Genomic DNA, 72,089 nt, shown 5'->3' on the forward strand with positions numbered 1-72,089 from the left:
GGAAGCCGGTGAGATCGGAGCTGTCCAGACGCAGTCACAAAGGGGTCTACCTGCTGATATGCCAAGAACTGGTTCCAACGCACTGCGTCGATTACTACGTGCTGCAAGTGAGTGCACCAAAGGCGTAACAGCATAGATACAGAACAAAGGCATGGGTGACCTAACTGACTCATTCCCAACTCATGGTTTTTGCGGCTTAAGTGACAGACACAGTAGCTACAGCAGAACAAGGCTGGGCCAAGTCTGTATAAAAAGTCGTCGTTTCTAATCAAAGGTACTGTGGTCTGCCACCACCAGGCCTGAAGGCGGACCTACAATGCTCAACGAATCTATGAGTTTACATGGATCAACAAGTCACCAGCTCCAGACTCTGTCAATGCTAGCCACAGCCCTGATGTTCATGTGAATTTCAATGCTGTGAACTTAGTAACATCCAACTGGCAGGCCACCTAGGGACCTACTTCAGCTGCTGCCAGTCTCCTACCCTGGGGCCAAAAATTCGAGCCCATGGTCATGCAGCCACTCAGCCATCAATGCTTTTGCAGGCAATCTCCACGCTACCTGCCACTGGATAGACACTGACGCTGTTGTGAGTCATCTCACTGTTACATGACTGCTTTTTTCCAAAACTGTCCTGTAACTGACATAAAATGAGAATTAAAAAGACTAACCAGATTGAAGTAATTACTCCTAATTGATAAATGATGTGTGTGCCAGTGATTGCCAGTATTTGGCTAACCTAGATTACAGTTTCATACTAAATTACATGGTTACCTAAACAGCAGGCCACCATGAAAGCACATTGCACTGGTCTGTAAGAGAGAGGACAAGCATCAGGCCACATCAGCTAGCATGAGCTCTGCCCCAGGAGAATTCGTGGAACGGACTCGCTGACAGCTGCGGGGGTCAACGCCATGCAGTCAGAATCGCCAGTGCTATGAGGTAGGCACACCTAGGTTCCGGACATCAAGAGTCACAATGCAGATAGTATCCCCTGTGATGGTGTGACACCCGCAGACATGGTTTTTTAAAAATCTGAACGGGGAAGCACGAGATGTACAATTTTTGGCAATGTTTGTGCTTCAGCCTTCAGCGAATGGATGAACAAGAAACGTAATATTAGATTGTTTTATAAAGTTACTTAGTGGGAATGAGTGCCAGACTAAGAATAGGATTTGTAATATTAGTTTTAAAGAGGAGCGAATGGTTTCTTAGATAGTCCATTAAATAAACCTGTCATGCTTGATAAGTATAGTTAGCTTTACACCAGCAAAGTAAAAGAGTGAAAGTGTCATGGTTTATTAGCTTAGTATATAACATAATAAAACATTGAATACATAAACTGAATGCCACTTTGCTCAAATTTCTGTTACGCGCTTACGCTTTAACAAATTCTGAGCGCAACTACATCTATATACATTTAAAAAACAGCAGGGAGGGGTGATGTTATGCAACCATTTTTCCCAAAACTGTCCCGTAACCGATATAAAACCAGAATTAAAAGCCCATTCAAATCAGAATAATTAATCCCCACCAATAAATGAGACTTGTATCGGTACGAGAGATTACCAGTACTTGGCTAACACAGATTACATTTCCATACTGAATTACATGTTTATCTAAATAAGAGGCCACTACGAAAGCTTGTTGCAATGTGCTGTAAGCGAGTGGGCACGCATCAGGCCACGTTAGCTGGTAGGAAGGCCACCCCAAGAGAATTCGCAGATGGGACTCACTGATAGTTGCGGGTGTCAGCAACATGCGGTCTGAATGGTCAGTGCTTTGAGGAAGACATCCCTGGACTCTGGACACCAGTGTCAAAATGCAGATAGTATCTCCTGTCGTGCTGGGACTCCAGCAGACTCTGTTTTTAACAACTTGCGTGTGGGAGGAGGAAATGTGCCGTTTTTGGCAACGACCCAGAAGAACGCTTTTGTGAACAGAACCATAGAAAGCAGAGCTTCTTCGAAATACACCGACGATTGTAGATAGCATTTGGAAGTGGAGAGATGACCAGGGAGGTTGGGACATGTTTGGGGGCGTGGGATACCGCCGAGCTCATGCACTGCCAGACAAAAATGTTTACCACAATGTAAGAGGCGCAACGAATGGATATCATAAACAATTTAGAACGTAGAGAGAGAAGCATGGCTGTACCACCGAGGTACAACCTCCTCGTCCACAGACAGGTAGAGAGAGAGAGGAGACAGTTTTTCAGCATCAAGTGTTAATGAGCGTGTTACTAGCCAACCTCCTGAAACAAGTATTATGGAAGGGGACGTGCTTCATTTAAGACATATTGTCAGAGGACGGCACTTGGAATATCGTTAGTTCAGTTAAACAAAATGATGTGACGAACTAAACCACCGAGACGCGAGTCTTCCCTTTAGGAAGCAGATGGCACAAAATCTCTTCTCTAGTAGGCTTCTTCTCCGCCAGACTTCCTCTCTGCGCCTCGTCAGTTTAACACTTCTGCAGCCAGATGACTCTTTCATCAACCTTGTTGAGCTAAGTACTTTGAAATTCTTTTCGCTGATTTGCACTTAGCTGCAGAGGCAAGTTGCTGGTAGAAAACCAATGACTGATTTTGCAGCCAATTCAGCCTCCACCTGCAGATTAACATGGAGAGATCTAGCAGTGACTGACAGGCAAACTGTAGGAACAGTCAACTCATTTTTAACAAGTTTCAGCGATTTGAAGATTCATTCTGAGGGCTTTTACAGCTCCACGTGCCTTTAATTCAGGCCATAGATCCAAACGCATACTCTTCCATAGCACGATCAGCCATTCAACACAACTTTTGGCAGTCACGGTATGCCTTTGTGAATATAATTGTTTTATATTGAGAAGAGTTTATTAGAACTAAACTTGCGAAGATATTAGTTCAGTCTTGTCAATACCTGTCAAATCATTCATCAAGCACTTCAATGTAATACGCTGGGTTCATTATGATTCTTGTTTAATTTTGTGGATAGCGAATTCCTTGATTGTTTTTCTGGAAGAACGATTTACTATGTCAGATCAATAGGGCTTCTCCCACGTACACTTACATCATCCGTGCTGGGTCCATAGGGAGGGGAGGGGACGGTTTACGGAGCGCCGCAGCAGGACTCAGCTGATGCAGCTGGGCAAACGTTAGTCTATAGAGCAGGCAAAGTGCTTGCAACCAACTGCTACGGTCATTGTTCTTGAGGCCGCTACCACCTCGCTGTGCCAACCGACGCCCACGAGAAAGAAAGGCCGTGGCGCGTACGTCGCAGTATGTGACTCTGCAAACCTTACGAGTGCCAGCAGCCGTCTCGGGCGGGGAGCGAGTAGCTATTTCAGATAATTTTATTAATTCTTGATTGTTTGTTTAAATGCATGCAAGTTCTCGACAGTATACGACAAAATTTCCCGTGGGCCCTGCACGGACGCGAGCGTTCGCAAAGTGTGGCGGACAGACCGACGTTACAACTTCGTAGCAGGACCCATGTAACTCATTGCCCTCTTCACGGGCTGCTTACAACTTACATTCTGACTTCCAAGAGCATCATAATGAGTGCTGTAGTTTATTAACTAATAAATGAATGTATTAACGCTGACGTTTTCGTGTTGATATGTTGGACGAGTACCAGGTGTCCATGCACTGTACCACATCCACCCCGCCCAGCGTGGCGTGCTACCGGCTTCCTGACATTAACAACTCTGTCCCACCACCAGCTACAGTGACAATCCACTCCTGGCCTTTACACGACTTTCAGTAATACTGCGAGGTGCCGGAGCTATCAGTGTATTTAACACTAAACTCTTATAGAATCTTCATATGGAAATGATGCTCTAAGCCCCCCCCCCTTTTTTTTAACTCCGACTTTTGCTGTTGCACATGGATTAAGAAGAAACGGGAACTGACTCTAATCGACCCTGCAAGTGGAGTCGCAAAGAGTTTGGCACCTGCAGTAATTTAATTTGATAGAAATGATCTACAGAATGAAAGTTGTGTCCAAAATAATAATTTGATTTATTATGGCTAAACTCAAAATAATAAACACAACACATGAAACATTTACAATACGTCAAATTGGATACTCAGCCGGCCGGGGTGGCCGAGCGGATCTAGGCGCTACAGTCTGGAACCGCGCGACCGCTACGGTCGCAGGTTCGAATCCTGCCTCGGGCATGGATGTGTGTGATGTCCTTAGGTTAGTTAGGTTTAAGTTGTTCTAAGTTCTAGGGGACTGATTACCTAAGAAGTTACGTCCCATGGTGCTCAGAGCCATTTGAACCAAATTGGATACTCAAATAAATGCTGTGAAGGTGAAGTTGTCCGTAAACTAGTTTGTGACGTTTATGACTAAGTGGTATGTGGAGCCAATTCCTTGCAACTCAAATCTTAAGAGAAACACCCAGCCAACCCAACATTAATTGCTGTTACAGTAGTGAGAACTCAGACAATGAATATCCAAGACAGAACCACGTAAGAAAAGACGGGAACAGGCGCGCTCTGCTGAGCTCTGATTACCACAGAGCAATATTCCCTAGTCTGCCGGTGCTGCGGACACACATTACCAAACTGTCTTCTTAACTGCAAGGACTCGATCTGGCGTACCGGGAGCGATGGCTGGCGGCTTCGATGTCCAGTCGTGGTGATGATAATGTCACGAGTATAGCCCGAAACAAATTATCCTGGTCTGGTTGTTCCAGAGTAAAGACTTCCTATCAATACAAATGCGCCTCTGAGGAAGACGAAGAAAGCTCGCCACACAATCACTGACGGTACAGTGACTGATTTTAGCACGCGAAGTCACACAGTAACTCCGATACAGTCAACTTTAGCCAAAACTGCTCAAGACGGACAACATAGGCCACTTGTACGCAGAACGCTAGAACGCTGAATTGCCAACTGTACTCGGAAAGTTACGTTGAAGTCGAAACTTCAGCAACTTCGTCAAACAGTTACAATTAAATGAAAGTATATTAGACAGCCAACGGAAGGCAGGATGTCCAGACCAGCGAGACCTCAGTCTTGTAACCTACTCCGACCGAAAGGCGAGAGCCGATTCTCTCAAGAGCACCCGTACAAGCCGAACACAGTATTTTCCCACCACCACGACAGTCGCCGTGGTTAAACGTTCCAATCAGCAACTCTAAAACCGGCGGAAAATTCCACTCTATTGCCGACACACTACTATTCCACCAATGGAGACACTTGGCGCCAATTTCTGCGCCGATTTTGCTACGTCATGGAGCTGTCCCGTGAGCAAGCCAATCACAGTTATGATTTTGCAGAAAACGAGGGAATTTGACCGCCAAGACTGCCTGGGAACACAAGTCATTCCCACGCCTCGCTGGTAGCCCGCCAGAAAGTGTTTTCACGAAGTTCAGCGAAGTAACGGAATCTCTTGCGCAGCCGCTCCGTCAGGCCCCTGTGGGCGTGTCGTCCCCGCTCTTATGACAATGTCGGCGTCTGGAAAGCATCCACTCGACTCCCTCACACCCGTAAGCTTAACCCTTCCAAGATCAGCAGAACCCACCTGTCACCAGACCACCCTGGTGACCAGAGACTCAGCATGGGAAGTCTCCATGTGAAAGAATAGCAACTTTTCACCACATGCAATTAGAGAGGAAAATCGAATTACTCAGAGTAAGATATAAATGTGAGAGGGGGCTCATGCCACCTCTCAATACGAATCAATGTTGCCCTTGTGTATTTGATAGTCATCAACCTGCCTCTATCAGTTATATTTGAGATCATTTCTTTCTGACTGGGCTACATCGATTTATTTATTACTTAAAATGAATGTGAACAGTCACAACTACAATAAACTTTTTTTAAGCACCTGCTCCGTTCACAGCCACCATCTACCATCATGGTGTAAGGTCTGAAGATGGTCTAAATGAGACCGAAACGGATAACATCATGTAAAAAAAAAACTTTATTGCGGTTGTGACTGTTCATATTCATTTATGCCTCCATCAGTTTGTCTTCTCAGTCTTCTGTTCTTTCTTGGAGTGGACAAAATAACTTCTACCATTCACTTTCCTGGCTACTGTCCACCACACCTCCACTGTATTTCATCTATACCATAGTTACGTTACGTCGTCCTCTCTTTACTTTTCCGTATTGCACTTATTTGCTTTCCTGCCTTTCCCAGTAATTTGTGACATGCATCTCTCCACTGGTCACTGAGGTATCCAGAAATTTTAAATTGCCTTCGTGTTAAAAGGCCATATCTCACAGTCATCGCTAATATTCGGTAATACGAGCTTATTGTCAACGTTTAGTTTCATATACAATAAAACCTTTATTTTGAAGATTTATTAAAATTTGTTCAGTTTACTATGAGCACTCAAGTTCATCTTTATTCTTCTAGTTATTGCTTTTTCTGTCCATCCACTGGTAGAATACACTTGTCATCAGTAAAGGAATATTTTCAGATAGGTGGTGAAATTCGAGTGTAAATACAGTTTCTTGGACCTCGAGAAGGCAACACAATGTAAACAGTTTTCCATGAAACATAGCTGACGCTATGTTAGCGAAAACCCTGTGCTTAGTAGCTGCTATCATTGAAAGAACTCTTTAAGATTACAGATCCCTTTCACCACAACTTACTGGTGTGAAAATAGACCTACAACTGTGGTAACAATGAAAAGAAAAGTGAAGAATTGAATGAACGTGGAGCATGACTGATGATGTACAATGGCGGACTCTAAGACGAATATAAAAAAGGATTGTCAGTAATGAACAACACCAGACAGCTCATTGACTCATTACATCTTAGTTAAGTGAGAGATACAGAGTATGTACGAGTTTCAGTTGTCTGAAAATTAATTAAATGTTATAAATGATATGTCATATTTAGTATTATTTTTTTACAATAAAACGTTTTTTAGATCTCAAACGTTATGGAGGGTGTTCGATGCCATCTGTCTTGTGCAGGGTAGTGGTCTAGAAATGGTTGGCAACCGCTTTCCTACCAGTTTCTGTGCTACATCGGTCCTGAAGTCGGTGTAGCAACTTTTGTTCTCTCCACTGCCCTCATTATGTACAATTAAGGAATTGAGAGTACACTTGTCAATAACATAAAAAAATATCTTCCTGTACCGCATCAACGTCCATAGCATGGCTGGAAAATGAGCTGTCATGTGGTTTTGAAGTACTACACAATTCAGTTTTACCACTTCTTCTCTTCGTGTCCGTCTTTTCTTTCTTCTCATTTTGCCTGTTCCCGTCATGTCAACAGATTCACGTTTTCTACACAGAAAACGAACGCCATTGTGATGTACCACTTGACCCACAAGTAACTGATAGAGGATATCCCTCTTATCTTGTTTCAGAGATGTCCTGAGACATGGTTTTTTTCTGTTTAGTCTTACAGACCCCAGAACATTTATCCTTTTGTCCGTCAGACTTCTAAATACGTTAGGGGGGAAATGAAAATTTTCCATAAATAATTGGTGACCTTTATCCAACAGTGGTTCATATATGTTTATCACTACATTTGTTCTGGCCAGGAGGGTAGGATCTGTCACATCATCACCAGCATTAATTTTGAAACAGACAGTGTAAGATCGCAAGAACTATGCCCCTTACATGAAGTCATTAAAGATCACCTAACTCACATTGAGCGAACAGTAGGGCTGAACAAAAATGGCTGAAAAGGCACAATGCATATTGTAGAGGGTATAGTATGGACGTATTGGAATAATTAATGTTGAGTGATGGTTTTAAAGTAATTCACATGACATGAAAAACTTTGTGGAAACGCATCGATTTACTGGAGTCTAGTTTATCCCAGGGAAGTATACAGAGTTGACTGCGGCGCACGGCTGGGGAGCGGCGAAGGGAAGTGACAATAGGCAGCTTAGGGCGGCTCAAGCTCTCAGAAAGTGGTAACAGGGCGCGGCCTCCAGCTGCCTTAAGATGAGTGACAGTGAGTGGGTGGTTGACCCCATGCTGGTGTACCGGGAAGCAGATGGAGAACTTGTACGCCTGTTGATAAATGTCCGTCGTCCTGATTTCAGTGAAACATGCGTTAAAGCCGTCCAGAGCTATGGTGGAGCGGTCAACAGAGGTCAAAATGTGTGTGTTCATGACTATAGCAACTTCACGCTGAATTCACAGTCTGCAGAGTCTGAAGTAAATCAGGTGAAGAGTGACAAGATGAAATACGCTGGCCTCCGAAGGGAATGTTGGACCAAGGAATTTGAAGTACTCTCCTGGGAATCAGAATTCCGGAAAAATTGGTGTTTGTGCAGACGCTAACCTTGATGGGTGGCCTGGGAGGAGCTAAATAGCAGAAGTTTGGAGGAAGGGAAATTTTGTGGGAATTTGTTCACTTCCCAGTGCAGGCATTGGTCAGCACTGGGAAGCAACACATAATTAACGCGACTTGCGCTGCAATTGGCGTAAGTGATTTTGCTGGAGGGGAAACCGAGGCAAAGAGCGGACTGGGAGAAGTCTCTGTTGTGGTCTTCCGTTCCCAGCTTGCCTAGAGTGCGGACGTGGCATTCTTGACTCAGCTTGCCTGAGAAAGAGTGAGCATCTCTGCAGTTTAGGACTTAGCAAACGGAACAATTGAGCTTGAAGATAGAAAGTTTTCGTTCAGCTATGTACTGAGCAAGATAGCTAGAAGTGAATAGACGAGCACAGCCTTGCAGCACCACGAGGTCGGCCAACATCTGCATAACGACGACGCTCCGCCACGCTGTATTCGGTGATATTGCGCCAGCTCCGGCCACTGATTAATTTGTTGGATCACATCAGCAAAGTTTCTACGAGAGTTTCATGGGCCATGTATTGTAGAATTCTTCTCACACTTCGCATTACGCCTGGGTCAGTCGATAGGAATTACTTTTGATTTATCGCGCTTCACTCCACGCAAACGCAATCTGTTACCACTGCCTGTTAGGAGAGGATCATGTATTGGGATGATTGAAGGTCGTGAGTTAAAGTAAATCTGTGCTAATCGACTGCATCTGTTTTCAATCAAGTAGTTGAAATCCCATGTCACTTTCTTAATTTTATGTTCAACATTTGCATCTGGTGTTCAATAGCTGAATATAACATCAATGTGCACCCCTTTTTAATTAAAAAGGATCAATTCTGAATCAATTAATGTCAACACTGCTACCACAGTTCAATCAGGAGTCACAGGGCCTTATTACTTTCTTTGCGTTATCCGACATTGCGTCAGTTTTGCACTCTCTGTTGATCTGTTAGTCAATTACCTGGGGTGAACACACACCAAAACCAGACGGTGGGGTGTTACAACAGTAACCAGAACTAGATTCACAAATTCTGTAGAATTTTAGGCCCAGTCTGAATTTCCTTAGATTTCATTGATGGGAATTATTTTTTATCTGCCATGAAATGTAAATACAATGTTAGTTAAAAATAGGTGCACATTTTGGTTGAGATTTACGGTTTACAGATTCTCCAGATCCGATAGAGCAATGAGCAAGAAGCCACGGAGATTGATAATTCGATAGTATGTTTTTGTTGCGTTATTATTAGTTTCTAGATGTTATCACTCCATCCTTTCATACAGTGAAGCGCGAATTTTGGAGCTCAGCTCATCATATGATTTAAATGCCAAAGTGACTTCATTCTACTACAGCTCATCATTTGATGCGATTGAACTAAAGTAGATGATAAGCGCTCTCAGCACTGAAGGGTGAATGAACTGAGTCTGCAGTCTGAAACAAACTGCCTGCTGTAAAAAATAAATAACTAGGGCCTAGAGTGGACGAGACGGCGAACAGAAGCATCAGTGTCCGCACACACAAGCAGGAGCAGGCAGCCAAGGAGTTTGTTCCTACGAGCGATGGCAGTTGAGTAACTACCCGGTCCTGGGCTCGATCAGTTGACCTACCAGGTAGAAGGCTGGCAGCAGCTGAAGTAGGCCCCGAGGTTGCTTGCCAGTTGGAGGGCACACCACAACTTCGGAGTTGGCGCAAGCAGCAGGGCTGCAGATAGCAGCAGCAGAGTCTGGAAGTGGTGATTTGATCATCCATGTAGATTTGTAGACCATCGTAGCTACACCCTCCGGTCTGGTGGCTGGCGAACTGCAGTATCTTTGACTGGGACCAGTTTTATATGGACATGGCCCATCCGTGTTTTGCTGCAGCTTCGCCTTCTACCGTATAAGCCACAACAAACCATGTCTCGGACGAGAAGCAATTGTCACTCAGGCCGCTGTAGCTCTGCCTTTTTGCTGCGTCGGTGCTATTAAAACTCTAGTCGCTCTGCTGTGTTGCAGCGTGTAGTAATCGACTCTATTCACGGAGCCAACACTTGCCGTATCAGCAGATAGCCCTTGTTTGTAACTGCATCTGGCTGCTTCCTTGGCGTGGTGCATTGGCTGTGTCAGCGGCGTTTACTCACCCGTGTCAAGAAACTGTGGCGCCGTTTCACTGAAGTCTGTTGGGCGCACCTAATAGCGAAGAGCTTGCAGTAGAAGAGATATGTTTGACATTAGCTAAGATGAGCAAGTGCTAAGAGCTCTTCAGGTGTGCATTTTAGAGCCCTTGTTTATTGGATATTTTTTCTTTATTTGGCCCATATCACCTCCTCTCGAAACATGGTATACTTTTTAAGACTCTTATAATTAAGTGTTCGACGGAACCTTTGTCATTTTTCACTGTACATTGCAGTAGGTTAATTTCATTGAAGCACTCGTGTGTAGTTCTAAACTTGTGGAACGCCATTCGAAAACTGGCCAGGAATAGCTGCATTCGTAACTATTCCTTTCGGCTCCTCTCTTTTGTACTGCCAACAATCCTTACAGCCTGCGTACCTTCGAAAGGTAAGCGACATAAATCATATGTGTTGCGTTAACGGATAGACATTAACAAAGCGTCATGTACAGGTATCGGCAACATGTTTGAATATTTAAAAAAACACATTGCATAGAATTACTAAGGCGACAACAACCTGCTGACATTCATTTTATTTTTATTACAACCATTATTTAATCTCCAACTGCATTTTTCGGTCCCTTGACCAATTAGTTTGTTTTCTGGTCTCTCCTAGGGATTCACAACAAGCATCTCTACATTGCTAGAGGAGTAACTCTCAGTTTTTTAAACATTTTTTCATTAGAAGTACTCTTCCTACAGCCACACGAGCTAGCCACGTGGTCTTGGCGTCTTGCCACGGTTCGCGCTGCTCCCCCCGTCGGAGTTAGAGTCCTCCCTCGGGCATAGGTTATGTATCGCCCTTAGCGTAACTTAGTTTAAGTTAGATTAAGTAGTGTGTAAGCCTAGGGACTGATGACCTCTGTAGTTTGGTCCCATAGGAATTTACCACAAATGTTTTCCTCTTCCTACAACCGTAAATACAAATTGGCAATACACTTTGACATATCAAATGCTTAGCTTTGAAAAATCTAACATACCTAACGCAAAACTACACAGCTTTCCAATAAAACAGCAACAACTTGAAGGTGCATCAGATGCCAAACTCACATAAAGTGTGCTTCATACTTACACATGCAAATGATTAGTATTTCAGCACAAACGCACAGTGTATGTAAGAGTTAAGACATCTATATAAAGGATGGCCAAGAACTTGGCACGTGAGCTGTGCCCTGGCATGGGTGACATAGTGCTCGGCCTAGCTGCACACTTTCCCCACCGCCATGGTATGCTGTCTGAGTGTGAGGAGGTGGTGACTGCCAACATATCACATTTAAAAGGCATTACACTCGTACAGCAAACGACTTGGATTTATATTTCCTAGTTTCCAACAACACAGGTCACAAACAATCAAATTTGCAGTATTTCTTATTTATTTTTGGCGCTGAAGACCCATTGTGGCTTAACAGCGCAATTCGGAGAATGCTCAGGAAGCAAAGGCAGTTGCACTCGTGGTACAAGAAAGATCAGGAGAATGAGGACAGGCAAAAGTTAGTAGAGATTCGTGCTGCTGTAAAAAGAGCGATGCGCGAAGCATTCAACCACTACCACCGTCATACCTTAGCAAAAGATCTTGCGGGAAACCCAAGGAAATTTTGGTCTTACGTAAAATCGGTAAGCGGGTCGAAGGCTTCCGTCCAGTCACTCACTGATCAGTCTGGCCTGGCAACGGAAGACAGCAAAACGAAAGCTGAAATTTTAAATTTAGCATTTCAGAAATCTTTCACGCAGGAGGATCGTACAAACATACCGCCGTTTGAGTCTCGTACAGATTCCCGTATGGAGGACATAGTGATAGACAGCCCTGGGGTTGTGAAGCAACTAAATGGGTTGAAAATAAATAAATCGCCAGGTCCTGATGGGATTAAAATTCGGTTTTACAGAGAGTACTGTACTGCATTGGCTCCTTACTTAGCTCGCATTTATCGCGAATCTCTTGCCCAACGTAAAGTCCCGAGCGACTGGAAAAAAGCGCAGGTGACGCCTGTATATAAGAAGGGTAGAAGGACGGATCCTCAACATTACAGACCAATATCCTTAACATCGGTTTGTTGCAGGATTCTCGAACATATTCTCAGTTCGAATTCAATGAATTTCCTTGAGACAGAGAAGTTACTGTCCACGCATCGGCACGGCTTTAGAAAGCATCGCTCGTGCGAAACGCAACTCACCCTTTTTTCACATTATATCTTGCGAACCATGGATGAAGGATATCAGACGGATGCCATATTCCTTGACTTCCGGAAAGCGTTTGACTCGGTGCCCCACGTCAGACTCCTAACTAAGGTACGAGCATATGGGATTGATTCCCAAGTATGTGAGTGGCTCGAAGACTTCTTAAGTAATAGAACCCAGTACGTTGTCCTCGATGGTGAGCGTTCATCGGAGGTGAGGGTATCATCTGGAGTGCCCCAGGGAAGTGTGGTAGGTCCGCTGTTATTTTCTATCTACATAAATGATCTTTTGGATAGGGTGGATAGCAATTCGCGGCTGTTTGCTAATGATGCTGTGGTGTACGGGAAGGTGTCGTCGTTGAGTGACTGTAGGAGGATTCAAGATGACTTGGACAGGATTTGTGATTGGTGTAAAGAATGGCAGCTAACTCAAATATAGATAAATGTAAATTAATGCAGATGAATAGGAAAAACAATCCTGTAATGTTTGAATACTCCATTAGTAGTGTAGCGCTTGACATAGTCACGTCGATTAAGTATTTGGGCGTAACATTGCAGAGCGATATGAAGTGGAACAAGCATGTAATGGCAGTTGTGGGGAAGGCGGATAGTCGTCTTCGGTTCATTGGTAGAATTTTGGGAAGATGTGGTTCATCTGTAAAGGAGACCGCTTATAAAACACTAATACGACCTGTTCTTGAGTACTGCTCGAGCGTTTGGGATCCCTATCAGGTCGGATTGAGGGAGGACATAGAAGCAATTCAGAGGCAGGCTGCTAAATTTGTTACTGGTAGGTTTGATCATCACGCGAGTGTTACGGAAATGCTTCAGGAACTCGGGTGGGAGTCTCTAGAGGAAAGGAGGCGTTCTTTTCGTGAATCGCTACTGAGGAAATTTAGAGAACCAGCACTTGAGGCTGACTGCAGTACAATTTTACTGCTGCCAACTTACATTTCGCGGAAAGACAACAAAGATAAGATAAGAGAGATTAGGGCTCGTACAGAGGCATATAGGCAGTCATTTTTCCCTCGTTCTGTTTGGGAGTGGAACAGGGAGAGGAGATGCTAGTTGTGGTACGAGGCACCCTCCGCAACGCAGCGTATGGTGGATTGCGGAGTATGTATGTAGATGTAGATGTAGATATCATTTTCATCTGGTACGAACTGTCGGCATACAGACAGTCGCCATCAATTTCGCAGATAGTTATTAGGTCTTTCATACACTTATGTTGCTCAAAATATTGTAACACTTTTGCAACCTCATTATGGAGACGCTGAAACTCTATCTGAGGGAAAAAATGTAGACATTCTGGACTGTTTTAATGTGAAAGTATACGAGGTGTGACAGTAAAGTAATGAGACTGATGTGAAAAAAAATGTTGCTTACCGATTTAGACAAGTTTAGTGCTGTCTCCTTCAAAATAGTTCCCTTCTGATTACACACACTTTTTCCAGCGCTTCTGCCATTGATGGTAACATTTCTGGAACTCATCTTCCGTAATATCCTTCAAGACCCTCGTTACAGCTTTTTGGACATCTTGTGTTGTTTGAAAATGGTGTCCCTTGACCGCCGTTTTGACTCTTGGAAATAGAAAAAAGTCGCACAGAGCGATATCTGGTGAATAAGGTTGCTGTGATAGTACTGAAATTTGTTTTGAAGTTAAAAATTGCTGTACTGACAGAGCAGTGTGGAATGGCGCATTATCGTGATGCAGAATCCAATTATCAGCAGTGTTGACACGGACTCGAAGAACTCTTTTACGAAGTCCTAAAATTTCTGGTTAACTGTTTGTCGAGGAGGCACCCACTCTTTATGAGCAATTCCATTGGAATCAAAGAAGCACACAAAAATGGCTCTGAGCACTATGGGACTCAACTGCTGTGGTCATAAGTCCCCTAGAACTTAGAACTACTTAAACCTAACTAACCTAAGGACAGCACACAACACCCAGCCATCACGAGGCAGAGAAAATCCCTGACCCCGCCGGGAATCGAACCCGGGAACCCGGGCGTGGGAAGCGAGAACGCTACCGCACGACCACGAGATGCGGGCAAAGAAGCACACAACCATGCATGGTCGTCCACTGCGGTCTTCATCTTCAACATTCGTTCTGCCTTAACTAAACATTTTATGCCAATGAAAAACTTGAGCTCTTGACATAACCTCCTCTCCAAAAGCCTTCTGAAACTTACCGTAAGTTGACGTCTTGTTTTCACCCAGTTTAATGCAAAAAGGAATGGCATACCATTGCGCAATATTATGCGGTTCATTTCCATGATGAGAGACACAAACACGTGTTAACTTATTACAGCACAACTCACGACTGACCAGTTGCATCGACGCGCCACTTGGACAGCAGCTTATAGTTCAAGGTCAAAGATATTGTGCTTACGCAAGTCTGCAGGGCTGCCACATCTTGCAAAGAAAATAAGTCTCATTACTTTATTGTCGCACTTCGTGTGCCTTTAAAACGTGAACTACCAGGTCTACAGCTTCGCTTTTGCCGTTTTATTCTCATAGTTCGATACTTTGTTGGGAAAATTGACAATATATGTACGTTTCAAAGCATTGGACAAACATAGCCATTATTTTCTCCTATCTTTCAGATAGCATAAGGGTCTCACGGCAGAAGAACCGGGCATCTGTGGAGGAGACCCATTAACCTATCCAATTTGCATTTGTTCATATGAGCGGAAGTGCTGGTCAGCCAGGCCATGTGCCATTGGTAGAAAAAGGTGGTAGTCAGAGGGAACAATGTTTGGAGAATAAGGCGGGTGGGGGTACGACTATAATATTTCCAACTACGCTCTGACTGGTTTTGAGACATGGGGTCGAGCATTATCATGCCGCAGAATAACCTTCTCGTGTCTATCATTGTATTGCGGCCGTTTGCCTTTCAGTGCTCAGCTCAAACGCATCAATTGCTTCGATAACGATCTACTGTGATTGTGTCCGGCCGTTTCAGTAGCTTCGACAATCTTTCCTCTTCCACAGCCGTGCCGATCTTCGACGGCAGAATCGTGTTTCTTAAAGCGTTGAAACCATTCTCTGCAATAGGTTGTTCACCATAGACCCGGCATTTTATGAGGCTATTCCGCATTTTCTTCATTTTAAAGCAGAAAATTAAAACTTACCGCAAATGACGAGAACTAAGCTCGTAAGTTGACATAATCTATGAGGAGTAACATTATGATGCAATCACAAATCGACTAATATTTTGATGACTTCGTGTTTACAAGTGTCTAAGCTTATTGTATGACACCTACAACCTGCCACGTGCACCACTACTTCCCGCTACTACCGTATATTGCAAAACGGCGGAAGCGACGTTATAGACCTAATATACTGAGGATCAATTAATTATACCACAACACGCACGGAGGCGCTTTCAAGAGGACTCGCAAACACCTCTAAAACATAATATTGACAGTGTCCTCAAAGCGGTTAGTTAAACTCTCCGTCCGAACAGGCCTTAGAAGGCCCAACGGTAGCGACCGGCCGCCGTGTCATCCTCAGCCCACAGGCGTGACTGAATGCGGGTATGGAGGGACATGTGGTCGGCACACCGCCCTACCGGCAAAACGTTCAGTTAACTACCCTTTAATTCTTCCAAGGGCACAACGAATTCTTAATAGATCTCGCTTTCTTTAATGCCAGAGGGCTTGCCAGAATTTGTCCCATCTGCAATGAGATTTTCTTGTTAAATGCACCCCCATCAAATCAGAAATAAGTTCTTTCTCAACTTGCACTGTCTTACTATGTGCAAGGAGCGGTCAAGTCTCCTTAAGTGCGAGGTCTGCAATCCATTTCGCATGTTCTAATTTTCGTTCCTGCACCCTTTTTTCCTTCATAAATTCAACAATAGTGGGTTTTAAACGTTTTCAGGCATGCCCCTTGACTTAACCAACGTGCTTTGCAGTAATAAGAGTATATAAAGTCTCTACACTCTTCGTTCAGTTCCTATCGATAATCATTGCAACTGTCAGTGAAAAAATGCATACGAATACAGAAATTTTATTATTCGTACCACCATTTTTTTCACGTGGTTCACGCCTGCAAATTTGCTTCTTGATGCACAGAACAACGAATCTCATCTGTCGATCATTTTAATATTTTGCTTTTTCATTGTCAACTACATCTTTAAATTCTTTCTGCGTGATATTGTAACGTTGTTTCGTAGCAAACTTACAGTACCCGTCGATTATGCCACTGCATAATAGATATTGAGCGTTCTCATCCTGCCTTCTGTCATTCGCATTCAGATCGCTAGATTGCCCCTTTCTTTGCAACAGCCACTGCACTTGTGAATGTCCTTCATACCACAAACAAATACCGAAGGGTAAGCAGCGCTGAAAACACGATTCTGCCGAACAGAAGAGAGTTGTGTCGACCGACAAGCGCCACACACCACAATCCTAAATGAAATGTTGCTCTGTACCGGGTACTTCCGAGAAGAACCGAGCAAAACTGAGACAAGCAGGGGGTTGATACGCGGCCCGCACACCCGGCTCACGTGCAGAAGGGCACGCCGTGGCCGGCCCTGATCTACCTTATATCTATAATTAAAGATTACACTCTTTGTGGGAAGACCGTGTTCTGCCTCGTGTGAGAATGCAAAGTGCCTACCAGCACCTGTCGGAATTCCACAGCAACTGGATCATGGCCTATCAGGACTACTGTGTATCGTTTCGCGACTCTGCTGCTCGCGTTGGTCGGGATCCCAAAACTGTCATGGGAATACGGAATCAATGACTTCATCAGATCCAGGATGAACGACTTGTAAGATCTTAACGGTGCCACGCGACTAGCACCCGAGAGGACAGACACATTGTTCTCTCGGCTGTGCAGGATCACACAGCCACTTCACGTACGTTGAACCAAGAAATGAATTTGTTTGCAGCTAGATGAGTATCCATACAGGTAGAGCGATTATGTCTGTAGTAACACAGAGTGTTAGAATAGCGTCCACTGTTACCGCTTTCCTTGACGCGACAGTGAGAGTGTCTCGTCGACATAGGTACGCCCAGTGACAACTCTGAACACATTAGTGGCACCATAGCGGCCATTCAACTGAATCCAACTTACGTGTACAGCATAAAGATGGATGTACCGTTGTGTTCAGGCTCTGAGAAGAACGAACACAGGCAGGTTCCATTGGTCATCATCGTGCAAGGTGCCGCAAACCTTTTGGGTCAAATTGAAACAGGCGATAGTGGCTTCACAACCGATTATATTGAGATAAGGAACAAATTGTCGGAAATGCATATTTATTGTGTTATGGACATACACAGCATGAACTACATAACAACAATGTAGCTCATAGTAATTTTTCAAAGGGACACTGCTAATCTCAGTACATGCATGGCAGTGACACATGAAGTTCTGCCTCACTTTCAAAGATTCCTGGTGTACCGGGAGATAGGCAGCTTGGACCCTAGCAAGCAGGTCTTCATCTACTTCTATGGCGATTTATTATACTAACTTAACCCCAGAGGAAAAAGTCCAGAGGTGTGAGTTCCGGCGATCGCGCTGGCAATATTACAGGACCTCCCATTCTAATCCAACAATGAGCGTACATGTTGTTCAGCCGCTCACGTGCATTAATATCGAACTAAGCTGATGCACCATGGAGATGAAACCACATCCTTTCGCGGACAACAAGGGATACAGTCTGCAAGCACTGTGGCAGCACATCTCGTATGAACACCAGATGACATAGACCAGTTAAATGGGGAAACAACAAATAAGCCCATATTAGGCGCTCTTGGACATGCCTGCCCATATGTTGACAGTGAATCATTGCTGGTTGCCACCAATGGGGGTATCGTAGGGACTGTTCTCACTCCAGACATGGCCCTTGCTGTTGTTGAAAACATCATTACAGGTGAATGAGACCTCATCCATGAACAAAAAACTATACGAGGTTCGGCACTACAGCACTGTGGCGGATAATTCATTAACAGAAGTGAATGCAGGGTTCAAAATTCGTTGGTCACAGCGCTTGCAAACGTTCTTTAGGGACGAAATGTCTGTTTCATTAGTACTCTCTACACTGTATCCTTTGAAGAATACAGTTCATGGGCAAGTTAATGCGTGCTTATTGCTGGGATTTTGGCCACACGGTCCAACAACATCTCCTCCAAATTTGTGAGGGTGCGGTAGAGCTGCATAAACAGTTGCAATACGTGCATTGAGACTCGCAGTCATCGCTTTGAATAATTACTATGAGCTAAGTTGTTATTATGCAGTGTATGTTCTGTATGTCCATTACATAATAAATATGCATTTCCTACCATTGGTTCCCTATCTCAGTACAATCGGTTGTGGATCCCCTATCACCTGTTTTAATTTGACCCAATACCCGTGCGATGGTGTGGGGTGCCATTAGGCACACAATTCGATAACATCGATTTCACATAGCTGCTGATGAGAACATGAGGTGTTACATTTCTGATGTCTTAAGTGAGGCTAGTTCTGCGCCCTACCTTCTGAGGTCTCTGTTACTTTAACTTTTAAAAATATGATGCAAGACTTCAGGTTTCCTGTTCTGTCTTGAGCAACCTCGGGACAGAGTGTGTTTGTTGTCCTGACCACTAAGTTTTCCAGAACTCTCAACTGTCCAAAGTGTCTGGTCATGGGTTGTCAAGAGACTTTCACACCATCACTCACCAGTCACTAAGACTGTTCTCGACCGCTACGGTCGCAGGTTCGAATCCTGCCTCGGGCATGGATGTGTGTGATGTCCTTAGGTTAGTTAGGTTTAAGTAGTTCTAAGTTCTAGGGGGCTGATGACCTTAGAAGTTAAGTCCCATAGTGCTCAGAGCCATTTGAACCACTAAGACTGTTCAACTCTGGCACAAAGTTGATGCACCATGGAGTAATGTCTCCATTCCTGTTATCCAGCTCAGCTTAATTCGATGAGCAGCCTAGTCAGAGCAATTTTTGTTGCTATAGGTGGCAGTTCTGGGTATTAAATTTTGCGCAACTGTAGACTCCAAACCACCTAAAAATTTAATATTCGTATTCTCCCTGCTGTACGCTATACTCCTAACTTCGATGTGTGCAATCCTCAAGATATCGCAGTTCTAATAGCCAACGGTATATATATGCTGCACTGATTACTTTTAGAGCACATATTTACAGAAAGAGTGCCTTGCGCTGTTCCCCAAAGGAGCATGCGGTAGTCGGCAGAGAGCAAGTGCAGCCAACCGTCGCAGCGGCTGCCAGTTCGCAGCGCGCCGGCCGCGAGACAAGTTCGGCGGCGGTCGGTCGACTGAAAGCAAAGTTGCCTACCCTTCCTCCATCCCTTCCTTGTGCAGGGTAGGGGGGAAATCCGGGCAGCCACCATCCGCGAGGTTTTTCCCCTCGCTCTGCCGCCCCTTTTTCGTCCGCGCGCTTTCCTTCCGAGCTCGCCGCAGCCCCGCCAACTTCCCACCCACCCGCCCGCCTGTGTTTCAGACGATTTCTCACCAGGCAGATGCGAAGTTATTTTGACAGGACAATTTGTCATCACAATTACCGGCCGGCGCAGGGCTCTCCTCTCCTCCCTCGGGCCGCCTTCCGCCGGCCAGGATTAGGCCGTCCTGGGCCGCTTTAACTCTTTGATGCACAGATTTTATGTTTAATTAATTTTTTAATAAAACATGCATTTTCTATGTCTGGTGGGGTTGCTAATAAAGGAAAACATGAATTAAAATTTTTTATTGTATTGATTTTGGTTTTAGATGGTGGTATATATAATATACCACCATGCCACTTAGGGCCGTACCTAAAGTTTTTGAGATATCTTGGTTTGTGCTTGTAACTCACCTTTAAATTCTACTCTAAGCAGTAATAATTAGTATAATTAATGTAAAATAATTTTATTTCTGGCAATTGGTCATTTACAATACAAAATCAAATTACAAACCTTACAAATAAAATATGTTTCTTATTCCTTTTTGTGAAAATCTTGAAAGCACCTTTTTGTTTTGCTAAGGCACAAAGGCACTTTGCATTCAGCGCACATCCAGAAAGTGCGCACTTGCTTCTTTTTTGTACTGCATTTCGCACAACGTCTGGCGGTAGTACGCTCTGGCTGGTGGGATGAATTGTCGAGACGCTGGCGTGAGGAAACATATGGCTTGTTTTTCTTTACGTGGACTTGACTCTCATGAAGTCTAGATGGCCTCAATGGTGTTTTCTGGGTTACTAAGCTTTGCAGGATACTCATCCTGAAGACTTTGGCAGTCATTTTTTCTCTATCGCCTAGTTCCTTCCAAATTATATAGCTGTTGACGATACTGACATCAAGCAGGTGAAAGAATATTCGGTGCCACCACTTTTTACTTCTCCGGCTTATTTCATATGATTTTTTCAGTTGGTCGAACTTGTCGACATTGTTCATGTGTGCATTGTAATCCATCACTGCTTGAGGACAAGGTAGCTCTATGCGTGAACCATCTCTTTCACGGCGAGTCACTGTAGTAACTTCAGGACTGTGAAAATTTGAAAGGAGATGAACAGCTCTCTTATCTTTCCACTTCAAGTAGAGGATGCCACAGTTGCTGACCCTCCAGTCAAATTCACCTCTGCTTAATTCTTTGTCTGTTTTTAATTTGGGTAAATGTTTCCTTGTTGGTTGAACTGTCCCACAGGCATATATGTTTCTCTGCTGTAAACCAGCCAACAAGTTATAGCTATTGAAATAGTTGTCGAAATAAAGATAATGGCCTTTATTTACGAGTTCAGAGGACAAACTCAGCACTACATGCTCCCCAAGGCCTGTTTGCACTGTGTCACCTACTTTTCCGGTGTAAATATCAAATTTCAAGTTGTAAGAGGTCTTGTCACACAGCATCCACACTTTGTAACCACGCTTTATGGGTTTATCTCTCATGTATTGTTTCATACTGTTGCGGCCTTTGAATTTGATCATTGACTCATCAATTGCTAGGTGTTTGCTGGGTTGGTAACACTTGGAAAAAGATTCAGATAGTATCTTGATCACTGGTCGCAGCTTGTACAGTTTGTCATAACCTGGGTGTCCTTTTTCTGGATGCAATGTGTTATCATTCAGATGAATGTTCCTCAGTAACCATCCAAACCGATTTACTGCCATCAGAGATGCAATATAACGATCATGAAGTTCTGGGGCACTAGACCAGTAGTCTCTGTATGCTGGCATACGCTTTATACCCATCAAAATGTTGATTCCCAGGAAAGTTCGTATTTCATTGTCAGTTGTTGGAGTGAAAGACTTGCCAGATTGCGTCGCATATAAATTTGTTTGGAAAACGATTAGCTCAACTAGCTCTTTTGGAAATATTTTTTCGAATATATCGATAGGTTCTGGATCATCAATGTCCCTAATAAAAGCACTTGGTCCTGATTCACTGTCGAACTGCATTCCTGAGGTAGCATTGAATTGTTGTCCCCAAGTTGGCGCTGTGTCAGCAGCGCGTTTTGGCGGAGTGGACTCACTTTCTTCCTCGCTCTCTGAAACTTCGCCTTCAGACGACACAATAGCCTCCGCAACAATGCTTGCTTCATAATCAGATTCGTCATCTGTGGTGTCAACAGTGGAATCCTCGTCTGATGGAATTTCACACAATAATCGTTCGATTTCTTCATCTCGTAAGCCTCTTCTTGACATTTTCATTTTCAAACAACAGCCTGAATCCAAGTAAAGAATACGTAAGCAAAACAAAATGGAGAAAGAGCTAAAATAAGTCACAACACAATTAAAAACTAAACTTTGTAGCGGAGGATTTCGAATTTTATACTAGGAAACGAAATGCAATAGAATACTGCTACATGCACGGTGGTACAAATAATATACCACCAAAATAAATTGTATATAAATAACGGAAGATTGTGCATATGAATGTATACATGGGTTCATACCGTAGCTGTGACGTCCAAGATATGGAAAAAACACAGGCGCAACAAGAAATTCGTTATAAACCACTATTCACACGCAAAAACCATGCACAACTCAGCACGCAGCTTTCACAGTTGTAATCTATGCAATTCTTGGCGGGAACTGATTCCTTATAGGCAGTGAGTGCCATCTGTCTGATAAGTAGAGAACTAGGTGAGCATATTAGAGTGGTGGTCGTGCAGTTAAACCACTGTGCAAAGAGCCAAGAAAATTTTCAAAAGGTGGTATACTATGTATACCACCGTGCTCCAAAGAGTTAATCCGTCAGCCGCCGCAGCTCCTGCTAGCGCCGCTACCCGCAGAGCTCGCGGAGCTGGATTCTCCGGCGTGGACTTGCGGATCGAGCGAGGTTGCCGGCAGATTTCACGTCAGCGCTCTAAAACCCCCTGAGAAACGACCGAGGAAGACAAAAAAATATTTCTGAACTACAAGGCTGTTTGAAAAATGGCGTTGCTTCAAAAGAAGTAACACTCGATTCGTGAGTGTTCATTACGGTTAATTTAAATTTCAAGAGCTGATACGGTCTTAATTTTTAGAAACTACGTTTCCATGGTTCATATCTGGGGGCAGGGGGCATGTTTGCAGTTTTTTAATGATTTCTTGTGATTTTACAATATACTTCACCATCGACATATCCGTATCTGTTTGATACTTCGGGCATCCCGAAAAATAAAGTTACGTAATTAATCTTTTGTTTAGATGTGGTGGAGATAATGAAAAATGTTATACCCTGATGCACTTTTCAGACTTCCACTTCTAGCTAACCCACAGAACTTTATTGTAGTCCTTATTCCAAGCCATTCACTTTTTATGTGCTGCAGTCTTTTACTGAATTACAAAAATTGCTCCAAAAAATTGAGATTTTCCCAAATGTTCCAAGGCCAACATGGATATGTACGTATGTAGTGTGAAGTGTGGTTCCACTCGGCAGATGACAATAGCCCAGGAGGCCAAGTGGTCACTCTGATGACCAAAACAACTGCCTTTATTCAACTTTAAACATCGTGTTACTGGCTCCGTGAGGCAAACACGCCTCACTCCATTGACCATGTCCAGCGCTGGCTCCCGGACGGGGGCTTCCATCCCTGGGCAAGGAGATGCTCGCATAGGCAGCCTACCATGTTCACGACATCCTGAAGGATCGCTAGCAGCCTCAGTAGGCCACATCTGTGACGCTAATGGCGCTGTGTGTTGTGCTGCGATAGTCTTCCTCTAGGGAATAGCCGGTCCTTGACACTCAGAGTGCACGTGTTAACCGCAGTATCGTACGGAGACTGCTGTGTACAGGACACGGCCTCCTGTCCTCTAGCAGGAGTCAGACGGCAGCTGGCTCAGGGGGTAGGACGGTGACGTTCTGACACCAAGTTATGAAAGGAACTCAGTCCTGGTGGAGTCTAACCCAACCCAGATTAAAACCCGCGGCTGTTGCTGGCAATGGCCAGTGATCTTGTCAGTCAGCGAGGCCCTGCTGTCATGGTGATGCTGCCGGACTCTGAAATGTCTCTGGCACTAAATTCAGACCTACACTGAGGTGACAAAAGTGATGGGATTCCTCCTGACGTCGTCTCAAATCTCCTTTAGGCCGGCGTAGTGCAGCAGCTTGACGTCGCATGGGCTCAACAAGTGGTTGGAAGTCCCCTACAGAAATACTGAGCCACGCTACCTCTATAGTCATCCATAATTGCGAAAGTGTAGCCGGTGCAAGACTTTGTGCACGAACTGACTTCTCTATTATGTCCCGTAAATGTTCGATGGGATTCGTGTTGGGTGATCTGCGTGGCCAGATCTTTCTCAGATGGTCCGGAATGTTATTCAAACCAATCGGGAACAATGGTCTATTGTCATCCATAAAAATTCCATCGTTGCTGGGGAACATGAGGTCCATAACTGGCTACCAACCGTCTTCAAGCGGGTGAACATAACCATTTCCAATCGACGATGGGGAATGCGCCGAACTCGAACCCTACATTCAGCTCTTGCCAATGAAATCGAGACTCATCTGACCAGGTCACGCTTTTCCAATCGCCTAGCGGCCAACCGCTACGGTCACGAGCCGAGAAGGGGCGCTGCAGCGATGTCGTGCTGTTAGCAAAGGCACTCGCGTCGGTCGTCTGCTGCCATAGTCCATTAAAGCGAAATTTCGGCGCACTGTCCTAAAGGGTACATTCGTCGTACGTCCCACATTGACCTCTGCGGTTATTTCACCCAGTGTTGCTTGTCTGCTAGCACTGACAACTCCACGCAAACGCTCTCAGTCGTTAAGTGAAGGACGTCGGTCATTGCGTTGTCCATGGTGGTAGATAATGTGTGAAATTTGTTGTTCTCAGCACACTCATGACACTGTGGATCTCGGAATATTGAATTCCCTAACAATTTCCGAAATGGAATGTCCCGTGCATCTAGCTCCAACTACCATTTCGCTTTCAAAACCTGTTAATTCCTGTCGTGCTGCTACACTCACGTCGGCAACCTTTCAACATGAATCACTTGAGTACAGAGGAAAGCTCGGTCAATGAACTCTTCTTTTGTACCTGACCTTGTGTACGGGAGACTATCGCCATCCGTATTTATGTGCATATTGCTATCCCATGACTTGTGTTCCTGCATATACTCGTATATGGCTTGGCACGCCTTTGTTACACCAGAACATGGTTCCCAGTCAAGCAGCGCATAAGAAGTTTTGTCGTCTGCTGAATGCGGCTAGCCCGTGTCACAGTAGCTTTGCGTGCACGTTATTCTGACCCTCATGTCGGCACCTTTCCATCCTTAATCCACTTACGTACATCTCCAGAGCGCTACTTACAATCAGTTTAAACTTTGTCCATAATTCCTCTACGTCCGTCATACTGGAATTAAATGATGGGATGCTAATAACTGTTTACCGACTTTTTTCTAGCATAAATACTTCTCACATCTTCTTGATGGCTGTATTAAAGTTAGTAACCATCTCACTACGAAGACATCATGATCACTAAGCCCTGTCTTTATACTGACATTGTCGATGAGGTCAGGCCTGTCTGTAGCTACAATATCTAAAATATTTCCATTGCGTGAGGGTTGTCTAGCTAGTTGTTCACGGTAGTTTTTGGAAAATGTGTTCCAGAATGTGGTGTCACCGCCAGACACCACACTTGCTTTAAATCGGCCGCGGTCCGTTAGTATACGTCGGACCCGCGTGTCGCCACTATCAGTGATTGCAGACCGAGCGCCGCCACACGGCACGTCTAATCTAGAGAGACTCCCTAGCACTCGCCCCAGTTGTACAGCCGACTTTGCTAGCTATGATTCACTGCCTACATACGCTCTCATTTTCAGAGACGACAGTTTAGCACAGCCTTCAGCTACGTCATTTGCTACGACCTAGCAAGACTCCATATTCAGTTACTATAATCTGAACAGATAATATTGTGAATCATGTACCGTCAAGAGCGACGTTCATCATTAATGGATTAAAGTTAACTATCAAACTAATTACGTCCGCTTTCTGAATTCTAATTCCTTGTCATGTTCCACACCTCACGTCAGTGTAGTCCTTCCTTCCTCACGCCAGCCTGCGTGAGCTAAACCGCGTGCCTTTTCGGCCTCCACTAGTAACACGGTGTTGGCTCTTCTGCCAACACAACACAGAGTACTTTACAAGACTGTTTGCCTGTACCACCAGCATTGAACCCACAGACGTCCCAGTATATATTCGGAGGACTCAGTGATGTGGCATCCACTGACTTCTTTCTGTTTCGCCGAATTAAGAAACCATTACATGACAAGCATTCCCAGAACGACGAGGTGGTCCGTTTCCTGAAAAACCAAAACATATACGCAGAATGGACAAAAATTTGGAAACGCCAAACACACAACACATTATCATGTCTAACGCCGTATACGAAATCCGTTGACATTGAAGATAGCTTCCAGTCGCCTCAGAATGGATGAATATAGGTCACGTACGGTTTTCAAAGAAATCTTTTTGCCATTCTTCCTGCAACACAATAGCAAGATCAGGTAACAATGGGGGATAGAAATCATGCAACCTTCGCTCCAGAGTAGACCACAAAGGCCCAATGATAGTGAGATCTGGTGACTCCAGTGGCCGGTGAGATGCAATAGTTCATTCCAGCGCTCGCACAATGCGAAATGTTTGAACAGGGGTCTTGCCATCTTGGAACACAGCATCGCCGTTGGTGAAGAACCTTTGCACCACGGAATGGACATGACCAGCCAAAATGGCCACGTAATCCTTGGGAATAGTTCCATCTAACCATGGGGCCGATAGAATACTACGATATGGCTGCCCAAATCTGCGCCGTAACCCTTCCATTGTGGGCTTGGAACATGAACTTGGCCACAGTTTTGACACAGTATAAAACAAAACTCATGCGACCAAACAACTTTCCTCTATTGCTCGATAGTCAGGATTTATAGCTCTGGAATCATGTTTTCCTATCAAGAGCATTCTCTTAACTGATGAGTGGTTTTGGAATTACAGCTCACCCTGCAATTCCCTGCTTACAGTGAACCATTCGGGTTGTTTTGGTGCTGACAGTATTCACGAATGTGACATTCAGACCTTCAGTGGCTTTTCAATGTTATACTTTTTTTTTTTTTTTTTTTTTTTTTTTTGGTCATCAGTCTACTGACTGGTTTGATGCGGCCCGCCACGAATTCCTTTCCTGTGCTAACCTCTTCATCTCAGAGTAGCACTTGCAACCTACGTCCTCAATTATTTGCTGGACGTATTCCAATCTCTGTTTTCCTCTACAGTTTTTGCCCTCTCCAGCTCCCTCTAGTACCATGGAAGTCATTCCCTCATGTCTTAGCAGATGTCCTATCACCCTGTCCCTTTTCCTTATCAGTGTTTTCCACATATTCCTTTCCTCTCCGATTCTGCGTAGAACCTCCTCATTCTTTACCTTATCAGTCCACCTAATTTTCAACATTCGTCTATAGCACCACATCTCAAATGCTTCGATTCTCTTCTGTTCCGGTTTTCCCACAGTCCATGTTTCACTACCATACAATGCTGTACTCCAGACGTACATCCTCAGAAATTTCTTCCTCGAATTAAGGCCGGTATTTGATATTAGTAGACTTCTATTGGCCAGAAATGCCTTTTTTGCCATAGCGAGTCTGCTTTTGATGTCCTCCTTGCTCCGTCCGTCATTGGTTATTTTACTGCCTAGGTAGCAGAATTCCTTAACTTCATTGACTTCGTGACCATCAATCCTGATGTTAAGTTTCTCGCTGTTCTCATTTCTACTACTTCTCATTACCTTCGTCTTTCTCCGATTTACTCTCAAACCATACTGTGTACTCATTAGACTGTTCATTCCATTCAGCAGATCATTTAATTCTTCTTCACTTTCACTCAGGATAGCAATGTCATCAGCGAATCGTATCATTGATATCCTTTCACCTTGTATTTTAATTCCACTCCTGAACCTTTCTATTATTTCCATCATAGCTTCCTCGATGTACAGATTGATGAGTAGAGGCGAAAGGCTATAGCCTTGTCTTACACCCTTCTTAATACGAGCACTTCGTTCTTGATCGTCCACTCTTATTATTCCCTCTTGGTTGTTGTACATATTGTATATGACCCATCTCTCCCCATAGCTTACCCCTACTTTTTTCAGAATCTCGAACAGCTTGTACCATTTTATATTGTCGAAGGTTTTTTTCAGGTCGACAAATCCTATGAACGTGTCTTGATTTTTCTTTAGCCTTGCTTCCATTATTAGCCGTGACGTCAGAATTGCCTATCTCGTCCCTTTACTTTTCCTAAAGCCAAACTGATCGTCACCTAGCGCATTCTCAATTTTCTTTTCCATTCTTCTGTATATTATTCTTGTAAGCAGCTTCGAGGCATGAGCTGTTAAGCTGATTGTGCGATAATTCTCGCACTTGTCAGCTCTTGCCGTCTTCGGAATTGTGTGGATGATGCTTTTCCGAAAGTCAGATGGTATGTCGCCAGACTCATATATTCTACACACCAACGTGAATAGTCGTTTTGTTGCCACTTCCCCCAATGATTTTAGAAATTCTGATGGAATGTTATCTATCCCTTCTGCCTTATTTGACCGTAAGTCCTCCAAAGCTATTTTAAATTCCGATTCTAATACTGGATCCCCTATCTCTTCTAAATCGACTCCTGTTTCTTCTTCTAGCACATCAGACAAATCTTCACCCTCATAGAGGCTTTCAATGTATTCTTTCCACCTATCTGCTCTCCCCCCTGCATTTAACAGTGGAATTCCCGTTGCACTCTTAATGTTACCACCGTTGCTTTTAATGTCACCAAAGGTTGTTTTGACTTTCCTGTATGCTGAGTCTGTCCTTCCGACAATCATATCTTTTTCGATGTCTTCACATTTTTCCTGCAGCCATTTCGTCTTAGCTTCCCTGCACTTCCTATTTATTTCATTCCTCAGCGACTTGTATTTCTGTATTCCTGATTTTCCCGGAACATGTTTGTACTTCCTCCTTTCATCAATCAACTGAAGTATTTCTTCTGTTACCCATGGTTTCTTCGCAGCTACCTTCTTTGTACCTATGTTTCCTTCCCAACTTCTGTGATGGCCCTTTTTAGAGATGTCCATTCCTCTTCAACTGTACTGCCTACTGCGCTATTCCTTATTGCTGTATCTATAGCGTTAGAGAACTTCAAACGTATCTCGTCATTCCTTAGTACTTCCGTATCCCACTTCTTTGCGTATTGATTCTTCCCGACTAATGTCTTGAACTTCAGCCTACTCTTCATCACTACTATATTGTGATCTGAGTCTATATCTGCTCCTGGGTACGCCTTAAAATCCAGTATCTGATTTTGGAATCTCTGTCTGACCATGATGTAATCTAATTGAAATCTTCCCGTATCTCCCGGCCTTTTCCAAGTATACCTCCTCCTCTTGTGATTCTTGAACAGGGTATTCGCTATTACTAGGTGAAACTTGTTACAGAACTCAATTAGTCTTTCTCCTCTTTCATTCCTTGTCCCAAGCCCATATTCTCCTGTAACCTTTTCTTCTACTCCTTCCCCTACAACTGAATTCCAGTCGCCCATGACTATTAGATTTTCGTCCCCCTTTACATACTGCATTACCCTTTCAATATCCTCATACACTTTCTCTATCTGCTCATTTTCAGCTTGCGACGTCGGCATGTATACCTGAACTATCGTTGTCGGTGTTGGTCCGCTGTCGATTCTGATTAGAACAACCCGGTCACTGAACTGTTCACAGTAACACACCCTCTGCCCTACCTTCCTATTCATAACGAATCCTACACCTGTTATACCATTTTCTGCTGCTGTTGATATTACCCGATAGTCATTTGACCAGAAATCCTTGTCTTCCTTCCACTTCACTTCCTTTTATCCTTTCCAATGACCGTCTCTCACCATCACTCTACACTGACTTGCGGCAACGTTGCAACTTAGCTGATGATCTTTTTCCTTTTTCTCTGTATACAGTATAAATCTTTGATATGGTGCCTCTTGAAATACCAAGTGTTTTGAACATGGCTGTGATCAGCAACCGCAATTAATTACAGTGTCACAAATTACCAGCAAATCGGTTGCAAACAGAATTTAAAATTCTTTAACTAGTATCCAACGCCAACTAGGGGCACCTTCTTCAGAAGAAACTGTTACCTTACCTAATCATATCACAGGAAAGTACGTTAATATCAGGTAGGCATTAGAACAAACAATTTTTACAAATTAAATTGCATAAAAATACTCACATGTGGTTGAAAGGAAATTTGAGCGACATCGCTATAGTCAAAACATTAAAACCACAATGAAAACATTTTCCACCTGAACGCATAACAGGTATAATCAAAATTTTAAAACAATATATAAATATGCCACTAAGGGCACTGCAGTGGTACAGGACACGAGTGAATAACAGTGACTGCGCGAGCAGGCCGTAGCAAATGACGACGTGAACATGATACAGCTCGCGCCATCTAGTAGCAGAATTTACAAAGGTTTAACAACATCTATACGAAATTAATACAATAGTGATTGACAAATTAACAGGATGTAAATCATAGAAGCAAGGGAGAAGAAAACAGTATTTAAGGACCTAACAGGGAAGCGGATAACCAACATTAGCTATCAGACATCTTTAAGTAACGGCTTTAAGCCATTGAAAAATTTTTATTACGCGACTGCAGTTGTTCATTTAATATGAGGCCATCATTCAGAGAAAGATGTTTGAAGATCTGTAACTCTTCCAAAATGTTTAGTCTAAAACCTTTTCTTTCACAGTGCAAAATTCCGATGTCATGAATTTCCATAGGTTTGTGGCCTTTGATGAACAGGTGGTCGGCAAAGGTTCAGTTATGAATGTTAGAACCATTTTTCCCTAAAAGGTGCTCCTTGTATCTAGCAGAGAAAGCGCGACCTGTTTGGCCTATGTAATAGGCTTTACATGTGTCACAACTGGTTTTATATATTCCTGAGTTCTGGAAGGAAGACCGTTCTGATTTTAAATTATGTATAATGTTGCTATGCAAGCTGTTGTTAGTAGAAAAGGCTACATTGCAGTTATATTTGTTCTTGAGTAAACGCTGAATCCTGTGCGATACTGGCCCTATATACGGAATGGAAAAATATTTTTTTCTTTTCGTCAACTTCATTATTAAAAGGAGTGCTGAGAGTAGTAATTCTGGCTTTGGTATTATTTCTGAAGATTTTATCTACTATAGTCGGCTTATATTCGTTATTAACTGCAATGGTTTTTAACAGATTTATCTCAGTTGCAAGATTTTCGGCGATCAGTGGTGTGGAAACAGCTCTATGGATGGCTGAGTGAAAAAAGGCTTTTTTTATGGGATTCAGGATGCGTTCGGCTACAGAAGCATTCCCATAAATGCATAAACAGTTTGCCCACGTTCGAAGCCACTTATGTACGATATAACGCACTCACAGCTATACAGAACACAGTTCTTATCAAGAGTAACAACTACAGCGTGTTGAGGACACTACAGAGGTACGGTTCTTGGTCAAATGCAACAGCGCGACCTGTTTTTTTTTTTTTCATTATTTTCAAGCATGCATTTCTCGCAATGTTTCCTTATTTTTGTATAAGCCTTTTACTTCAACAGCGATGGTCTCTACCAGCTCATCCATCATCGGTAAAATGTGCCTCGTACAAAGTTGAATATGTATAGGAGGACTAACTCCGTCATCAGGTTTGAAGGTGTCTGCTTGATTTTTCGAGGTGATAATTAAAAGTTTATGATTGTTTCTGCTACGGAGATAATTTTCATTGTGGGTTCACCATGTACACAGTAACTGCACCCCTCTTCCCTTCACCCCCTCCACCATCTAGGATTTCCATAATCATAGTACTAATAACAAAATGTCCTAATATAACAATAATGTACGAGGTGCATCCAGAAAGTAAGTTTCTCGATGTTGTTTCCTTTAAAGTAGACGTATAAAGACAGGAAAGTTGCGCATGCGCAACAGGTCTATGACGTGACAATGGCAATCAAGTGGCGGCCAGACATGTCCCGCTTGGTGTCACTACGGTGGCAGCAAAGCCTCGGAATGACATCTCTTACTCGTGCTCTTGCCGCCTGCGAGGTTCGTTCAGTGATAAGGTTCCTTGATGCACAATACACAGCGCCCATCAAAATTCATCGTCAGCCCTGTCAGGTCCACGGGCAGAACATCATGAACAAACAGATGGTGCGTCGCTGGTGTAGGATTTTTTCCGAAGGTCGTCAAAGCGTCCATGATGAAGAGCGCAGTGGGCGACCGTCCCAGATCAGTTATCACCTGGTTGAGCTGGTGCGGCAGCGCATCCTGGAGAACCGTCGCTTCACGATTACGGAGCTCAAGCATTCCTATCCGCAGGCCAGCGTGTTGACAGCGACGAGGAGCTGAAGACGACTTTCACATTCCGGTTCCATTCACTGGCGGCACACTGCTACGACACAGGAATACTTAAGTTTCCCACGATATGACAAGTGTCTCAATTCTTTTGGTGACTATGTCAAAAAATAGCTCAAACATTGTTGTACCTGTTGCCAATAAAGTTTTTCATTTCACTATGTTCTCTTTGTTTAAGAAATAGGGAAACTTACTTTCTGGATGCGCCTCGTATATTGACTTACATCAGTGATCAGAAACATTGCTTTGGTATACCTTCCCATAAATGTTAGAGAGGTACACTGGTGAGCTGGAACGTTATGACCACCGACATAACAACGTGTTGGCCATCATTTGGAATGCAATACAGTAAGAATTCAGCGTGTCATGAACTCTCTGCTTGGTAGGTATGCAGATGTTGTTGCAGCAGATGTTTACGAACAGGTCACAAGTTGATTTAAATTTCGGGTTTGTGATTGGTTCAAAATGGTTCAGATGGCTCTGAGCACTATGGGACTCAACTGCTGAGGTCATTAGTCCCCTAGAACTTAGAACTAGTTAAACCGAACTAACCTAAGGACATCACAAACATCCATGCCCGAGGCAGGATTCGAACCTGCGACCGTAGCGGTCTCGCGGTTCCAGACTGCAGCGCCTTTAACCGCACGGCCACTTCGGCCGGCTGTGATTGGTGGGTGCAGAGTTGGACACGACAGTGTCCTAGGCGGACTCCACTGGATTCGGGCCATGCGAATCTGGTGCAAAGACATCAACGTGTGTTCACTACCACGTTCCTTAAACAGTTATAGCACGATTGTGGCCTAGTGACACGGACAGTTAATCTACTGGAAGATGCTGTCGCCGTCGCCGTCGCCGTCGCCGTCGCGGAAGACAAGCTTGGAGATATGCAGGTCGTCCACAATAACGTTCACGCAGCCCACAGTTATCACGGTGTCTTCGATTATCATCGCAACTCCCATGGAAGCCCTATAGCATCAACGTCTCCCTCTTCCCCCGCCTTCGTGGTGAAGAGCATTTTTCGAACATCCGTTCGCCTCGATGACAGTGCACCGGATATGAACATCGACCACCTGGTGAAAAGAAAAACGTGGTTCATCCGACCAACGAAACTTTTGCAATGCTGGGTGTTCCAATTTCGATGATCCAGCGTACACTATAATCGTAAATGACGATGTCGTTGGGTCAACATGGAAACATGTAGCGGTCACTTGCTTTGGAGTCCAAGTTCAACAATGTGTGCTGAACGGTGTGCTCCAAAACCAGCATAGTACTCTGTTGTCGTGTCCACCACAAATCACAGCCTAAATTGCTTTACACATTTTGTGGTGATGCATGGCCGTCTAAAACATTGCCTCCTACTCGTGATATCACCATCCTTCAACTACATTCCATAGGTGCCAGTAGACCACATTCACTGTTTTCTTTTTTTTTTTTTTTTTTATCGATCTCAGGTGCCGGACCATGACATTCTGCCCTTTCTCAAAATCTCTTACGTCAAAGAATTTGGGCTCTACGGCCAGTATCTTCGCAAAACGATTCCTCAATCGTGTCTGGTCCGCTTTTATACTTTCCTTATCGTGGCACTGGCCCGCATCGACACGAGTGGTTTTAGAAATGTTAGTGACTTACTACGAACTTTTTATGGGAATGAGGTGGATAGTAGATGAAGCGTTTGGTCTACTGTAACGTATTCACGAATTACTAACTTGTACGTCGTTAAGCTTATGGGTGTTGGAGGCCAGCGAAGGCGCTCCAAAACAGGAAGTCAGAATCACAATGCATGGAGCAGGGAAAGTAACTGTAGAAACTTGTCAGACTACGGATATTCCTGGCAGCTGTGTCAGCCTAGATGGTTCACTTCAATGAATTACTAGTTTCTGGTGACTTCATATACGTCCTAGACGCTGACGTAAGGTGTCACAGTAGAACATGTTCTCAAATAGGCACGTCTTATCATAGGCAACAAACTTGATACTTTCTCCTAATAACAGTGACGTAAGTGGGTTTACATAGATTACAGTGAGATGGTAAATGGGTAAAACTGCTGGAATAGTGGTCTCCGCTCACGAGAGCCCTCAGGGCGGGGGGCAGGTGGCTTAATGTACTTCATTATTTTCATCATGGCAGCGACAACAGCAGCCGTTATGAAATTGCCTCGAATGAAAAACCGCCCACAGTTGCACTGAATTATGTTTATTTTAAACCTTGACCATGGTTTCAGCTATAATAATAAAGCCTTCTACAGAAATCCTAAAAAATGACCAAAATAACATCTAGACCAGTGATACAATCTACATATAAACTTAAAAATTATGTATGTGATAACATTTTACTTACATACACACTAATAAACGAATAATGCCTTAGCCCAGTGGCTGCGTCAAAACCAATAAAATAACCTCAGCAGACATAGGCCTGTTTCGAACATAAGTAAAATTACATATGGCGCCGTATGTCCTGCGCCACTACCTCTGTTATACTGGGCGCACGGTCGTCAAATGTGCTGCACCCCGTGCACCATAGGTGGCGCACCATAGTGAGCTACATTGCACCGTTTATCAGGCAACTAGTAAATATATACGACAATAAATTAATAACAAGCCTACATGTGCAAATGAAGGATCATATACTTATTAATACGACTGTCCAACAGATGAAATACTGTTACATACGATCATTAGAATGTAGAAAATTAACAATTTCATATAACAAAGTTTGTCGTATCACTATTTTCATTTATTAGCGTGTATGTAAGTAATATGTTATCAATTACGTAATTTTGAAGTTTATGTGTAGATTGTATCACTGGTCTAGATGTTATTTTGATCATTTTTTAGGGCTTCTGAAGAAGGCTATATTATTATTGCTGAAACCATGGCCAAGGTTTAAAATAAACATAATTTAGTGCAACTGTGAGCTGTTTTTCATTCGAGGCAATTTAATTTACTGTTGTTGGCAGCCACAATAGTATGGGCAATGAAGTTTAGCTTGCAGCTGAACGTGGTTGCAACCAGTTTTGGAGTTTGTTAAAGTACAATCTGGAAAGATGGAATAGGTGATATATGGTTGGCCAGAGGACCAGGGAGATGCAGAGCTACACGTCAGGTTGGCGGATGCCTGTGAAGTCCCGGAGGATTGGCGCGTCGGCTATGGATAGGGACAAGTAGTAAGTCGCCACAGTCTTTAAAAAACCTTGGTTCTCAGTCAGACTGTTGGGACGCCAATTCAGTGTCGCTCGTCGCAAGCCTTGAGTAACGTCCGATAAGTCTGCTTTTCCCGCTTGGAGTGCTACTCTCAATATTTGTATTTTACAACCCTGATACTTATTTGTTACTTCTGTTAGCTTTCACCCCAGGGACTCAGACACTGACTTCTTTTCTGCAGGCAGATGCATCCTTTGATCTTCTAGTGCTTAGAATTAGCCTGTAGTGTAGTGAAGTAGTTATCCTGAAGGAAATCAGGCCCTCGAGTTCCCTGCGTCTCCTACCAGTATCCTATCGAGTACCAAAGTTCGCGCCTCACGTAGGTGCCCCGTGACTGTGGATGGCGCTCATACAAGCAATCAACCTGCCATCCATCACTGTACGTTTGCCTTTCCGCATTTGATCCTAATCGCTCGGGAATTGCTACCCATATCTGCAGGTGGTGCTGTTTTATTTGACCACGTGCAGCAGCTGCTCAATGTCCTCAATACGCTGCAAGTGTCAGCCGTTTACAGAACAGTGTTCTGTGTAGTTATGATTGTATTATGTGGGAACTATGTGAATTCGAGTTTGGGCAAACTATTTGTGCACGCATGTGCACATAACCAAACCAGCTTGAGTGTTTGCTGTTTAAGAGGCACCGTATCGAAGACTGACCTGTAAACTCGTTTTCCCTCTGTCCTATGTTAGGACACGACTGAGGTAAACAATTTAAGGAGTCAACTGTGGAGTTTCCTCAGTGATTTTTGAGATGGATAGGCATTTCGTACATACTCAGCCCGACGTCATGACTGGACTGGCCGCCGTAAGACTCTTGTGAGAAGCAGTACTTGCATCGCAGTGAGAACAGATGGAGCGAGAAGAACAGAATAAAGAAGCAGAGGTCTGGAAATCGACACCGGACTACTTAAGACGCTACTAGGACAGCCCATCTTCACGACTTCACGACAGCATGGCGGCGCGGGAACGGTCGAGCGACGATCGTGGTCCTCCGAGGGACGCCAGGGCAACGAGCAGCAGCGAGGGAGCGGTCCAGCAGCGGGAAGCGTGAGGTGTCTTCCTGAGCTCTTGCGGCGGCCAGGCGGGTTGCGGGAAGTTCGCAACAGATGAAGGCAACGCGACACCGCAGGAAGCACACAGTCAAGTTCCATGTCAGAGCAACCACGCAGCAACATGCAGTCAGTGGCGTCGCTATCTCGACTCGTCTCTGCACAGCTCGTCAGTAAGCAAAGTCAATCACGGCATCACCCAACTGTACTGTTGCCGGCCGGCCGCGGTGGTCTAGCGGTTCTGGCGCTGCAGTCCGGAACCACGGGACTGCTACGGTCGCAGGTTCGAATCCTGCCTCGGGCATGGGTGTGTGTGATGTCCTTAGGTTAGTTAGGTTTAAGTAGTTCTAAGTTCTAGGGGACTGATGACCATAGCTGTTAAGTCCCATAGTGCTCAGAGCCATTTGAGCCATTAAGTTCTAAAATTAATGTTTGGCTTGCTCTGTTTTTAATGTTTTCTTTACTCTTGTAATGCCTGTCAAATGAATAAAGTTGTATGTTCGGGTGTAACTGACAGCCACTCATTTTGGCCCCTTTCCACAAATTAAACTATCTGTCCTGTCGTGCGGGTATAGCAGGGGATCTCGACACCAATATCTGTGAACTCCTATGACCGTACTAGTAATACTTAAAATTTTTTTTGTTTGGTTCAGATCTCTGCCAAACATAGTTTCTCAGATACTTGATATTAAATAAGCTAATCTGTGCTCCATTATATAAAAGCAATTTTAATCGATGTTTTTACTCTGTGGACAATTAGTTCTACAGACTCATTTTTAATTTCACAGCGGACTTTAAATACGAAGGCGTGCTACCAAGTAGTGACTTCTAATTTTTTATGAGAAAACTGTTAAATATTTTAAGAAAAACTTTATTATCAATCTATATCTTTATTCTTCGTTCTACATATTTATTTCTCAGCAGACACCCTAGCAGTTAACACATTTCTCTCAGCGAGAGACCAGTTTGTTAATACCGTGTCTGTAGAATGTTTGACTTTGTCGCCGAGCGGTTCTAGGCGCTAAAGTCCGGAACCGCGCGACCGCTACGGTCGCAGGTTCACACATGGATGTGTGTGATGTCCTTAGGTTAGTTAGGTTTAAGTAGTTCTAAGTTCTAGGGGACTGATGACCACAGCAGTTAAGTCCCATAGTGCTCAGAGCCAATTTTGAACTTAATATCGGAAGTCACCAGTCCTCTAGAACTCAGAACTTCTTAAACCTAACTAACCTAAGGACGTCACACACATCCATGCCCGAGACAGGATTCGAGCCTGCGACCGTACCAGTCGCGTGGTTCCGGACTGAAGTGCCTAGAACCGCTCGGCCACCGCGGCCGGCAAGGGTTGGCTTGGAATTCAAACACTAACGCTCGCTTAGGTGAGACAGGCAGTCTGCCCAACAATTCTCAATCCGACGGCAACTCAACCGACAGACAGTCAACGGACCAAGCGACAGGATATCTTCCGCTCCACCCGACCAGCACACAACAGGGAGTTCAATGGAACAACGCAAAAGGTATCGGCGCCCACAACGAATTACATATTCAGCTGTCAAACTACACGCCGTGCTGGACAGCCACAAGACGATGAGGAAAATACACTGCCTGAATTTACGTCAACGGCCAGGGCAGGTAACCGGAACGTTAACGGCCACAAGGCAAAAGATTCCGCTGGTGCACTTCAATTCAAAAATAATCAACTGAAGTCAAACTCCACAGGAGGGCAGATAGAATTTCGCCAACTTGAAAACACAACGTTGTTGTTCGCGGGAATGTCCCAACAGCCCACAACGAAATTCAAATGACACAATGTGAACAGTTGGGGCTAGCTGGTAAATTAAGTAAAGACTCAACTTTCCTGTGCAGGATCGGTGACCCACGGACCTCGTAGCAATGGGAACAGCCCCTCACACTCCGACCGCGCATGGACGCCGCCAGCGGCCCGGCCAGATACGCGCCATGGAGACTTCCTCGCTGCTCCACGCCAACCGACCAACTACCCACACACGGCACAGCCGGAAACTATAAGCGCGAGGCCAAAGATAGTACAAGGGTGCGAATATCGATACACGCTGCTGCTGCCACTCACGGAGACAGAGGATAACAGCAAAATCGCGATAACCGCGGAAGACTAATCACAGAATAGCAACCAAGGTTTAATGCAAAGCATAACATAAGCCAGCCACGGCTCAGGTGTGCAGTTTTAGATCTTTCAGTAGATCGGGAACTAAGAGTGAAACATAAGTTTCATTTAGTAGGAGGGGAATTGCATATTCTCTACGCCGGTTTAGTTTGTAGAGACTTCTGAACGAATCGGGAGTAGGTCCGTTACATTGTGTAAGGAGATAAGCGTATGGTGCAAGTACACAGGAGCAGGGGCAACGCCACAAACAGATTTTGAAACTACAAACTTTGAATGCTTTAGAGCTCATAGTTCTCTGAGTTGCTCAGAGGAGTCAGAAATAAACGTACACCGAGAAAATGGCGAAGTCAATAAGTTACCGGTAGGCAGGTGTGTCACCGACAGGAAACGGGCGCTTCGGAACCAATGGCAGGCCAGGTGGCCAAAAATAAGTTGGGTCTCCGCGAGAAGAGGATTTTGAGGATAAAGGACGTAGATACTAGCCTAAGAGAAGGCACTGTTGAGGAACAAGAGTTCCAGCAAGGTGTGTTCCTACTACAGGCGCTAGTGAGCGTGTAAAAAAGCTCTTGTTTAATTAGCTTATTAAATGCACTAGAGGTGGCACTTTCTATCGAACTGCGTCCTTTTTAAGGTGATAGTAGTTCTGCAGTTTAAGATAAGTCCGAAGCCGATTGTGCGTAAGTTAGAAAAGGTCTCGAGTGAGAAAAAAGTCGAGAATCAACTTATTAAAAGAGAACTTACTATGTAAGTACCGTAAAGAAATAATTCATAATAGAAGTGTGTTCTTCGTGTAATTATATATTTTTCCTTCCAGGAAATAAGTCGATATATACAGATACAGTTCGGTGTCAAATCAAACTGATTCCCGAGGCAGAGGGATAAGTTATTTGCTCTCGTCCTTGTAGGGCACCAGAAGTGCAGAAAGACCTTACAGTTCCATACACGTCCACAACTCTGAACAATGTAGAGCGAAATTATAGTGCAATTTAATTGGGCGTGGTGTCACCGGTCAAACATTTCAGAGCGTATATGTTTGGTTGTGGTTTTACCATCTGCACTGATCGTATGCCACTGCAGTGGGTCGGAAATATTAGCGATCCGGCCCCACGTTTAATGGAATTCAGGTTGAAATTGGAGAAGTATGATCACGAAATTGTATACAAAAAGGGCTGAAACAACTATGTAGCTGACGCACTACCGAGAATAAGGGAAGTACAGTCAGATGATGCCGAAATTGAGGCAAATGAAAGTGGGGAAAAGCCAAAGTCGAGAAATACGAAAAGCAGTAGATAAATACTTAAGAAAAAGAAGCGAAAAATTTTTCGGGAACTTCACGACGCTCCCGTTGGTGGTCATCAGCGAACATGAGAGCAAATTACCGAGTCAGGTTATACTGAACGAGGTTCGATATGAAGAAGGATATCGAGGACAATATCATAAAATGTGTTACTGAAAGAGAGAGAGAGAGAGAGAGAGATAAAGCGAAACAACGCAAAAATGCCGTTGGTCGTAACATCAACACCACAAGCGGTGTTTGATAGATGTGATATAGATCTTGTCGTCCCCGGATGGTAACAGACAGACATAAACATGTGCTAACAATCGAGGAAGCTACAACAAAGTTCACTGTAGCAGAACCAATAGAAAAGCAGGACACGAATACAGTGGCTCGTATCCTGGTACAAAGAACAATTCTGAGATCTGGGATATCTCGGTAATACTCGGAAACAATGGTAGCAATTTTTTTGAGTGACACAATAAAGAGAGTGCGGACTGTTAAGAACTGAAAGGGTACAGACGAAAGGAGCATTGGAAATATCACACTGAATTATAACGGAATTCCTGAGACATTACATCAATATAGCTCAGTCAGATTGGGACGAATGGCTTCTTTTCGCGATATTTGTATACAATACCACACCCCATAGTACCACAAATTATACATCACATGAGTTGTTGTTCAGTAGAGATAGTAACATACCGGGTGTATTGCAAAGAGATCTGACAAGTGTTATTAAAAATTACAATCATTAAGTACTCGAATTAAAACAAAACGAGACAGATAAAATAATGCGTTACGTATTGTAATTAACAGTGCAAGAAGAAGAAGAATAATTACTATGACAGAGACCAGAATGCAAAAGAAGTTAAAATGGGTGACCAAATCCTAGTGTACGATGAAATCATTAGCAGGGGAAGACACCGTAAGTTAGATACGCAGTGGCGTAGCCCACACACTTTAGTAAGGACATGGGGCCCGACGTGGTCAATCGTGTAAAGAGAGACAATGTTTTAACGGTGCATGACAACAGGTTATAAGAGTTCTCCTAAAATAGAACTTTTCATGAATTTCAGATGAGAAAACTGACAGAAGTGTTGCACCTCATGAGCTGTACTGCAGCAGTGTACATCCTTGGACAATATCTTGATTTTAGCATAGAGTAGTTTCTTCCGTCATCTTGTTGATATTTTATTACTATTCGTAAGGTAAAAATCGACAGTGTGAAGTGGAAAATCGTCACTTATATTAATCAAGGAGAACTTCAGGGGAAAGCTGATGAGACCGGGAGCCTGGCACATTTGTCGGTAGGATATTGTAAACAAAAGTTAAAAAGTTTTGGAACAAGCGATCTAAAGCGTACAGTTGTAGAACAAGCCTTAGAATGTCGTGTCAAAGATATCCGGAATTCGCAGTGCGTAACTGGGCACTTAACAAGACAAGACAAGCATAAGAAACGAGGTATCTTAAATTTCGTGGGTGAAGTAAGTAAAATATTATTTGGACATTAGATGAACAGGATACCTGCTATTTCAAATCAAAGGTTAATTTATTTGTAAATGAACAGCGTCAATTGCTGAAGTTGATCAAAGAGCAAGTAACAGTAATCAAAGCAACTTCGAGGACTTTCAGTCATACAGTAGCTAGCCTTTCATGTAACGAGGAAATGAGTGTCAAAAAATGGGAAAAGCTACATAGATATACGAAGAATATGCTAACAGCACTGGTCAAAAGATAAGGCATTTAGCTAGGACCACTAACGTTAATGAGCAGTTAATACGGTTGATAATGATACACACTGAGTTAGAAATGGAAAGTGAGATGTTAATTGCTGCCCTAGTAGGAGCACAGAAAGGAATACTCGAACCTCACATAATTAATTTAGGTCAAATAACTAATTACTTCCATTTAATTTGAATGACGTTAAGAACAGTAAGTTCCCATTTGTTGTCGTAGAACAGAGCGGATACCAGTTAAAACACATAATTGATGTTGATGCATTTACATCTAGCCACATTAAGTTATGTATTGAATGTCCCATTAGTAGAAAATGAATTGTACTATTTGTACATAGTATTATTCTTACTTTCCGAAGAATTTATTCATGTGCAGGCAGCCAGAGAAAAATTATTTGCTCATGGACGAATCCAAGCGGCACTATGCAAAACTAAGTAACGAATAATTGTTGTGTTTCTAAGCAAACGTTTGTCTTAATGTCCACACATGATCATGAAATGTGCAAGGCTACGATGTTACAACCAGTAAGAGAAATGGCTAAGGGTTGCATTAAGAAGCTCGCGGAACTGAATGATAGTATCTGGATTCCACTGAGTCAAAACCAGTAGTTACTCATTGCTCACAGAGAGGAAGGCTAGACAATTTTATGTAAAGATAACAAGCTGACAGGTGTACTGGTCAAAATTACAGGGAAACTGACAGTTTATGGCAAATGTAAAGGATATGCACCGTAGGTGATCATACAGTCTGAACAAATAATAATAATTAATGTGACCAGTGAGATACCATTGGAGCATTTAATTTAACATTTAGATGGCCTGGAAGTATCAGGTCATAAAATAGCACAAGTAGTGGAGCAAATAGCTTTTCAAGAGCAGCGTATTTTATCAGAAACAACTTGGTATCGTTATTCGTTCTGGTTTTACTTACGAGTTGGAACACCCACCATTATGTTTATATGCTGTTTGTGCAGATACTGCAAATGTTTTAAAAATATGTGGAAAGGCATGGGCGATAATTGTTGTAGCAGACTGTGTAAAATGGTTCAAATGGCTCTGAGCACTATGGGACTCAACTGCTGAGGTCATTAGTCCCCTAGAACTTAGAACTAGTTAAACCTAACTAACCTAAGGACATCACAAACATCCATGCCCGAGGCAGGATTCGAACCTGCGACCGTAGCGGTCTTGCGGCTCCAGACTGCAGCGCCTTTAACCGCACGGCCACTTCGGCCGGCCGCAGACTGTGTATGTGTGTGAAGAAGAGCATAGTAAATACAGGTGGAGGGTCGCAGATGACACGCATTCGTAGTAGAAGACCTGCTCGTCTAAGTACAGGAAGTAGTGATGAGCGTAATGAAAGCTCCATTATGTTTGAACGCAATGAGCAGAAACCCTTGTTACCTATGCGAGCTCCACGCAGAGATCAAAAATAGATAAATGCACTGCAAAACTTGCTTACTACTTAAGAAATTACTATCGGTATTGTGAATCACGTAGTTGGAAACATACACAAGTATCTTGTTTCCTTTATCGAGTTTATTATTTTAATCGTGATAGACAATTTTCTCTATTAATGTGTATATGTATTCTAATCGTGAAGAAAAATAACTAAATGAATAATTATGAGTATATGCACATGGAATGTGAAAAAAGAGACAAAAATTTCTTGTTCGGTATATGTACACATAAGCTGAAAAAACTGTTAACCAATGATTTATATTTTTTGCTTCTGTGTGTGAAATACAGTGAAAAATGGAACAATGTTTTATATTGACGTTTATATGTGTGTGCAAAAGTGAAGTGAGAAATGAACTTTGCAAACTGCATCATTCAAAGAGGACTAAAGCGATTAACTCAGAATGTATAAAATGTCATTTTTAGAACTAAGATTTTTTAACCTCAACAGAAGCCAGATTGCGAAATTGATGTCAAGTGATTGTCAACTAATTTTTTACATGGGGAGAGAAGTGATGTACCGACGACTTATTAACTTGTCCATTGTTAAGCTTAAGGCTGCTGGAAGCCAGCGAGGGTACTGCAGGATGAGTAATCAGAGGCACAATGCAGAGAGCAGACGAAAGTGCTAGCGTTTAGTTTACCAGAGGTAAACAGTAATAGTAGAAGCTTTCATACTTGCAGGGCTCTGAGCAGCTGTTCCACGGCAGATGTTTCGTTTCAGAGAATACACAGAATACGCTGTTGCAAATTGTCACCATAGACAGCAATCTTGACACTTGATTCTAAGAAGAGCAACGTCAGTGGATTTATGCAGGTTAAAGTGAGATCGGAAATGAGTAAATCAGCTGCGACACCGCTCCCCATTCACGAGAACCCTCAGGGTAGGACCAGGTGACATAGAACATTGTTTTTTCTAGGCATAATGGGGAGGACAGTGACGTTAAGGTTTCAGCTGTACAGGTTTGCTACCAAACTAAGAGTTTGATAATGTAAAAATTGGGACATTCCCTAACTACGGAGTAGGAGAAGAAGAAGGATCTGAACGTGTTTGACCAGAGACGAGTTGCATCCTTTGCGTTTATAAAGCTTAGAACTAGCTTGCAGTGAAGAGGTCAGTCAGAAGGAAATCAATAAGTTTATTCATACGTTTCAGTTCCCTGAGTAACCTGCAAGTATCATATCGAATTCCAAAATCCATGCCTCTCGTAGGCGCTCCGTGAAAGCAATTGCTGATGCAAGCAGTCAACGTACCATCACTGGAAGTTTGTTTTTCTGCATTTGCTCCTAGCCGCTCGAGAATTGCAGACTGACGAGTGAACCCCTTTTTCCCTCTACCCTATGATAGGACATGACAGTACGAGACACCGACAGACACTCCTGAAGAGTTAGTTGCCGGTTTATTTGAACCTGTAGTCGTTATTTGTGAAACACCCCGTTGTTTTAAGTGTGTTTGACCATTACCAGTAAAGTCCTATTATAAAACAGCTGCAAACTTCTGACTACTTTAGAAATGAGTTAAAGTGTTAAATATTTGACGTTAACCACGTGGGCGAGAAACAGTTTCGAAAAGGTTTGAAACTATATTTAAAGTGTGCTGGAAGACGCTAAATGCTTTCATTAGCAAACACTGGATGAGTGTAGTATGGGTAATTTGCGCTCCGCTTTGAAACAAAACCTAGTTTTAAATGCATGATGTCACATCGCATGAACTACGTGTCGTACAGTAATATAATATTACAGATAAATTCGGTGGTATTTGTGAATACTAACTGCAAGATGTGTTGTGAACATATTTAGCAGTGAATAAGTAATAAATTGATTCGTCATTCCTGGTGCATCAGTTTTACTGCATGAAGATCGAAAATATACACTAATGGCCATTAAAATTGCTACACCAAGAAGAAATGCAGATGATAAACGGGTATTCATTGGATAAAACTACTATACTAGAACTGACATGTGATTACATTTTCACGCAATTTGGGTGCATAGATCCTGAGAAATCAGTACCCAGAACAACCACCTCTGGCCGTAACAACGGCCTTGATCCGCCTGGGCATTCAGTCAAACAGAGCTTGGATAGAGTGTACAGGTACAGCTGCCCATGCAGCTTCAACACGATACCACAGTTCATCAAGAGTAGTGACTGGCGTATTGTGACGAGCCAGTTGCTCGGCCACCATTGATCAGACGTTTTCAGTTGGTGAGAGATCTGGAGAATGTGCTGGCCAGAGCAGCAGTCGAACATTTTCTGTATCCAGAAAGGCCCGTACAGGACCTGCAACATGCGGTCGTGCATTATCCTGCTGGAATGTAGGGTTTCGCAGGGATTGAATGAAGCGTAGAGCCACTGGTCGTAACACATCTGAAATGTAACGTTCACTGTTCAAAGCGCCGTCAATGTGAACAAGAGATGACCATGACGTGTAACCAATGGCACCCCGTACCATCACGCCGGGTGATACGCCAGTATGGCAATGACGAATACACGCTTCCAATGTGAGTTCACCGCGATGTCGCCAAACACGGATGCGACCATCATGGTGCTGTAAACAGAACATGCATTCATCCGAAAAAATGACGTTTTGCCATTCGTGCACCCAGGTTCGTCGTTGAGTACACCATCGCAGGCGCTCCTGTCTGTGATGCAGCGTCAAGGGTAACCGCAGACATGGTCTCCGAGCTGATAGTCCATGCTGCTGCAAACGTCGTCGAACTGTTCGTGCAGATGGTTGTTGTCTTGCAAACGTCCCCATCTGTTGACTCAGGGATCGAGACGTGGTTGCACGATCCGTTACAGACATGCGGATAAGATGCCTGTCATCTCGACTGATAGTGAAACGAGGCCGTTGGGATCCAGCACGGCGTTCCGTATTACCCTCCTGAACCCACCGATTCCATATTCTGCTAACCGTCATTGGATCTCGACCACCGTGCGGTTAAAGGCGCTGCAGTCTGGAACCGCAAGACCGCTACGGTCGCAGGTTCGAATCCTGCCTCGGGCATGGATGTTTGTGATGTCCTTAGGTTAGTTAGGTTTAACTAGTTCTAAGTTCTAGGGGACTAATAACCTCAGCAGTTGAGTCCCATAGTGCTCAGAGCCATTTGAGCCATTTGATCTCGACCAACGCGAGCAGCAATGTCGCGATACGACAAACCGCAATCGCGATAGGCTACAATCCGACCTTTATCAAAGTCGGAAACGTGATGGTACGCATTTCTCCTCCTTAGATGAGGCATCACAACAACGTTTCATCAGGCAACGCCGGTCAACTGCTGTTTGTGTATGAGAAATCGGTTGGAAACTTACCTCATGTCAGCACGTTGTAGGTGTCGCCACCGTCGCCAACCTTGTGTGAATGCTCTGAAAAGCTAATCATTTGGATATCACAGCATCTTCTTCCTGTAGGTTAAATTTCGCGTCTGTAGCACGTCATCTTCGTGGTGTATCAATTTTAATGGCCAGTAGTGTAGTAAGCCGTAAATTTCCTTCCTTTCACTATTTTGGGGTGGGGAATCAGCGAGAAGTTTCATAAAGGAATAAAATGATGTGCAAAGTTTGCTGGAAGCCACTTAAGTTCTGATGACAGTAGCATGCCAACAGCCGGCCAGACTCACCGCTTTCCTTTTCGCCGTTCCTAGGCAACAGGTCGTAACATAATGGATGAATATAAGCTACGTATTTGCGGGTGGTGGGTTACGCTGTCTCAAGAGATGTAAACAGTTTCTGACTGTACCACTTCTCTTATTGTGTTATACCTTTAATATATGGCTATACTTTTTAATGAATAGCTCATGACTGCATTTTAATTTTTTTATCTCTGTCAACAATTATATGAAAAATTTGGAAATCTGGGTTTTGGTGATGTTGAAAGCCGGTAGCTGGCAACCTAAAGCTAGGATTTTGAATCATGAACGATGTATAAGGACTCTTCGTTTCTTAACCTTCGATAAATCGTGAAATGAAAATCACAGTGAAAATCACAAATTTTTTATTTGCGACGGTTTGGTAAACCTTCCAGCTACTTCTGTACATAGTCACCGCTCCGGCTTAGATATCTGTTGTAGCAGTGTACCAACTTTCCAACACCCTCATCACAGAAGACAGTCGCCTATGCTTTCCGCCAATTCTCTATGCTGGTCTGAAGCTCGTTGTCTGTGTGAAAAATGTTTTCACAGCCAGCGGTTCATGTGAGCAGAGATGAAATTCAGAGCGAGCCAAGGCTCGGCAGTATGGTGAATGATCAAACCATCCCAGTCGAAAACGCTGCAGGTGCGTCTTCACTGTCCTTGCAGTGTGTGGCCAATGATTGTCATGAAGAAGAAAACGCATGACAGTTACCCTATGTGGGTTGCATGAGATCAGGCGAAATCTGTCAGCAGACACTTATATTTGGCAGGAGACACTATTTTCTAGGCACCTTTACGTGTACACTGTGTGCTCAGAACTGAAAAGAGCGACGTGATGCGGTCGACAGGCATACTAGAGACACTGCCCAACATGTCTGTACTAAGCTTCATCGGATTTTCACAGTGGTTTCCAGTGTGCGACATATCGGACCATGAACCATGACCCAGGATAGCCGTTTAGTAACACAGATTAAGAAGCAAATTCCAGTTGTGCAATAGTGTAAACTGACGACACTTCTACATCACGTTTAAAATAACATTAATTCCACAGAGTACGAACACCATCTCTGAACGTCTTTATCGTCTAAATCCTCATAGACCCTCATGCTGTGCACATGTGACATTTTTGTCACATATTAAAATGTTTCATTTTTTCTCTTGAAACATTGTACAATTTTGGGCCGTAGTTATTTTTCCCAGCATGTCTACAATTGTGGTACACGATGAAATCTCGGCTCTAAATTCCGTAGTAAATTCCGTAGCACGCTATAGTGTGGTGCTAACTGATCATGCCCATAATGGGGGCAAACTGTCACGGGAGCATGTTACCGACATCTGACGAGGTTATGCGATGCTGTCAAGACGAAGCGCCGCGGACCGCTGTACAAGGAGTTGTTTCTGCTTCACGATTACGCCCCAGCCCATTCTACACGTGACACAGTCACACATGCTGTTTGGCCATCCATTACTCTTCTGCAGTGGCACCTAGGGATTTCTTTCTCTTTTCTACTCATCTACATCCACGTGATTACTCTGCTATTCACAATAAAGTGCCTGGCAGAGGGTTCAATGAACCACCTTCATGCTGTCTCTCTACCGTTCCACTCTCGAACGGCACGCGGGAAAAACGAGCACATAAATTTTCCTGTGCGAGACCTGATTTCTCTTATTTTATCGTGATGATCATTTCTCCCTATGTAGGTAGATGCCAACAGAATGTTTCAGCAATCGGAGGAGAAAACTGGTGATTGAAATTTCATGAGAAGATCCCGTCGCAACGAAACACGCCTTTGTTTTAATGATTGCCATTAAAATTCACGTATCATGTCTGTGGTACTATCTCCCCTATTTCGCGATAATACAAAACGAGCTGCCCTTCTTTGTACTTTTTCGATGTCATCCGTCAGTCCCACCTGTTGCGGATACCACACCGCACAGCAAGCGTAGTGTAAGCAGTCTCTGTGGTAGACCTGTTACACCTTCTAAGCGTTCTGCCAACGAATCGCAGTCTTTGGTTTGTTCTACCCACAATATTATCTATGTGATCGTTCCAATTTAGGTTATTTGTAATCGTTCAAAAATGGCTCTGAGCACTATGGGACTTAACATCTATGGTCATCAGTCCCCTAGAACTTAGAACTACTTAAACCTAACTAACCTAAGGACAGCACACAACACCCAGCCATCACGAGGCAGAGAAAATCCCTGACCCCGCCGGGAATCGAACCCGGGAACCCGGGCGTGGGAAGCGAGAACGCTACCGCACGACCATTTGTAATCGTAACTGGTGAGGAAACCGTTTCGTGGTAAGCATTTCGAGAATGTCGACTAGGTGATTTTCGGAGTGGAATGTTTCCTGGAAATCGAAAATGTAAACTTCTACGGTTGAGGTATTCGCTAAGTCATTCATCGTTTTCGTCATGTTGAAAAGCGCATTCATCGTATTCGTCACGTTGAAAAGCGGATCTCTAGATAAAGCCTAACAACATTTCTAGGTTTCATGGTCGTACCTTCATTTCTTCACGTTATAATTAATGTTTTCTGAAGGCCCCTCATACATTGTCGTGACTGGGCTTATGGTCACGGAAAGATCGGTCACTGTGTGTTGTGGCACCTCAAAGGCACAACTTAAAGGTACGTTTACATCTGACAGTTATTACATGATATTTATGTTATAGAGAAATAGTGTAATATAAATAGTGAAGAAATTATGTTAGAGATATACACTGAAGCGCCAAAGAAACTGGTATAGGCATGCGTATTCAAATACAGAGATACGTAAATAAGCAGAATGCGGCGCTGCTGTTGGCAACGCCTATATAAGACAACAAGTGTCTGGCGCAGTTATGAAATCGTTTACTGATGCTACAATGTCAGGTTATCAAGATTTAAGTGAGTCTGAACGTGCTGTTATAATCGGCGCATTACGATGGGACACAGCATCTCCGAGGTAGCGTTGAAGTCGCGATTTCCCATATGATCATTTCACGAATGAATCCGTTAAAACATCAAATCTCCAACATTGCTGCGGCCGGAAAAAGAGCCTGCAAGAACGGTACCAGTCCGCAGCTCGTGGTCGTGCGGTAGCGTTCTCGCTTCCCGCGCCCGGGTTCCCGGGTTCGATTCCCGGCGGGGTCAGGGATTTTCTCTGCCTCGTGATGACTGGGTGTTGTGTGATGTCCTTAGGTTAGATAGGTTTAAGTAGTACTAAGTTCTAGGGGACTGATGACCATAGATGTTAAGTCCCATAGTGCTTAGAGCCATTTGAACCATTCAAGAACGGTACCAACGACTACTGGAGACAATCGTTCAATTTGATAGAACCGCCACCCTTTCGCAAATTTCTGCAGAACTCAGTCCTAGCCGCGCGCTATTAGCAGAGTGGTCTTGGGCGCTGCAGTCATCGACTGTGCGGCTAGTCCCGGCGGAGATTCGACTCCTCCCTCGGGCATGGATGTGTGTGTTTGTCCTTAGGATAATTTAGGTTACGTAGTGTGTAAGCTTAGGGACTGATGACCTTAGCAGTTAAGTCCCATAAGATTTCACACACACAACTCAGTCCTAGGCCATCAACAAGTGTCAGCGTACGAAACATTCAATGAAACATCATCGATATAGGCTTTCGGAGCAGAGGACCTACTCGTGTACCCTTGATGACTGCACGACACAAAGCTTTACGCCTCGCCTGAGCCTGTCAAAGCCGACACTGGACTGTTGATGACTGGAAACATATTGCCTGGTCGGACGAGTCTCGTTTCAAGTTGTATCGAGCGGATGGACGTGTACGGGTATGGAGACAACCTCATGAATCCATGGACTCTGCATGTCAGCAGGTGGAGGCTCTGTAACGGTGTGGGACGTGTGCAGTTGGAGTGATATTGGACCTCTGATACGTCTTGATACGACTCTGACAGTTGACACGTACGTAAGCATCCTGTCTGATCACCTGCGTCCATTAATCTGTGATGCCTTGAAATGTGCTGTTCAGAAGAGATCTCCACCCCCCGTACTCTTACGGATTTATGGAAAGCCCTGCAGGATTCATGGTGTCCATTCCCTCCAGCACTACTTCAGACATTAGTCGAGTCCATGCCACGTCGTGTTGCCACACTTCTGCGTGCTCGCGGAGAGCCTACGCGATATCAGGCAGGTGTACCGATTTCTTTGGCTCTTCAATGTATATTTCCACTACCAGCCATGTGTGTCGATACATCAACACCAACAGATTTAAAAACTGATCATAAAATCTAAGCTTTCACGGCCAGTACTGAGTGCACTTGAACCTTCCGGGTTAATTGGCCGTAGTCACTGTATAAAACTTTCTCGTAACGTTTCTCCTCCGACTGTGGGAGACATCTTCAGAGGTAAGGCGGAAAGCTGCAACTAGAACTTGAGGGAGTGCCGAATATATAGGAAGTGTAGAGCACACTATAGTCCATCGCATGACGTCGGCTACGAGATTATCTCTGATAACGCCAACGTTCCCGACTGAAAGTAATCGATCGTAGTTCATAAAGTTCTTCGTTGACATCAACATTTTATCTAATTTTACACCTTCCTGTAGTCCATTAAAATTATTACGGTGTTTATAAATCTCAATAGCCTCTCTATATATGCGCGCATGATAATGCGATGTTTTTGATACGTCGCTCGTTTCACTAAATTTTATGTCCTGATCATCCTCTTGCTAAACATGTTCCGCTACGGCCGATATATCCTTATGTCCCAGGCAGCAGTTCCTCTTGTGTTCAGCCAGATTTGTGTAACACTTCTTTTCATGGAACCACTATAAACCAGCCAACAACTAACGGAATTTTACATACACCCGTTATAGCTAAACGATGTCTTATATCTTTTGCCGATCTTTTATCTCCCTGGTGGGTCTGAATATAGTTTCCACACCATACTTGCTCAACATTTTCCCAATGCCTTGTTACTGAACGAAAGTAAAACTATCCCCTTGGGCAGCCAACGTTCCTCATTGATCCTGATTCCCCCCCTACGGTGAAGTGCTGTATCTATTCCTTGTTAGAATGACCAGTCTTCTTGAATGTCGATCTGACTAAGAAGATTTTAAAAATTACCAGTCGATTTGTGAGAGCATTTTCAGTCACCCCTGACGATAAGAAGCTACTCTGTAAAACGGAAGCGTACTCGCATAGTCTGTATGCTTTATCCAAGTTGCGCACACCATAGGTTCGTTTGACGCCTATAGTGAGTGCTACAGCTTCTCCCACCAACGAGTTAGCTAGACACCTTGTTTCATTGCTGCAACCTTATGTTGATGGAACTAAGATTCATATTAAAAAATCATATCATTTTATTGACAAATTAAAATAAATGCAAATGGGCTCTTATTATTTTTAATGCCGTGTCGTTATTTACCATGATTCATGTGAACTATGCGGTCCCGTGCATAGTGGATATTTTTCCAGTAGATATTGCGGAGTTATTCAGAAACTTTTTGACCACAACCTATTTTCAATACAGTAATAACTTTTATGAAGAGATTGACTGGGTGGCTTAGTCCGGTTGTGGCCATTTTGTTTATGGAGAACTTTGAAAAATGGGCGTTGCAGGCTGGCAGTAAAAACCAGCTGGGTGGTACCGCTATGTCGATGATACTTCCGTAGTATGGACACAAGACGCAGAGGAGTGGGATGCTTTCCCAATACATCCCAATAGTATCAATCCGAAAATCCAATTTATTATAGAGATGAGAATAATGGTCAGTTGAATTTCTTGGATGTGTCTGTTACTAAGCGAGGAGACGGGACATTGGTCCATAGATTAAATAAGAAAGCCAGGCTACTAACCGATACTTCGATATAGCTTCTAACCACCGACCCAGACAAAAAGAGGCGTGATTAAAACCTTTGTAGACAGGGCGCGCGTATATTCAAAAAGATGCGGTTGAAACATCTACGACTGACATTTAAGAAGAATGGTTATTGTAACAAGGAGATAGACTGAGCTCTTCGTCCTAGGGAGAGAATCAGGATCAGTGAGAAACAACGGCCGCCCAAGGTGAAAGCTTTCCTTCCGTTCATTCGTAAGACAGAACATTGCATTGGGAAATTGTTGAGCAAGTGGAAATTATATTCAGACACACCAGGAAGGTAAAAGAGTGATCGGTAAAAGACATACGACATCCTTTGGCTATACTGAGTCTATATAAAATTGCTTGTAGTTGTAGGCTGGTTTATATTGGCATTACGAAAAGAAACTTTAACACAAATCTGGTTGATCACAAAAGGAACTGCTGCCTGGGACATACGGATAAATCGGCCGTTGTGGAACCTGTTTAGCAAGAGAGTGATCGGGAAATAAAATTCACTGTATTGAGCGACATATCAAAACATCGCATTATCATGAGCGCACGCATAGAGAGGCTACTGAGATTTAGAAACACCGTAATAATTTCAACGGGAAAAAGGAAGGTGCAAAATTAGATAATATTCGGATGTCAGCCGGGAATTTTGGCATTACCAGAAATAATCGAGTGGCCGACGTCATGTGATGGACTGTGGTGCTCAATACGCTGCCCATATATTTGGTTCTCCCTCGGGTTCAGGTTGCAGTTCGTGGCTTTACCTCTGAAGATGTCTCCACAGTCCGAGAGGAAACTTTAGGAGAAAGTTTTATACATCGACCACAGCCTGTTAAACCGGCAGTTTCAAGTGAAGCTGACAATTTTCTCTGGAAATACTCGATCCTCTCACATTAATGATCTCTCGTCTATTTTCGACGCCATCGAGCAAAAACCACTCACAAATGGCAGATGGCAGCACTAGCAGTGTAGGGTTTATGTAGCGTGTCAGGGGAACGCGGAAAACAGTGCAGCCCTTGAAACTTCCTGGCAGATTAAAACTGTGTGCCGGACCGAGACTCGAACTCGGGATCTTCGCCTTCCGCGGGCAAGTGCTCTACCAACTGAGCTACCCAAGCACGACTCACGCCCCGTCCTCACAGCTTTACTTCCGCCAGTACCTCGTCTCCTACCTTCCAAACTTTACAGAAGCTCTTCTGCGAACCTTGCAGAACTAGCCCTCCTGAAATAAAGGATATTGTGGAGACATCTGCCAGGAAGTTTCATATGAGGGTACACTCCGCTGCAGAGTGAAAATCTCATTCTGGAAACATCCTCAGGCTGTGGCTAAGCCATGTCTCGGCAATATCCTGTCTTTCAAGAGAGCTAGTTCTGCAAGGTTGACAGGAGAGCGTTTGTATAGTTTGGAACTTAGGAGACGAGATACTGGCAGAAGTAAAGTTGTGAGGACAGGCCGTTAGCAGCGCTTGAGTAGCTCACATGGTAGAGCACTTGCCCGCGAAAGGCAAAGGTCCCGAGTTCGAGTCTCGGTCCGGCACACAGTTTTAATCGGTCAGGAAGTTTCATATCAGCGCACACTCCGCTGCAGAGTGAAAATCTCATTCCAGTGCAGCCCTTGTCTTAATGCCTCCGTGATTAAAGTACATTGTGCATGGGAAGGTTGCGTTATCCAAAACAGGCGGTGAAGCATGTGTGGCGCACCACAGCCATGAATGACAGGGGTGAACGACGGCTGCAGAGATGTGTGCGGGCGAACAGGCGCGCAACTGTTGAGCAACTGACCACCCAGATGAACCAAGGAGCTACCAACAGTGTCTCCTCAGCGATCGTTCAGCGAAGAACGCTGCGTATGTGCCTCCGCAGCAGGTGCCTGGCTTATGCACCTGTGCTGACTGCTGTTCATCGACGACGAAGACTGAAACTTGCTCGCCAATACAGCAACTGGACGTCCACTGAGAGGCGATTGGTGGCCTTTTGAGATGGATAACGTATTATGCTCCATTAGACAAAGGGCCGTTGGTGTGTACGACGTGAAACGTCTGAAAGCAAACACCTTGCACCTATCGTCGCATGGTCCCGGCCGTAAGGAATTTCATGGGCGATTTCGTCATTCTGGAAGACACAATGGATCAAGAAAAGTTTGGCTCTATCATTTTGGATATGTCCATACCATGATGGAGTTCAGGATAATGCAGTGTGTCACTCATCTCAGGGTGTACGTGCGTGTTTCTAAGAGGAAGAGAATAAGTTTACCGTAATTCCCTAGCCACCAAACTTCCCGAATTTGAACTCAGTCGAGAATGTGTGGGATCACCTCCACCGGGCAGCTCGCGGCATGGACCTGATATTCAACCGAAACCTAGTGCAGGACCTGATATTCAACCGAAACCTAGTGCAGGTGGCCACGTCACTGGAGTCACCGTAGCCTCCATATGTTTGTCGATGCCTTCCAGAACTTCTCTGTCTCTCTTCCTGCAAGTCTCTCAGTGGTCCGTACTGCAAAATGTGTTCATTCAAGTGTTTGACAGGCAGTCATTAATGTGATTGGACAGTGTACATCTGGATGTAGAACCAAAAATCGCTTTGACCGTTTACCTACGGACAGAAATCAGTAGTAATTTATGTCAATGATACGTGCCTGACATTCCCCGAAACGCTATAATTTGTAATAAATATACGACTCACTTAGGAACGCTTACATATGACAGCTGTTGCATGATTCGTATAAATGTGTCCTGTGTCGTACATGTTTCACATTGCTATCGATCGAAAAGCAAAGTCGCGGACGGAATAATTATTCTAAAGATGTCAGAAAAGAACAAAAACGTTCTGTGTAGATTCGAGAGTGGACTTCAGGATGCGGAAATTTCGGTGCCTACAGACAGTTAATGTCTTAGTACCGAATTGACGACCCAGTGCAGTTTTAGAACTTTTTAAGACTAAAACCATAAGATTTCGAAAAGCTTGCTTGTAAAATTGGTCCACTTATACCACTTACACCAAATTCAGAAAAGGTATTAGCGTAACAGAACGACTTACTGTGACTTTGCGATTTTTAGCATCAGATAACAAGATACTAACACTACTTGATGAAATACTATTTTATTTCGTGAAATGTTTATTAAAAGTGTATTGTCTGAAACTGAACACTATATGTTTACAGCTGATGTAAATGCACTTTAAGCGGTCTTCCTTGCCTCTTTTAATTTCATTTAGGAGGGAAAATCACTTCTCGATTGATGGAGACCGCTACTATTTTTCGGTCATCACACTTGTGACTGATTTTATGCCCTCCTCCTCTGCTGCTTAAGACAAATTTTCTACTCTGATTACTTACTACACGTTTTTCCTGTATTCTCAAATACCTTTGAATTTTTTTATTATACAAATGATTCTTTTGGAAAGGGTGTTTTCTTAGAAACCCTCGTCCTGGTAAGTACAATACGCAGCGCAACAGACGTTTCCCATCAGTTACGTGAAAAGTAACTTCGAGTAAATAGTAAACCATTAGTTTTTCTGTACTCTTGGTTACGGACAACTTCTCAGACTATTTTAGGTTGAGTTCAAGAGAAATTCTCACTTGACAGTGAGCCGAAACCATAGAAGAGGTAGTAATATGGGGCCCTGGGGTCTGGAGCGACATTTCTTGATCATATCTATACATGGGGCTCTCGTGCATTATTTATCATCTATATTCATTATCTGATCACACGTATGCGTCTCCTATTAGTGGACAGTAAAATGGGGTGTGTCCGGCGTTCGCTTTCTGTACCACACAAGCGGCTTGTGTTGAAACTGCGTGCTTATGGAATATCGTCTCAGTTAGGTGACTGATTTGTGATTTCCTGTCAGAGAGGTCACAGTTCGTAGTAATTGACGGAAAGTCATCGAGTAAAGCAAATTTATTTCTGGCTTCCCCCAAGGTACTATTATAGGCCCTTTGGTGTTCCTTATCCATATAAACGATTTGGGAGACAATTGAGCAGTCGTCTTAAGCTGTTTTCAGATGACGCTGTCGTTTACCGACTAATAAATTCATCAGAAGATCAAAACAAATTGCAAAAAGATTTAGAAAAGATATCTGAATGGTGATAAAATTGGCAGTTGACCCTAAATAACGAAAAGTGTGAGGTCATCCACATGAGTGCTAAAAGGAATTCGTTAAACTTAGGTTACACGATAAATCAGTCTAATCTAATAGCCGTAAATTCAACTAAATACCTAGGTATTACAATTACGAACAACTTAAATTGGAAGGATCACTTAGAAAATGTTGTGGGGAAGGCTAACCAAAGACTGCGTTTTATTGGCAGGACACTTAGAAAATGTAACAGATCTACTAAGGAGACTGACTACACTACGCTTGTCCGTCCTCTTTTAGAATACTGCTGCGCGGTGTGGGATCCTTACCAGATACGACTGACGGAGTACATCGAAAAAGTTCAAAGAAGGCCAGCACGTTTTGTACTATGGCGAAATATGGGAGAGAGTGCCACCGAAATGATACAGGATTTGGACTGGACATCATTATAAGAAAGGTGTTTTTCGTTGCGACGGAATATTCTCACGAAATTCCAATCACCAACTTCCTCCCCCGAATGCGAAGATATTTTGTAGTCACCGACCAACGTAGGGAGAAACGATCACGACGATAAAATAAGGGAAATCAGAGCTCGTACGGAAAGATATAGGTGTTCGTTCTTTTCGCGCGCTACACGAGATTGGAATGATAGAGAATTATGAAGGTGGTTCGATGAACCCTCTGCCAGGCACTTAAATGTGATTTGTAGAGTGTCCATGTAGATGTAGATGTAGAAGAGCTGAAGCCACAGGGGCCAGAGGGACGCTGAAGTCTGGAGCAAAGTCGACACTGTACGTCATTCCGAAGCTGTTGCATTGGTTTCAGACTGGAACTTGGGCAGGTACGTCAACTTCAGGAACCTTTGCCTCATTGGTGCTGCTGTGTGACATGGTACACTGTCTTGCAGATACAGCCACCGCCTACGAACCGTTTCGCTACTGCATGTGGTACAAAATGCGTAAAACACCCCCATTCCGTAACTCTGCCTCCTCCATACTTCACTGTTGCCATTATACATGACGGCAGGGACCTTCTCTAGACATTCACAAGCCCAAACCCATCCATCAGATTGCCACAGGTATAGCTTGATTCATCATTTCAAATCACTCGTTTCCGTAATCCACTAACCAGCGGAGTAACTCTTTACATCACGTCAAATGTCGTTTAGCTTTGACTACAGAAATGTGTCGTTTAATGAAGAGCTGCTTGGACCGTTTCATCCCATTCATTTTAACTTTCTATGCACAGTCATTCCGTTGGCTGGACTGCTGCTAGCACTTTGGAACTGATGAATGACTTTTTCTGCTGATTTTTTACAACCACCCTCCCAATACTTGACGACCTTAGTCCGTCAGCACAAGCGGACTGCCTGGTTTGATGTAGCTCCGTTATTCCTTCGCGTTTCCACTCCAAACACATCACCAACAGTCTACGTAGGGAATTTTAGAAAAGTTGCCCTTTCCCTGGTGGATTTGCCATCCAGGTTTCATCTAATGACTAGTTCAGGTCCGAAATCTCTTAGCTCTCTCGACCGACCCAAACCGCTGTTACTGCTTCTTACTGACGATACAATACTCCCCGCATCCTTTCATACTGGAGGGCCCCTCTCTCGCGGCATCTAGGGGTCAGACCCGCGTTACATAGAGGAGACCGCATAGTTTCACTCAGATAGTGTGTATTCCTTTGCTGATTACTTATGAAGAAACAGTCACGATCGCAAAGTATCATTTATTTTAAATCATCGGCTTCGGCACGTACAGTAGGCCATCTTGACGTTGATTCCACCTTTTGCTGGAGCTGCTCAGCATGTCGCCTGCTCCAGCAAATTGTACAATCAATCTGTATGTGCCGAAACCGGTCACTTTAAATAAATAATATTTTGGGAGAGTGATTGTTTCTACATAAGTAATCATCTAAAGTAAGATCGATGACACTACCAACTACGTTGGTTAAAATAATGTATTCCTTAGCTATCGGGTAAGTGATGTTTATTTCTCATTCTTAAGTTGATGTTATAGCTACATTATTAAATACGTTCGTTAGCTGTTGAATCGGTGGCGATTATTACTAATTCTTAACGTGATGATGCAGGTATACCTGTCTTCCTCCTTCCCATTGTCAATCTTTGCAGTAATAATCCCACTTCAGTGGTGATAATCATTTTCTCCGCGTTTCTGATTTCTACTCTGTTTCCAGATCTTCTCTGTGGGTTAAAGCCGCACCGGGTTGCAGCGCGGTCTAACGCCCCTTGCCGCGGTTCGCGCGGTTGCCCCCGTCGGGGGTTCGAGCTCTCCCTCGGGTATGGGTGTGTGTGTTGTCCTTAGGGGAAGTTAGTTTAAGTTAGATTAAGTAGTGTGTAAGCCTAGGAACTGATGACCTAAGCAGTTTGGTCCCTTAGGAACTTACCACAAATTTCAAAATTTGTAGTTTTAGTTTTTGCATTAATGAAATCGTATTGTTTTTATCGTTCTTTGCTTCTCTTTAAATTACCAGTAGGTATTACCAGCAACCCCAGCTCTAACTTTAAAAGTGCGGTGAATTTTTTAGGTTGTTTTATATCTGATTTCCGTACCTGAGTGACATTAAAGGAAAGGTTCCTCTAGCGCCCAACGTATTAAACGTTTCAGCCAGAGTCCATTTGTTACATATGGATTAGCTTCCGCCGGATTTAGCACTGTTCATTTTATATTCTGACATGAGGGAAGCTGCCAATTTAAATGGCGACTGTCCTCTATTTTTAACTGACAACGAGAAAGCGGGGGCATATTTTCGTTTTCTTTTTTAATCCACCCTAAGCTTTCAGGCGGAGATTTTAATGTTGCATACAGTGGCTAAAGTGACTAACAAGACCCTTTTAGCCAGCGATCATCCAAAGTATTTGCTATATTGTAGTGGTTCGTTATCTCCTCCGTTTCTTTTCTAGTATTATAGGACATTGTAATATTGTTTCATTATAATATCACTTCAGCGCCTATGCATGTTGGAGTAGGGGTACGCATTTTTTAACTCTTTATTTGTTATTTTTCTAATTTTTTTTATATCATGATAGTTACATTGACACATGCTTGTATATTACCTATGATTCGTATACTTTCTAGTACTTTTGCGAAAAAATGGTGTAATAATTTTTTTTTCTTTTTAACTTCTTCATACGTTATCGTTTCCATTAGTGAAATAAATGTTTGTAAGGGATAATCCACTATTCATGTGAGACAAAGTCCCGTGCTAAGTGAAATGTAATAAGTGAAATTGGAGATTTGTGGTAAGTTCCTATGGGACCAAACTGCTGAGGTCATCGGTCCCTAGGCTTACACACTACTTAATCTAACTTAAGATAACTTACGACCGAGCAAGGTGGCGCAGTGACTAGAACACTGGACTCGCATTCGGGAGGACGACGGTTCAGTCGCGGTGCGGCCATCCTGATTTAGGTTTTCCGTGATTTCCCTAAATCGTTCCAGGAAAATGCCGGGATGGTTCCTTTGAAAGGGCACGGCCGACTTCCTTCTCCGTCCGTCCCTAATCCGATGATGGTTCAAATGGCTCTAAGCACTCTGGGATTAAACATCTGAGGTCATCAGTCCCCTAGACTCAGAACTGCTTAAACCTAACTAACCTAAGGACATCACACACATCCATGCCCCAGGCAGGATTCGAAACTGCGACCGTAGCAACAGCGCGGTTCCGGCCTGAATCGCCTAGAACCGCTCGGCCACAGCGGCCGGCTAATCCGATGACACCGATGACCTCGTTGTCTGGTCTTCTCCCCCAAAAACAACCTAACAACTAACTTAAGCTAAGGACAACACACACACCCATGCCCAAGGGAGGACTCGAACCTCCGACGGGAGGAGTAATAAGTAAAATCACTATAAAGAAACACCCAGTATTAAACGGTATAAAAACAGGGAAATATTTAAAGACATAATTTTAACATACACTCCTGGAAATTGAAATAAGAACACCGTGAATTCATTGTCCCAGGAAGGGGAAACTTTATTGACACATTCCTGGGGTCAGATACATCACATGATCACACTGACAGAACCACAGGCACATAGGCACAGGCAACAGAGCATGCACAATGTCGGCACTAGTACAGTGTATATCCACCTTTCGCAGCAATGCAGCCTGCTATTCTCCCATGGAGACGATCGTAGAGATGCTGGATGTAGTCCTGTGGAACGGCTTGCCATGCCATTTCCACCTGGCGCCTCGGTTGGACCAGCGTTCGTGCTGGACGTGCAGACCGCGTGAGACGACGCTTCATCCAGTCCCAAACATGCTCAATGGGGGACAGATCCGGAGATCTTGCTGGCCAGGGTAGTTGACTTACACCTTCTAGAGCACGTTGGGTGGCACGGGATACATGCGGACGTGCATTGTCCTGTTGGAACAGCAAGTTCCCTTGCCGGTCTAGGAATGGTAGAACGATGGGTTCGATGACGGTTTGGATGTACCGTGCACTATTCAGTGTCCCCTCGACGATCACCAGTGGTGTACGGCCAGTGTAGGAGATCGCTCCCCACACCATGATGCCGGGTGTTGGCCCTGTGTGCCTCGGTCGTATGCAGTCCTGATTGTGGCGCTCACCTGCACGGCGCCAAACACGCATACGACCATCATTGGCACCAAGGCAGAAGCGACTCTCATCGCTGAAGACGACACGTCTCCATTCGTCCCTCCATTCACGCCTGTCGCGACACCACTGGAGGCGGGCTGCACGATGTTGGGGCGTGAGCGGAAGACGGCCTAACGGTGTGCGGGACCGTAGCCCAGCTTCATGGAGACGGTTGCGAATGGTCCTCGCCGATACCCCAGGAGCAACAGTGTCCCTAATTTGCTGGGAAGTGGCGGTGCGGTCCCCTACGGCACTGCGTAGGATCCTACGGTCTTGGCGTGCATCCGTGCGTCGCTGCGATCCGGTCCCAGGTCGACGGGCACGTGCACCTTCCGCCGACCACTGGCGACAACATCGATGTACTGTGGAGACCTCACGCCCCACGTGTTGAGCAATTCGGCGGTACGTCCACCCGGCCTCCCGCATGCCCACTATACGCCCTCGCTCAAAGTCCGTCAACTGCACATACGGTTCATGTCCACGCTGTCGCGGCATGCTACCAGTGTTAAAGACTGCTATGGAGCTCCGTATGCCACGGCAAACTGGCTGACACTGACGGCGGCGGTGCACAAATGCTGCGCAGCTAGCGCCATTCGACGGCCAACACCGCGGTTCCTGGTGTGTCCGCTGTGCCGTGCGTGTGATCATTGCTTGTACAGCCCTCTCGCAGTGTCCGGAGCAAGTATGGTGGGTCTGACACACCGGTGTCAATGTGTTCTTTTTTCCATTTGCAGGAGTGTACAATTTGCGTTTAGTAAGTAGTGCAACACTTTTTTTCTGAAAGCAAGTCGCTTTCATTCAGGATTCCAGTACACTATATTATTCCCCACTCTTCTGGCTACAAAACCCTATTTTTCAACAGAGCCTCCGTTCAATGCGGGGGCCGTACGCCACCCAACATGGAGGGCCTGTGTGATTGCATGGTGCCACCCTACCGGTCGATATCGGAGCCAACGTCTTGCTGCATCGACAGCCTCACCGTTAAGCACGTAGTGCTTCCCTCAGAATGTATCCTTCATTGGGCCAGATAGATGGAAGTCGGACTGTGAGAGATCCGGGCCGTAGGCTGGATGAGGAAGAACAATCCAATTAAGTTTTGTGAGCCGCTTGCGGATGCGTGGACTTCTGTGAGGCCTTGCGTTATCATCGAGAAGAGAACTGCATTTGCATTTCCGTGGAGACAAACACGCTCAAGTCGTTTCTTCAGTTTCCTTAGGTGGTGTGGCGCCATCCATTAATTATCGGTTTGTTTCCAATTCGAAGTGATGATTCCACGTTTCATCGCCTTGACGATGTTCGACAAAAAATGTCCACAATCACCCCCGTAACACACAAGCAACTCCTCACAGACGGTCCTTCGTTACTCTTTACCGTCTTCTGTTAGCCGGTGAGAAAACCAGCGGGCACACACCTTTGAGTACCCCAACAGGAACGAGTGAGTCAGCACTACCAAAAGAGGGGTCCAGATGCGTACTGAGATGTATGACTGTAATCCGTCTCTAATAATAAAAGTTAAAGCAATAAGGAATACAGCAAACACAGTAATTCTCGAAAGTGAAACACAAGCAGACAAGAGGAAGATTGAAAAAACATCAAACTTAACGACATTCGATGCAAAGAACCCAGAAACGTAAGACCACTATTGGCAGTACACAACTTTCCAACAACACTTCCAGATCAAGACTTTCTAGAAGAACTGTTTGAAGTAAATGTCAGCGACCACATCACCAAAGAGGAATTACAACAAGAAGTCAAAATACGATTCAAAACAGGTCCGAAAGGGAGAGGAACTGAAAATAATATTCTACAGATGACACCAAGAGTCGAATTACTGTTATTATAGGGGATAGGGTATACATACAATTTGAATCTTTACACATTAGAGACAATGTGCCAGTACAAAAGCGCCTCAGCTGTTGGGATTTTGGCCATTCGTCAAAAAGATGTGACAGGGAAGCTATCTGCGGGAAACATGCGACACCTGGACACGAAAAGTTCGAATGTCATCAAGAAACAACTGTTGGCTTTATTCCTTGCAAAAACAGGAAAATAACATGTAAAAAATGTTGGAGGATTAGAATGTCCTACTACAAAAAAAATCTGCAAAAGACAAATAGAAAAAACGGAGTATGGTGTCACCGACGATGTCAACCAGCACACACCAAAACAAAAGCAGTGAGACAACACTCTTCGGACATCTAGGTAGGAATACTATGCAAATGTACAAACGTCCTCTCAACAAAATACAGATACGAATACCAGCGTTCCACCCCGCAGAAGCAAGTGCAAATCACCAGCAACCAATACAAGAGCGTGGCGACGTGCAGTAGCCTCGTGGCAACAACTTGGGCTGCTGCCGACCACAGACTCTCCAACGGACATGAATCCCCCAATAGTTGCAACTTTGTGCAAGAAAAATATTTTAACCTAACAGATTACATCGACGACGCGTCTTTCTACGGCGCCATGAACTACAATATGGCGAGGCACACCAAGCACTAACTTTTCCGGTGGGCAAAATTCCAAACGGCGAACTTTTTAGAGTATAAGTACTGGAAAAGGAAACCCTGAGTGAAGAAGACCTTAAAAAAACACACTACACACAACAGAAATACATAAAAACGTCGATAGACATCCAACATACGGTCATGCCAAACAAGAACAGGACCATGACACAGTCGATAAGCCACGCGGGGTAGCCGAGCGGTCTAGGCGTCTTGTCACGGTCCGCGCGGCTTCCCCGGTCGGAGGTTCGAGTCCTCCCTCGGGCATGGGTGTGCGTGTCGTCCTTAGCGTAAGTTAGTTTAAGTTAGATCAAGTAGTGTGTAAGCTTAGGGGCCGATGACCTCAGCAATTTGATCCCATAAGACCTTACCAAAAATTGCCAATAAACAGTCGATAAACACAAACGCCACTTAACAGAAACACATAACAGTGACAACAGACAACCGAGACACGGTCAGGCCCATCCACAACAGGATAATGACACAGGCATAAATCCAGTATATCTGGTCACACCGAAACAACATAAAGGTAAATTAATTCTTCCCTCGCCAGAGGACAAGTTACCGTATAATGAAACAACTTTAGAAAAATTTGATTATGACTCGTCAAAATGTAAGCCATACATGCAAACTGTACGTTTCGTCTACGGTGGCAATACGCAAGAAAAGACAACTGAGGTGCAAACATAGATGTCAATGAGAAACAAACACAAACAGAAAACTTCAAACAACAAAAAGTGACCACACACCATATGGATACTAAAACAACATGAACACACAAAAAGCTCACACTGAAAAATCACAACAATCTTCAAATGACGAGATATCACATCCCTCAAAACCGGAAACTACATCAAGAGATAAACGCCACGACGCGGTACATCAAGCAGAGTTACAAAAACATGAAGTAAGAAACAAGATAGACTACGATGACATCGAAAAGAACTTGCGCCTAAGTCGACTGGAAAATAAAGAAGTTTTTCAAACTGCACTAAGACCGGCAACAAGACTGAATCACACATTGGGTGACACTGTATGCTACGCCACGACTGAACAAAAAGATAGATTGATTCTATGAACCAAAAACCTACCAACAGATAAACTCGAACTCTGTTACCTTTTACGTAAAACGTAAATCATGTGAACGAAGAAATGAAGACCTTAACCTTGACGATGTCTACAAGGATCTGGTAAGTGTGCATGGACGCGTATATGTCGATTACACCCAGATCAGGCCGAAGTTCTTTGTGGTTATTAAAGTTTCATAGCGAAAGTCTTGCAGCTAAACCATATGGGTAGCACGACGGTGGCCGCAGAGCTTGGTATACTGGTGAAACAGGTATGCGCGGACATATTGTGTCTACAAGTACCGTATACGCGAGATGGAAGAATTCCAGGCCTTCCGAGGCAGTACATGCAAATCACACGCACGAAAAAAGGCCAAGGCTGCAGTCACTATAGTAAACAATAACATTACAGTATAGAAATAATACAATTATGCACACAATATACGGTTACAGTCGAAATAACTTCAGGCGGGGAAACATGGATCATCTCGTCGATGTACACCAAATACTCATTTGATATAGAGCCTCTTGCTGAAGTAACAAAAGAAATTGCTCGATTTCCAAATGGCACTCGCCTACTAATCTTAACAGACATAAATGCTATGTCTGCCGTCTGGCGCTCTGACAGGATGGACGCCAGAGGATCATAGACAATGTTATAAGAATATAATCTTTTCGTTTTTAACAAACCAGGCCAGTCGCCAGCTTACCACGGAAATAGAGGATTAACCAGCAACATCGCCATTTCTCTATGAAACAGCGCATCATTAACACAGGTAGCGAACTGGGAAGTGCTCGATAAGAGAATATCAGTGATCACAATGTAACAATTATATACACTAAAACAAACACAGACACAGACACATTACAACACTCAAGGATGCTGCTACGCAGAGAAAACTGGCAAAAACTAAGGCACATGATCGAAGTGTTTCGCTATATGTCCGCCAAGAAAGCAGAGACTACAAAGCTCACTTTCTTACAGACGTCGTACAGAGAGCACAACTGGGACACACATGTTAGGACAAACTTACAGAAAAACATCTGGTGGGAGCCGTTTAAACTGCAGACTGAACGTATAAAGACTCCTACAGTATTATCAGTTCTGAAGAAACCAGATGATACTACCACAAGAAACTGGAGATGCACAGCAGAGTATCTCCTCAACAAACTACTTCCTGACGATGACCACACTAAGGACAACCAACTTCACACCGTCCTTGTAAGAGTACTTGAAGACAAGTACGAAAACGAAGGTATCACCACCCCCTTTGCTCGTGTGGAAGTTGCACTGGCAAGGTACAAAATAAATAACAATAAGACTCCGGGCCGTAATGGCATCCGCCCCACCTGATAGACTTACTGAATGATGCTCTACTGGAAGGACGAATACTGATGATATGGAAGAAAACAAATGCAGTTATAATCGAGAAAGCGGAGGACAAAGACTCGACTGACCCTAAGACATACAGACCAATATGCTTCATTAACATTCTGGCAGAGGTACAGGAGAGACTGCTGTGCGACAGACGTCAGTAGCACCGGCAGCTCTTCGGCCTTAGCCCACATCAGTTTGGTTTACGATCACATAAATCCATCGAGGACGCAGTAAGTAGGACCATAGAAATGACACAGATAATACATGACAAATAAAAAAACAATCCTAATTGACATAGCTGGTGTTTTCGACGACCTTTGGTGGCCGGCGCTGTTTGCAAGACTAAGAGAGATGATTGTTCCACCGGCTCTATACAACATCCTTAGAGATTATTGTAAAAACATGGTAGTGGAATGGAAGACTGGTCGCCAAAAGGTAACAAAGGGTTGTCCGCAGAGATGCATGTGCGGACTGGTTTTCTGGGACTTAGCCACAGAACCACTACTGAATGCACTATAAGACAACTTCATGATGAATGGGGTGATTGCGTTCGCTGATGACCTTATGGTCATGGTATCTGCAAACTCCAGGTATCAATTAGAGCTTAAAGCCACATGGCTCCTCGCATTCATCAGTGAACGGTGCACGAACAACAAACTCACAATAGCAACAAACAAAACTGTTTACCTACTTCTAAGAGGAACACTGAAAATAAATCAAGTGATAAAGGGCATATCTATAAGCTGTGACAAGGTTCCTTGGCTTTTATATTGATGAACATTTACACTTTAACGAACATGCCAGACTGACAATTAACAAAAAGACGAAATTCATGCATAAACTTTGCAAGAGTGAACACTGTAAGATACAGACTACTCCTTCAGGCAATGAGGAAATATCACACAGCATTCTTTGAGTCAATAACTTGTTTTTCGGCTAATGCTTAGGCACATCCATTATGCTTAGGTACGCATAAAACCATTGTGAGGCGTTGTCAGAGGAGTGTTCCACACAAAATCTCGGGGCCTTTCGACACGACCTCGACTGAGGCACTCTGCGTAGTATTGGGAGTTTTCCCTAACTGAGGCACTCTGCGTAGTACTGGGAGTTTTCCCTATAGATATTACAATTCGTCACATAGCAGCAACCTACTGGCTGAAAATGGGAAAACTTGACAAAATAAGAGAATTAACTCGACAGCACATAACCTACAAACGGAAATTAAACAAGTGGAGAACTGAAACATGGCAGACAGAATGGGACACAACTGATAAGGGAAGACGAGTCTGCTCTTTCTTCCTCAGTATACGAGAGCGGATGAATTTCAAGTACATAAATCCAACACGTGGCATTGTAAACTTTCTCACGGGCCATGGCTCGTATCCTCTGCATCTCCACAGGTTTGGCCTAAAAACAGACTCACACTTGTGCCTGTGGTGAAAATGACACACCTGAACACATAGTGTTTATCTGCGATGCCATAGGACACATAAGACCGAGTTTAGGAAACCAGGACATAGCACAGTTAATACGCAGACAAGATTACTGGAACTCGATAACAACATCGCAGATGAAATGTCGCGAATACTATATGCAGCTTACAAACAGCTTACTAGAATAAGACAAGCTCCACATCGGACAGATTAGCAGTACATAGTAAACGACACAGACACAAGCACAGAAACGGATGCTATGAAAAGGAGGTAAACATACAAACATAGCAAAAGTAAGCGAAGGTTCTAGAGCACTAAATCAAGTTAACCTTAAAATGTAACTCTCTATGTAGCTGTTTGTTATACCATTTCATAGCAATGTAATACTATCTGAAAATGTGATATTTCTTCTTTCGCTACATCAGGTGTGAGTGGCTTGAAATTTTGCCGAGCCCTCGCACCTGATTATGACATTTTAAATCAACTACGAATCTCCATGTTACCTTAAGTTCGGAAACACATTATAACTTAACTAAACAATAAATTATTACCATTGTCAAAACAACATCTGTAACAGACGTAACTACACACACAGAAGGTATAAAGGGCAGAACTGTCACATCACATCCAAGTCAAATTGCCATCTCTTGTTTTTTTTATTATACACACTTTTAATAAACTTGAAATACATCTACAACCTATTATGTATCTCATTTATTATCATTATCTAAGTTTAAACAAAACTGCGTACATACATGCGTACTTACTATCTTTTGTTTTACTTTGTTATTTTATCCTTTTGTAAAATTTCCAAAAAAAAAAATGTACTAGTAATAAAACTGAATTTGTGTGATATAACATGTAAAATCACACAATGTACGACCTGCTATATAATAACAGGCAGTTGGTCTTTAGTTGAGAAGTAAATAAATAAATAAAATCAATCTATCCCCTCGAATGACTGTGTTCGCACGTTCCAACATTGCAGGAGTCGGAGCTGTCTGCGGGCAGCCGGCACACGGACAGGCTTGCGCGACGTTGTTGCGATGAAGACAGATGCCTCGTCTAAGAACTCACCGTATTTTTGTTCACTGCCAATCTCCGTAGACATTCTGCAAAAGCCTATGAATATCTGGGATGCTCTAATTTTCCGCCAAAACGATCTCAATGACAGCTCTCCGCTGACGCACTCCGTTACAGACGCCATTTTCAAGGCTACGTATAGCGCTGCCACCTACCGGAACCTCATGAAACTACAGGAGCTGAAGCGAAAATATTCTACCATGTCCCACAACAAGTTTCGCATTTTTTCAACAGAAATTGGCCTAGAAAAAAATGTGTTGCACTACTTACTTAAAGCCTGTCGTAGTATGTGAACAGAAACAAATCGAATATTTAGAAAATTGTGAGTTTTGTTCGAGAAGCAACTGACCTCGGGGGCTATGTTAAGATGAATTTATATTTTAATATATGTCTCAAATGTATCTATAAGTCAACTTTGATCCTCCCCCCCTTCCTGTGCCCTTTCGTTTAGGCACCCTCCCTCCCTCCCTTCCCTTCTCTTCTCTTTCCTTTCCCCTCTTCCTCCTCCCCTCTCCCCCGGGCTTCCCCTCCCCCTTCCTCCCTCCACCTCTCTCCTCTGCCCATGGCATCTCTGCTCTCCCCTCTCCCATTCCCCTCCTCCGCCTCCTCCACCTCCACTCTTGGCAGGTCCCCGGACTCGTACACGCTCAGTGAACATTCGCGCGCCGGAGATCGTCGCCGTCAGTGTTTCGTGTGTGTGCCTTCGTTTGTGTGTAGTGTTGTTCGCCGTCACGCCACCACCGTTCACATGCCGTCGCCATCATCCATGTTCTGTGCACCGTGTCGCCTAGTGTTAGTGCTGTTTCTCGTCCAGCGTGAACAGCTCCATGTTTTTTCGATTTTTAGTGTCTACATTTTTTGCCCACCGTTTTGACTGTCTTCTCTGTGCCACCTTTATGTGCTACTTGTCAAACTCGAGGCTGAAGAGCGGCGTATTGTGCTGCTGACAGCCCGCCTTTGTATAAGATGTTTAAAATGACAATAAAGAAAAAAAAATGTATCTATAAGCAAATGAGAGTATTGTGCCGAGAGATTAATACGCGGTCTTCCTTCTCACAGAACTGGTGTCCTACGTCCGCGATTTGTACCTCGGCGAAAGCAGAAGTGACAAATGGCGATATCGACTGCTGATTCTTACCGTTTCATTCAGAAATGGTTGCCGCACAGTAGGTTTTTGAAGATGGCAGTGTCGTAAACAAGGTAGTACTACCTCGACACCAACCGGTATCTTATGCAAGCACAGTTCAAAACACATCTCTCTTAAAACTGCCAATTTACAGTGTCTACACAATATGTAGCGTGGCTACGGGACATCGGTAGCTATGTCAACCTAATTTGTATCATCCTTAGGGGATGGAGTGGCATGGGGGATGCGGCTGAGGAGGCGGAAAAAGGTGGGAGGGAAATGAGGACACGGAAAAATAAATGCAGCCTTGCAACTCCTGGACCATTTTCAACCGAAGTAGCAAGAACGTTGTGGAGGTATGATTCTCTAGCTCCCATATAGATAGACGGATCTGGCACTGGGTTTGCTTGAAAAATAAGTAAATAAACAACAATCTGTATTAGAGTAAAGTCGATAATTTTCGGTGTTTTTAGAGTAATTGGTTACAGTCTTAATGACATTTCACCCTAACGCATAGTGTTGCAAATGGTAATAGAAAGGGGCTGACGTATACCATTAATCAAAAACTACCTAAAATTGCGATGGACCCATAGTTCTTGACGTCACCAGGCTACTCTGTGACATTTAAAAACACGTTTACTCGAACAGAACTGTGTACGACATGCTGAAAATTTTTGGAAGCCCTTTTCCATGGCTTTAATTCCTGAGAATGACTCCAGTTCTTGCATGCATTCATATATGAACAAGCACGTATGTGCAGAAGTTGAAGATGCCAGGAGGAAAATACTGTAATTAGGTGGAGTAGTTTACTTAAGGTATTACGGGTTTATGCTGGCGCGCACATGCACACACGCACACACACACACACACACACACACACACACACACACACAACCATTTTTGTTCACTGAGGGATTTAGTTATTTTTTCTCCTGACGGAGAAACTAAAATTGAGGAGTTTAGTATCAAAACCAGTGATTTCACTCAAAGCGTAATTCTCAGTGTGGATAAAAAGCTTATAGACGCAATACAATGATGGTAACAAACGTATGTCTTTCATAGTTACTTCCTTAATGGTTAAATATTGAACTTCTAGAGTTTTGTGACACCTGGTTTATTATGAACTAAGTTTTTAGTTAATTTAAGTTCCGAGTTAGACTTTTTCCTGCAGTTTTATTCTTTTTCTATAAAATTATACTGTTTTCAGATACCAAAATTTTGTGAAAAAAGCAGTTAAATGAAAGTAACGTGATATTGTACTTACATTTCTTTATAGCAATAACAATTTCCTTTCAACATAAATTGGATAATAACATATCAAGAAGAACATCTGGAAATTGAGGAGAATACAAACTAGAATTACTCTTACTAAATGTTTGCAGTTGACTCAGATATAGAACACAATACAAAGTATATGACCTGCAAATAATTAGTTATGTTAATAGAGTCATTATTACGATAGACATTGTTCACACATATTGAGTAACAGTGTTGTTTTAAATCAACGTTTTGCTCTCGTTACAATATGAGGCATTTCACATAAATCACTGCCACAGGCTTTGCACACTGTGTTGGAACCCTCATTACCAGGGCAAGCTTTTTCACTAGCTAATATTGTCGCTTTATAAGACTGCTGTGACCGAAAATCTTCCTACGTAGGTTTATAGTGATTCTGGAAGATATTTTTTAAGTGTTTTGTTTTAGGGACAGGAAGAGTCATGCCTTTGATCACTGTGTAAGGTTTCATTTGAGCCAGCAATTTTGCTCTTTTACACAGACTTTGGTGTACTTTCTAATATCATTATTATAAAATGCCACATTATGAACGGACAAAATATTTTGTCTTCTGTAGTTTCTTCATAACAAACAATTCTTTTGATCTAAGCTATTGGAAAATGCTATTCAGAAGGAGTCTTCCATACATCCGTAGCCTGTGATTTACAACAATCGAACACACAAAACAACACAGAGATGAAAAGTATTTTCATGATTAGATAACATCTGTTCATATTCATCAGTCTATGAAAATGTCATGCCTCCTAACTTCTTTTTCAGTTTTCCCAGATGCACGGT

This window comes from Schistocerca nitens, chromosome 8, assembly GCF_023898315.1.
Source record: "Schistocerca nitens isolate TAMUIC-IGC-003100 chromosome 8, iqSchNite1.1, whole genome shotgun sequence".
NCBI classification, from domain to species: Eukaryota; Metazoa; Arthropoda; class Insecta; order Orthoptera; family Acrididae; genus Schistocerca; species Schistocerca nitens.